The sequence below is a fragment of the Thalia democratica genome, chromosome 2, assembly GCF_965202585.1.
Source record: "Thalia democratica chromosome 2, ktThaDemo2.hap1.1, whole genome shotgun sequence".
Lineage (NCBI taxonomy): Eukaryota > Metazoa > Chordata > Thaliacea > Salpida > Salpidae > Thalia > Thalia democratica.
The window spans coordinates 32833743-32905831 of record NC_139166.1 but is presented as its reverse complement, the minus strand read 5'-3'; the positions used below and the strand labels follow the sequence as shown (position 1 = coordinate 32905831).

The following is a 72089-nucleotide window of genomic DNA, read 5'->3' as shown; positions in this document are numbered from 1 at the left end:
TTAATGCTTGAAAAATGATCGATCAACACAAAATGTATAAGAAAAAATTTTAAACCGTCACCTGTATAAACAGTTTTGATAGTAATAATACGGAAATAAAAACTAAATTTAAACTTAATTACTAAAGTTACTAACATTTTATAAATAAATATTTCACAAAATACTTTAAAAGGCTTATATTCTATAATTTTCGTAGGATTTTTTAGAAACTTTCAAATTTATCTATTTATTAATTGTAGCTAAGTAATTATCAATTAAGTAACTTAATTGTTGTTTAATTATAGTAAACACAGAACTTCTGCTTTAAAGCAGTGATAAAGCATTTAACACTGATTAAACAATTTGTAAAATTCAAGTTAAGTTTATTTATAATTTTATAAAAAGAAATGATCTTGTTACCATTATATTTAAGCAAATAAAATATATTCTAAAACTATGACTTAAATTTAATACAAATAAGTCATAAGTATTCTATTCTAAGTTACTTTTTTTTTTAAGTAGTTAAAGTTAAAACACTTCTATACAATCTTATTAAGCACAAAAAACAATGAACTTTACCACACGACCATGCAATCTTAATAAGGAAATAGGAGCCAGGGTGGTTAGGGCTTATTTTTTCAAAAATAAAGCTTTTATATAAATAAAGGCTTAAAGCATATAAAATATAAGTCGGTTTTTAAAGTAGTTATTTGTGTACTTTAATTATAGTAAAAAGATAAATAAATAAGTTTATTTTTTGTTATACTTAAATTTATGTTAATATTTTTTTGTTCGTAAGATGTTATTATTTTATAACTTAACAGGTTTAGCTATATAACTATCACTTTTCAAACTCGCTTTAATATAAAATACATTAAAAACTACAATTATATTTGCTTAGTATATAAAAAGTGAAAAGGCTTATCACATGAAGGTTTTAGTTCATTTATAATATGATTTTAAAGAGGAAAAATAAATTAAACAAAATGCAACTATAATTTTACTTATGAAGTTTTTTTTGGTAGAAATTTTACATACTCTAGCAATTTACATAATGAAATAGTAGGTTAAAAATTTTTTGAATAAAATAAACTAACAAGAACTGTTCATGTTCAAATAGAAATATACTCATATACAAAAACCTGTATTGAAAACAAGAAAATCGAGTTCTATCTAACAATGTATAACATTTGATTCGATTTTCTGGTCACAAAAAAGTTCATGGCCGCTTGTCGCCCACTATGTAACTATAATTGTTTTGTCTAATAACAAATGCTTAGTTTAAATTAGATGAATATTAGAACAAAATACTACTTTTTGTTATTATTTAAAAAAAGGTTTATTCACTTCTGTTTATACGGCTGGAGGTTTAAACAAAGCCTAACTGTTCTCATGAATATTTAAACTTCAAAAAGCAACCAAACCATGTGTAAACTCATTTTCAAGAGTGTATAAAATTATTGGTATCAATAATCAAAACATATTATGTTAATAATTAAAAGCTTTTGAAACCATGAATTGCATTAAAGCAAAGAACAAAAACTTAGTTAATATAATCAAAAATAAAGCTCGCAATATTTGGCATTAATGATTTTTTCATATATAAATATTAGAATAGTCTGTATGTAAAAAAAAGATAATTAAATAACAAAAATTAATTAAAACAAAAAATCTTGAGCTTACATTAACAACAATAGTGCAACTTTAAAAATTATCATGTTTTTTAATTAACAAATTTTATACTTCTTAAGACTAAAGCTATTAGCTTTTTTAATTGGTATGCCTAAATTTGTTAGTAATAGTGTTAAATCGGCTATTAATTACATACAAAACGTTTGTTTAAATTAAATTTAAAATGATGTGAAAATTCATTTACTAATTAAACGGGTTATCCTTTTTATTAACCAATTAAGCTACATGTTTTGTATTAAAAAAAAAAATTAAACAACAAATTCATATTCTGTAAAAATCATTAAAACTTGTACTGTGAGTTGTAACTATTGTAAAGAACTTCGTAACGTAGCTATTAAAATTATCAAAGTATCTTTTACATCTTTTTAAACTATTGTATGACAAAACCAAAATATTTTAAACACCTCTGATGTAGTTAAAAGGTGAGCCTTAAAGGATCTAAATCAGCAGAGGTTGTCGAATAGTAAGAATAATGTTAAACTAAATTTTAGCTTTTGCATTTCGCTGACTAAGTAAATTTAATATTTTGATGAGCTTAAAAAGTTTTACTGTTAGCTTAGCCTTAAACTGTTAACCGTAGCATCTAGCTATTTTTTATATTTCAAACAAACTACTACATCTATTAAACAGTTTAGTCCTGGACAAGACGTTAAAAGGTATCTAATTCAAGTTGTGTGCGATAATATTTGAATAAGGAATATTTTAAACGAAGTACCATTTCACTGTCATTTAAGTATAAAATCAGACTAAACATATTTGGAAATAGAACTAAATTGATTAAAAAGCTTTTATGATAACTTGATATAAATATAAGTTTTTTTTAAATCTATAAGTTTAGAGTTTAGACACTTATGAAACATAAGATTTTTACAAAAACATTTGAAAACCTTTTACAAAATAATGAAAAAAAAAGTAATTATATTTCTTTCTGGTAATACTTCATTAAAAAAAAATTCAAATATATGCTTAAAAAATATATATTAAAATTTCTAAACCCATATCAATTCTAAATAAGTATATTAAGATAATTATTAGAGGAAAGAGACACTTATATATTACTTGATATTAATTTATTTAGTAAAAAATGTTTTTGTAATAATAAGATAAATCTTATCCTTAAAAAATTGTCTTAGCTGTAAAACTTTTTAGATATACATATTAAATCGTAACCGATCTTTTAGCTGATGTAAGCTGATCAATAGCTAAAAAACAGTTAATTTTAAAGTTTTAAATTACTTAACTGAACGCAGTATATCACTAATTTATTTAGTTCATAGTTAGCTATTTAAATTGGAAGCTTATTTTATAGCTTATGTGATGAAATTAACACAGAAAAAAACGATTGAAATTTGTCTGGAGTATAAATTTTAAATAGATTAAAAACGTAATTAAACTACTTAGTTTTATTTTTCAACATTTAATACAATTTTGTAAAATAAAGGACTGCCATTAAAAATACTTTGTATAGGCGTACAATTTATTTAAAAAACAGTGACCTAATACATGAAAGAAACTAAAATAAATCATTATCAATTAAATTTGTAAGTTTCATTGAAGTTCTTAAATTTATTTACATTTTCCTAATTCTTAAAACTTTAAGATTGACAACTTTTTTATAAAGATTGTTTATAGATTTGTTTGTATCTAACTATTAACAATGAAAGTTTTGAAAAATAAAAAACAAATATGTTATTTATTTTACGAAAAAGTTATTTGAAGTTTGATACAAATTTAAGTTTTATTCGTGTATGAAGTTTAAAAAAATTAAAACAACTAAAGTATAAGCTTAAAAAAAGGTTATTTCATATTTACCAGCTAGTATAGCTAATACATTTCATAACACTTGCTTAAGTGTATTACACTTTAGTTGTGTTATTTTAAATACATGCTAAAACTTATCAAGAAAACTCAGAAATGTAAAACCTAACAAAATTTATGAAATGATTACTAACAGACTAGTTAAAACTTAAACAACCTTAGTGCAAACTTTAGGGAAACTTAAAATAATTTGTATAAAAAATAAAAATCTTTTTCATACCTAAGTTTATAGAGTTTCTTACTAAAACTTAGATAAAACCTTTAAATACACTAGCTTTTATCCAGCTATTCAACTAATAAATAATAACTACTGTTTTTTAAGACAAGTATTGGTGGCTAAATAAACTTTCAAAAAAAAAACTAGAATACAGAGCTTTTTTCTAAAACTAGCTTAAAACATTTCTAAATTCTATAATAAAAGTTTTACACCACAAACAATTTTACAGCATTAGTACAAACTTCTAAAATAAAATAGTTTTATTTATTTTCTTAATGTTAAAACACATTAATCTAACTTTTTACTTATCTATTATCAGCAATTTAAAATTAGCTAATAACTTAAGATTAGTTAGTTTAGAGTTTAGACAAACAAAAAAAATTAAGTACATAAAAAAATAATAACTGAAGTGTTTTAAAACTGAAAATAATTTGTGTATTTTATAATTAACAAAGGTAGCTTTTTTTAAATTGGTTAAGTTTTGGGTGTAATTAAAACTTTTAAGTTTACTTTAAGCACTCATTAAAAGTAGTTATATAACTTAATATTACTCAAACCTTGAATTAAAATCATTTTTACTCTATCAGTCAAATATCCTAAAATTAAAAATAACACTTTACACTTTTAAGTTTATAATTCATAGTAGCAAAATAATCTATCCAAATGCTAAACAATTAAAAAATCTTTCGGAGTCATATCTTAACACTTTTAAGTTGATTAAACTTGAAGTCTTTTTATAGTACCAAACTCAAGTGTTGTGAAAATTAAAAAAAAATTTTTTTACTTTGTTTCTAACATGAGACTATTTTATTGTTTATTTTATGCATATTTCACAAAAGCAAGCAAAGGCAAGTGAAATAAAAATGTAAACAATTTTTCTTAGTTGTGATTATTCCTTTTTTTTTAAGTATACTGAAAAATTAACTTGTAAATTTTTAACTAAAATAATAATGTTTTATTTTCGAAAATTAAAAAGTTTAATTTAAACTTCCTTTTATTTTACCGTTTTAATATAAACAAACAGTTATCATCACGTAATATCATTAATTTAAGTAGTAACTTTTATCTGTTTATTAAAAATTTATACAAATGCACATACACATAATTAAAATAGAAAGTCACTAACAAAAAGTTTTTTTAAAACAAACATTTCTAAAAAGTAAATTCAAAACAAAAATCTAAACAAAAATCATAATTTTAAGTACTTAAGTGTAATTTTTTGTTTTTAAAATATGTTGTGTAAACGGTTTAGGTAAATAGCTTATATTTACCTAAAGAAAAAAACTAACTTTTGATTTTGTGCTTTATTGATTACACAAAAGATTTCAAAACAATAGAAAAATTATACTAATTCAAGACGAATTCTAACTAAATATTGGTTTATATACTAAGTTATACAAAATAAATTTAAATGATAACTGTGTAGTTATAATTTCTTTGAAGGTTTTTATGTAAGAAAACAAAAAATTAAGATTGAAACTATAATCTGTATCTTCTACAATGATTGATTAGAAATAGTTCTTATCTAAAACAATTACACAAATAAGCATAAAATAAAATTTATTTGTGCTAAGTTTTATAATACTGTTTTTTTAATAACAGGCAGTCAGTAAAAAAATAAACTATTAACATAGACTTTAGTTTATTATGAAATTATTTAATATTAGACTAAATTTTAATCTATTTATAAATAATTATGCTAGTTTTTTACTAATAAAAATTTTTTTTAATAAGTTGGTCAACTTTAAACTAATTTTACAAAACTTGTACTACTAACAATGACCTTCAAAAAAGTACTTATAAACATATAACAAAGTTCAAAAATAATATAATTATAATTTAACTAACAAAAAATACCTACCAAAAGAATCGAAAAACTGATTGTTGGATTGTTAAAACGCATTTTAAAAGTTGCTTGTATATTCCTAATGTTGTATAAAAACTTCAAATAAACAAATGTTTTTCTGAAAATTTTTTAAAAAAGAAATATTTAATATATGAAACATATGTATAAAACTGTGTTTTATTAAGTAATTAATTAAATAAATACCTCCAATTTAGTTCTTCGTGCACTTTTGACAAAAAATCTATAATAAAACTACAACTATTTGCTCCTTTTAAATTGAAGTAAAAAACCTCTAAAAAAATTGGAAAACGCCCTTCTTCAACCAATATCAAGAAAGAAGAACAAAAAAACTAACCAAATGGATTTCTTTTAACAAGAAGATCAACACCACAAGACAAACGATAAGATTAGTTCGAAAATGCGGTGTATAGAATAATAATTAACATTAAGTTCAAAAAATAATATTATTAAATTTCAAACGGAATAATAAAAAGTTTTAAATAAGATAGAAACATCGAATAAACTGTTCGTGTTCGCTAATAAATCAAATAATCTGTATAAGGTAGACAGTTTATTTACAAAACAATATTCAATAAAAAGATATACATACATTGAATATAAAACATCAAACAAAAACACTGTAAATAAAATTAATGATGAAACTTTAACCTAGTTAAAGCACACAACGTAGAAGGTAAAATCACAAAACTCCAAGAAAACCAAGCGTTCATTGCCATTAAAGATCACAAAGAAAACTTCCTCAATAAAATCGAATACAGATAATAAACCTAAGAAAATCATCTTTAACCAAATACTCAAAAAACTTAATAGATAAAATAAATTTGCACAATACGAAAACTTCTAAACTAAATCTATGAAAAATACAGATGAAGTAATTACTGGGTTCAAACATTCAAAATTTAGCAAAAACTACAGACTCATAAAGTTCGGTATTGCAAATTCTACCCAAGTGTAACTAAAAACAGTTTAATTAAAGCATTAAAATTCGCTGAAAGCTTTTACACCATAACAGACAAAGATACAAATTTAATAATAAACTCTTGTAAGACAATTTTAGCACATACCAACCAAACTTGGAAAAAATAGTTTTAAAACAACTACTTAAAGCTAGCATGGAATCTTTTAATGTAGCCGAAATCTGCAATTTAGTAGGCCTATTTTTGATGATTAAGTTTTTACAGATAATGAAATTGGTTATGTAGAGATGAAGGGCTAAAGATAATAAGAACCAAATCACTGAAAACATTACTAAATAACTTGTTGAATTGTTTAAACAAAATGGCTTTTAAATAACAACAGGATCAGGATTATTCCAAACAGATATTTTAGATGTTTCCTTTAACATATAAAACTCAAGTTACTAAGCTTAAAACAAACCAAACTCACAAACCTTATATGTAAACAACAATTCTAACCACCCCCGACAAGTACTAAAACAACTATCTGAAACAACTAACAGAAGACTCATAAACTTATCTAATTATGAAGAATCTTTTGGCAATGCAAAAAATAAATATCATTAAGCATTAAATTCAGAAAACTACATATAAAACTTTTAATATGGCACAACCCTTTATTAAAGACCAACTAAATAATGAAAAGAGATTTAATAGTTTTCAATCCACCGTTTAATTTAATTGTAGGCTCTAAAATAGGCACGCAATTTTTAAGTTTAATTAGTAGGTCCTTTGACAAAACCACCTGTATAAAAAAAAATCATTCGCAATACAATTAAAGTATCATACAGTCTTACAATTAATTTTAAAACCTAAATAATAGCATATAACAACAAAATTTTAAACGAAAACAATAAAAGCGATAAAAATAGCATAACAAATAAACTTTGCAATCGAAGTAAGGAACCCTGATTTTTAGACTTTTAATGCCTAATTTCTAATTTAATCTTTAGAGCTGTAGTAACTTCCAACAAATTAATCGAGCAGTACGTGGGATGCCCAGGAAACAGTTTCAAAGAAAGATGTAGGAACGATAAATCTTCATTTAACAATATAAATAAAAGACATACAACAGAAATGGCAAACTATAATTAGGGTTTAAAAGTCAAAATGAACACTTTAAAATAAAATTGGAAATACTAAGCAGAACAAAATCAAAACTTAGTACATGTATACATTATCAAGAATTCATTTTTAGTAAAATTAAAACCAATTAAATTAAAATAAAAGTTAAGTCGCGCACAAGAGCAGTTTAAACATATTTTTAATATTATTTTTCCTTTGGTATTTTACAATTTTTTCTATAGCAATTACTAAAAAAAACTTTTCAAAATGCATAAGTTCTCAAATTTAATAACAAAACAAAAAGCAGCGTATATATTCAATCTCAACTAATTGTGCAAAAATTTTATTTAATTATTTCTACGTTATAATATCTATAACATGGGTAAAATTCTAAAGTTGTACAAAAAAAAAAAGTTTTTCTGAAGATTATATTAAATAGAAAAAAATTGTGTTTTTTTCTGTAATAAATTATGTATTCTAATATTATTCGTCGAGCAGTCTTGACGAAAACTTTAAAATAAAACTGCAAATATATTTTTGTTTATATATTAAACAAAAACAGACTTGGATTGTTAAAATCATCCAAAAAACTTTTTGTCACTTGCTGTGAAAACTGAAGCACAACAAAGTTTTATGTAGGACCAACAGGAAAGACATTTAATGAAAAGTACTAGAGTCATATATAACTATTAACTAAGAGAAAACATGCACACGAACTGTATAATCTAGAATATCCAGTTTTTATTGAGCAATATCACTCCTTTAGGGAATATTTTGGCTAACAGGGGGCGTGAATTAGTAAGGTGGAGAAAAAATAAACAGGTAATCATTTAGTATATGGCAATACTTTTTTTGTTTTTCTGGAAAGGAGGCGTATATATTAATTAGTTTGGGAAACCCTAGCCTAATCACAAATAAAATTGTAAATGATAAACAAATTATTACAACAGATAATAGGATTTTATAACAAACATTAGAATCATCGGATATTAAAAGCAGAACAAGAACAAAATTATATTTAAGAACTGCTGTAAACTATGCATTCTGAGAACTGCCTTTTGTTTCATTAGAAAAAGTTTTCAATTTCAAAACTTTAAAAAAAAGATCAAAAAGACAAAACATATGCCATATGCTACCACTAAAAATATTTTTTTAGCAAAATTTACAACAAGCAGTCTTTAGTTAAACACAAACTAAAGATGTAGATACGAACATTTTTATAAGGGTGTTTATTAAGTTTTTTATTTAGTTTTTATCAAATTTGTAACAAGTTTTGTAACTATTTACTTAAAAGATTATTTAAAAATTAACTATTTCTATAGAATTGTATGAGAATAGCAATATAATTGTTAAAATATATACTGTGCAAAGTGTACATATTATCAAACTTGACTGAAAGATTATTACGTCATAAAATTCTAAATTTTTGTATATGTATACTTATTTCGTCCTAAATAAACGCTAATTCTGAGGACCATTTGATATATAAGGAACCAAATTCAAAATATATTCGAAACAAACACAACAGTAGTTGAAAAATGTGTTTAGAAAAACTTCCTACTTCAATAAAAATGCAATGAACTTGTCGATATTTTTTATTTAAATTTTGTACCCAAAAAAAGTAATTTAGCAGATTTAGACAAAGGTACGATAAAATGCAACTGAAGTTGTTGGATAAAATTAAAAGTAACAGATTAAAAATGCACAGAAATGTCTTAAAGGTACGTTATTTGAGTTTATGTATTAGTAATCGAGTTGTCCCAAGTTTTATTTAGCACAAAATAAGAAAGTCGAAATTAAAATGTAGCCCTTCTATTGAAAAAATGTTTATGCAATATGAAATAAATAGACATAAAAGTGTAAATAAATATATCAAAGAAAATTATTACAGAGATTTTGAACAAACAGAAAATTGGCTCTCAATTCTAGAATATTCAACAGTTCTTAACAAAAAACAAATAAGAATAAGATATTAAAAGATGATAAAAGTTTATCTCATTAAAAGTAAAATGGTTTGGTTTGTATGCAACGAGAAAGACTAAAGTAATGAATTTATCAAGTTATATTCCAAACGAAAACGAAAAGTTTGTTTTAGAAAACGGCTTACGTTTCGCAATTCCATTTAAACAACACCACAAAAAAGCGTCTATTCAGAGTTTGAAATGCTCACAGGTCATTTAAAACACCACAAACCGTTCTCCAAAGACAAATTAGATAGATGTTATGCAAAATTGTATGAATTATCTCATTCTTTTTGTAATAGTAGAATAAATAGCGCAGACTTTAGAATGTTTAAAAATACAAATATTTTAAACCTAATTCACAAATTGTTTTATAAAAAGCAGACAAAAGAACTTATTTTGTAGAACTATATAAAGATGATTACGTAAATAAAATAGATAATATTTCGAATGACAAATCGAAATATATTAAACTAGGTCGAATTGATATAGCTGTTTCTACTGTTAAAATCGAAAAATATTTTCAACATAAATTAAGAGGCTGGTATAATTAAGGTTACATTTCCTAAAATTTATACAAGTCTATTAGACTAACTGACTAACAATGCCCCAAACTATATGGACTTCCAAAAACTCATAAGGAAGGTATTCCATGCGGACCTATTTTAGATATGATAAATTCTGCCCAGTATAATATAGCCAAGTTTTTAATTTCTGTTTTAAATCGAGTCTCTGAAAACTTTTTTTAATTTTGGGTTAAATACTTCTTTAATTTCGTTAAAACTCTTCGAAACAACTCCATTTCATCAGACCACATCATTTCTTTTAACATTAAAAGCCATTTTACCAATCTCCCACTTGATGATTTGATTAACATTTGTATTAAAGAACTTTACTACTCAAACCTTAAACCATCAAATATCCCTAAAGAAGTAGTTAATAGCATGTAATATATGACTGTGAAGAATGTTGAACTTAGATTTAAGAAATTTAATTATAAACAAATTGATGGTGTCGCCACGGGGAGTCTATTAAGCCCTGTATTAGCGAATATTTACGTCGGGTATTTTGAACCTATTTATAATATAGATTAACCGTTAGACTACTTTAGATAAGAAGATGCTATTTTTATCTCAAACAAAAAAGGCTACAACGTAAAAGATTTATTCAATAAAACTTCTAACCTATATCCCTCATTTAAATTCACTCGTGAAAATGAAGTCGACGGTTGTTTACCTTTTCTAGGTGTGTCATTACAACTAACATCAACTTCTTTTATTACATCCATATATAGGAAGCCAATATTTTTTGGACAATGCATACATGGAAGTCCTTCTGTTCTATTTCACAAAAATGAAATCTTATTTCGTGCTTAGTTTTTCGAGCGTATAAATTCTACTCAAAAGTGAAATAAAATGAAGAAATTAAAAATATTAGTCGTATATTCAGATCATTATATAGTTAATTGAGCGACAAAAAAATGCTCAAAATGTTTGGTCCTAGGACCTGGTGCACGAAGAACCTTTCGGTTATCGAGTCGCACACCACAGATACCTTTTAACGACATGTCCAGGACACTAGGTTACCCAACGGATATTATCAAGAAAACGATTGACAAAAACATCATAAAACTCACTAGTCCTACAAAACAAGGTCCAAAAAAGTGCCCAGTGTACTTAAGACTTCCCTATTTAGGTAATAGAGCTAAGTTCCTGGAAAATAAAGTAAAACACACAATCAATAGTACATTTGGAGCAGTTTATAGTCGCTTCACTAGAAAACCTTTAATTGGAATATTTAAAGATGTTACTCCCGATCCTGAAAAGAATAACGTTATCACTGTATACATCGGGAGATCTTCTCGGAGATTCCATCTGAGAAGGGATCAGCATGTAACAAAATCCCTCAGAAACTGGATGGTAAATAGAGGTAATAAACTTACCAAAAGTACATTAACTAAGTTTCGTTAATTATACTTTATTTCAAACGTTTTCATATTCGAAGTTGTTTATCAAAAATATGTTGCTCTGTTTTGTATATAAAGCAGGGATCGGCAAACTGCGGCCAAGAAAACAAAATTAAGAAAAATTACACTAGATATTCTGAGGCTTGTAATAAAAAGCAAAAAAAAAAATTAAGAACAATTTATAGAAAAATCAAAATTTAATCTAGGTAGTCGGGGCTTTTATGAAAAGTAAAAACTACAACTGTGGCCATCGAATATTTTTATCTTCTTTATTTGGTCTACTACCATCAAATGCCCTTGAATAAGGTATCGAGCACTTTAAACCAAATATAAACAAACGACCTACTATCTATATAGACTTAAAATAAAATCAAACGCTGTTTTACACACATCAAAGAACTCTTTACCTTTTATTTTTAAACGTAGCACATGGATTGTACGTAAACGCTTTGTTATCAAGATTCAAGGAGTTTTTTGTTTCACGGTCAAAAAATACTTTTAGTTTAGCATTGGTTCGGTTAAAAATAGACGGTGGTCTAGCGGTACTTCCCAGATGATTTAGCTTTAAAACAGAAAGCTTAGGAAAAACTCATGCGTACCTCAAATATTTTGGTCCATGAATCCAATAATCTGTGAAATTATCACTAGTGTTTACAGACTTTTTATCTAAGATGTGGAGCTGAACTCAAATATCATCTCCTACATGCCGCACAATTAAAAAAACTTAAAGATTATGTAAATGAAAAAAAAAATACCTACAAAAACATTTAAACAGATTAAAAAACATAATTAAAAACTGAATAATTAGTTTGAAAAAATATTTATTAAAAGTAAAAAACGATCATTTATCAACAATAAGAAAGTGCATTTAAAAAGAAAAACTTCACTAAAACAGTTTTGAAAAAAACTCAAAATCAATTAAAATTAAAAACAAAAATAACTTGGTACAATCCTCCTTTCAGCGGTTTGTTAAAAACAAATATTGGCATGAACTTGGTAAAAAAGTCGATTAACGTAGCCCATTAAGTACAATATTCAAAGAGTATTTTATAAAAAATTATATACAGTAAGTTTAGAGAAAATTGTTTAAGCGCAAAACTAAAGAGTTCCAAACCAGAAAAATAGAAATGAAAGTTAGTGCCTTTTTGCTGGTAGCTGAAAATTTTGTACAACTTTTAAAGCGGGTTTCAAAAAACTTTTTCAATTTTAGTGCAAACATCATTTCCAATTATTTGCAGTAAGGGGATATGACCTCAGTCATCCCAATGTGTTTTATGGCCTTATCTTTGTCTAAATCAAAGTTTTGAACAAGTTGCTTTTTGGCCAATCCTGTACACTAATAATACCTTGGTTTTAATAGTGAGTCGAGATTTTTTCTATACACGTATTTTAAAGCGAGCAAATTTGGTGGCTCTGCAAAAAAAAAATCTGTCTACATTTTTGGATAAAGAGTGGTTGCTACTTATTGTGGGTCTTTTTTATCAAACTGTATAACCGCTACTTCGGTAGTTATGTTTCGCGACGAGATTGCTCATTTAAAGATATTTTTTTGAGGCTGGTACTGCGTTCAAAATCTGTGGACAAACTGGAAAAACGAAACATTAAACTTGAATTTGTGAAGGACTGTGTGCTGCTTAAAGTAGTTATGAAATACATGACCTTCAAGTTATCAGCTTTAAAACTTTTAGAACTTGGAAAGTTCACAAAATAAACTTGCGTAAAATTTTATAAAAGTAGAACAAACTTTTATAGAAGCTTTTTAGATTAAAAACCGAAAAGTAACAATTTTGCTATAAGTTTCAACACAAAACACAATAAAACTTCTGTAATTTTTTTGATGCTTTTATGCAGATTTACGTTTTAGGACATTTTGGAAAAGTTAAAGATCATTAATTTATTTGATATAGTTCTTACAGTTGTTTGTTATAATTATGACGGTAAAAAAAGCAAAAGTAAGCTAAAATTAAAAACATTTCAATTCTTTATTTATTAGGATTTAAAGTTTGATTTTCAAGACTTTATTGTAGGGCAGATTTTGATGATTTGATCAAAACAGGTGGAACATTATCAGATCCTGGTTGTGATTCATTTGATCTATGATCATCAAAAATATTGTGTTTTTCGATGGCTAGAATTAAATATAGCTCATCCATAGTTTGAAGGCATTGTTTGGAACAAAATATCTTAAAGATACGGTTTTTTGACAAGATTAGTGATCAGTGGCGAAATGCTCCACCAAACTGTCAACTTACTTATGTTTCTCTATAAGTACCAGACCAGTGAAAAAAGTTTAAAAGGGAGTCTTTTCTTGGATTGGTCAAAGAGTTTCCTTAATACCTTTTATTGAAACAACCCACTTAAATTTGCAATATTTAAGCAAGCTAATTAATTAACTGAGTTCAATCCAGAATTACCTTGCACACCTTCTAGCAGTTATTTGGAACTTCTTTTTTGCTTCTTTTAATTCCAGAAAATTTTTCATCAATTCATTTTCAAACAGTTAAACAAGTTGTGTTTTAGACATTTCGTTGTAGACAGTCCGTGGTTTACAAGACTACTTGATACAATGAAGTTTTTTAGTTTGTAGCTTTACCTTGCAACATGAAACCACAATACAAATGATGCGTGTTGCAACTAGCACTGTGCTAAGATCGTATATGAACAACTTACTGCAATGAAGATCGCCTAGGTTAAATAAAAATAATATGACACCATTTTACCGAACGGACACTCTATGTAGAAGTTTTGTCTTAATATAACAGTTGTTTACGACTAAATTTTACTAGAAAAAAAAAGCAATCTTTTTTTATTTTCGTTTATCATTACTTCCCTTGAGGACTTTATGATTGTAGGCCAGTTATTATTATCCACAATTTTATTGAAGTCATTAAGTATGAAAACATGTTGTGTTTTTATTACGGTTTCAAAGGCATCCCATAAATTCCACAGAACTAATTTTTCCCTCTGTTGAAGCTGCTAGAACTAGGGCGTATGCACTGATAAGTGTAGAAAGTCCCTTTGATGTAAACAGCTGTGATTCTTTAAGAGATGTTACCCATAAGGCATGTCGTACTCAGTAGAATATTCCTAACTGCAAAACAGACTTCAAGTATTCTTTCACTATACAGTAACTTTCAGGTTTAATTTGGAGCCAAAATAAACGTTGTGTTAAAGAAGACTTTTTTTTCTTTAGCATTTAAACAATTACCTGCAAGTCGTATTTAAGAAAAATTATATTTTATATATGAAGATAAACAAAATCCGGAAGTATACGCACAAAACTACCAGTGAACAAAAAGTATACATTTTAATTGTTGGTGTCAGAAAAGCACAGTGTCACATCAGCACAAAATGTTTTTTTTAGCACGGCGTCACTTTTGTACGGAGTGACATTTTAGCATGGAGTGTAACTTTTGCATGTAGCTTGACTTAAGCACCATCAATACCTTTTAGCTAGTTATTAAATAATAATTAAGATTATATTGAAAAAAAGGCTTAAAATTGAAATTAATACAGTCATCATCCCGTTGAGTACGCATTTAAAGCACTTTGAAGTGTACTCTACAAAAATATAACTAAGTAATGAGAAAATTGTAAAAACAAGTTCAGCAGCCAACAAAGTAAGTTACTACTTATGCTAAGAGAAATCACTTGTAGGTAGCAATAAGTTAAAAAATCCAATTTAGGCTCTATTTTTGGAGAAGAACTATACTTAATAATAAAAATAAACACTATAAAGCAAAAAGATGGTAAGTTTAATGGTATTTTAACTTTTAAATACTTAATTAAGTGTTTTAAATTTTTATATTTTTTTAGTTAATTTACAAAAAGTTAATTTAATTTTTATTAATTATTTAATTAAACGTTTAACTAGGCTGATAAGATTAGAATTAATATTTTATTTATGTAAAACACTAACGTGGACTTTATTATAAAACTTGTGAGACGCATTTATGTAGAAGTCAGAGGAACTTAACTTCTTTTTGTGTTACGTCATCACTACATTTAAAGCTATATATATATATATATCGAAATCGAATTGAGTAAAAACAAGAGCGATTTAAAAAAGGGTAAACTATTTATCAATGTTTTTATTTCAAACTTTTTTTTTGTTACGCTTAAAAATATGCCTTAATAAAATATTTGAAACTTATTGAAAAAGTTGTCACTCCGTGCTCCTTAACATAGAATAGTAGTATAATTTTAATACGTCAAGTTAATTACTTGAAAATCTTTCTAAGCTTTTATAACTTTGGTAGTATACACATTAATAATACTTAACTTGTTGTCAATATGTGCTAAATTGACGCCGTGCTTTTCTAATACACTACTATTAAAAAAATATTTAACGAAAAAACGAGCAGCGAAATTGACAATTATTATAGCTAAATACACTAGAAGCATATTTGTTAGTTAAGCCTTAGATCTGAAAAATATTCGTTTTTAGCATATTTTTAAGCTAGTTTGAAAATTTATTAAAACAAATTGTAGCTTCCTATAGTTGTTAATAACAGTAACGTAGCGAGCCTTTCTGCTGAACAAAACTTTTCTTATAGAACAAGACGTTTTTTAATGTTATGAAAAATGTTGTTAGCTTGTAACCTTAAAATATTTAACAAAGCAAATATTCGCTTATCCTCGTCTGATGCCTTTTCCTTAACTACTGTTATTCAAACAATGCAGTTTATAGTACTTCGACTTGGAAAAAATGAATAATATCGCACTCATTTATTAAAAAAAAAGGTTTAAAGAATAAAAATTTATACTGTAATTTCTTTAATACGCACTTTTTGACTGTGTTTAAAGTGCGTACGCAAGTAGAGAACTACTATAAATTTATATATAAAATATGCAATTATTCTCTTTTATGCTAACAGTTTCAAGTAGGCAAGTTTTTTTTTTAAATAGCGATAAATAAACAATTTTATCAAACGTAAATTTATTCTTATAATCATCTTTAAGGTCTACATAGTTTTTGCATTTCATCTAGCCAGTTTTAGAGTTATTCCCTTTTGATTTTTCAATTTTCCTGGAGCAAAAATTGCAATCAGCCTAGTCAAAGTTTCTCCTAGTTCTTATATTACAAAACAATTTACACAAGTTTCGTTAAAATCAATAATAAAAACTTGATATTTTGTTCTAGGATTTTTAAGTATCATTTCGACAAATATAAACAACAAATTCAGCCATATGAAAAATACATCTCCAACAAAGTCTAATTAGAGGTTTCTGAAAGTTTTATATGTATAAATTTGTTATGCGTACTAGCATTAAGTTTGTTTCATATTGAATTTGTTATCATTGTTGTTGTTTATTGTGCGTCGGACTCCGGTATTAAAACTGGATCCAGTTAAACAGAAGAAGCACGAAGAGTAATAATAGCACAAATGTTCATTACTAAATACACAATAAATTTTTTATTGTATAAAAATAAAACAACGAATATTTGTACAAAATATTAAAGTTGTTGTAAAACTTAATATTTGTAAAATTTTAATCCAAAATCAAACGTTTAACTCTGCAAATAAATAAAAATGTTCATAAACCGTCCACTTTAAAAAATTCAAAATAAGTTGATTTGTCATTGAAAGATATATAAAAACAAGCTTACAAAACTTAGTTTTATTTAATTATAAAGGCTTATCAATTTTTAATCTATTCTACTACTTTTTAATGGTTTGACTTAAACTATTTCCCTGTCCTATAACACAGCATAACGTTATTAAATAGTTTCATTAGTTAATTTACTATAGTAAAACTCACACAAAACTCATACAAACTATTTGTTAGAACCGAAGAAGTATGTGAAAATCGTAATAACAAACTAAATAAAAAAACACATGATAAACTGATTAAGTTATTATCTAAAACATAACAAAAAAGTTCTGTCATAATTTTTAACGTTTAAAAAGAGTTGAAAAACCAATGAATAAACTAAAGAGGTAGTTTTTAAATGATAGCAATAATACTTTGGCCATTTTTCAAAAATTTACACCTTTTTATAATATTTAAGAGAATTTGGGATTTTTCTAAATAAAAAACAGTTCATTTTATTAAATGGCTATCAAAATAGTAACTTAAAGTTTTGGTCATGGCTTGAAAACTAAATTTTAATTTTACCTAGAGTATCGTTAAAATGTGGTGTTAGATTATTGACTCAGTGTAAAGTTAAAAAAAAGCTTGATGATGTGCATGATAAATTTTAAAAACATCATTAAAAGCGAAATCAAATAAATTAGTTGCAAAAATTGTATCCGTATTTTCCATTGAACATGTACAACGGTTTTTGCTCAATTGGAATTGGATGGTTGTGAAGAGCTGCGTGCTCATTGGACAAATCTGTCACGTGACACCCATCATTAGTTTCCATTTCAACTAGTACATCAAATTTAGATGAACTCTGTTTTGTTCCTTTGAACTTTACCACCTGTTAAATACAAGTTTTAGTACTTATTTCCAAAATAGATGAAATAGTATGTTATTAAAGCTATCTGTTTATAAAAAAAATTTATAATTTTTTTTCAATTAATTGAATTAATTTAATACTAGCGATGATTTTAAAATTAATAATTAAGTTTTATTTTTCTGTGTAGTTTTGGTAATCCTATATACTATAACATTTTTCATATTAAAGTACCAAAAAGAAACTTAACTTTAGCTGTTTTTACAAAAGACATAATTTGTTCAACAAACGTGTTTTCAAAAAACTCAACAGTTTTTCTGTACTTAACTGTTGAAAAACACATAATAAATAAATACATGGTAAAAGTTCAAATGGTTTGGTAAACCGTTAATAGTTAGTAAATAAAAACAAATATGTATTCAAACATTTTATGCTAGCTACACCAAAACAATCCGTTTTGTATCTATTTTTACTAATTTTAAACATAAAATTTATTACTTGTTGTTTTGTAAATTCACAACATGCATAAAAATATTGTTAAAAAGTAATAAACAACACATTAAGTTGTAAACATTAGCAATAAACAGTAAACATGTAATTCTTGTTCTCACGGATGATTTTATGTCTCATTAAAAAACTCAAAAAGATTTTATTTTTTAAATAAAGTACTAAAATAATACTGTTGTCAAATAAACTATAACTTTATGCTGTTTATCTCTATTAAAAAGATAAATATTTTAAACGTTATGAAAAAAAAAAAACTGTAAGAATTGCAAAAGAACATTTACAATTTGAACTTTTTTCTAAAGTTTGGATTAGCTTATTTAAAGTTTATAGTGTTGTAAACTAAGTTTGTAAAAAGAAACTAAAAATTTCATTTTGTACCTTGTAAAATGTAAATTATGACTGGTAGTTTTTAAAAAACTCTATAAAAACTAGCTTATACTTAAATGATTATTTAAAAAAAACCGCTTTAAAAGAGGATTTTAGTAATTTTTCTAACAATTGAAGTATTAAAATAGTTAAATTAGGTAAAATTCACTTTAAACATATTAAACTTTTTGAATACTTTTAAAATATTTTAAATGATTCTTAAAGTTATTTAACCAATGAACTATGAAAAATTGGGAAAGAGTTTAGCAACTAAAAAATTAACCATGTTGATAAAGAAAAAAACTGATCAAAAGACATCTTATATTAATGTTTTTAAAATATAAACAAGTTATAAATATATGAATATCAGAATCATTCTGCCTATTCATAAGGTTTAAAAATCAAAAACAAAATAGTTCATGATAAGGAACGTCTTTAAACCCTTTCTTCGTCTGATAAATTATTTAATTCTTCTTTAAAAATTGCGAATAACACTTGGCTATATGACTGCAATTAAAGTCAAGCTTTGTTATCTTAAAACTTAAGAAATAAAATAAACATAAGGTTTACGTTAATAATAGGTAAGTTTCAGAGGCTTTGATAAAAATTTAAAAAGTAATTTATTTGTACAGTCTTTTAATTTTATTTTAAGTTAAAAACTCTTCTTAAAAATTTTTCAAACTTTTTTTTGGGCTTTTTTAATTTCTTCTTTTCTTTGTTGTTCCTTCTTTCCGTGATGTCTGAAATTTAGGTTTTTATGTTGGTAAAACACAAGCGACATTCTACTTGGATGTAATCTGTTTGGTTTTAATAACGCCGTCGTAGCATGTAATTCTTTCTTTGCACATTCAATCAAAATCTGATAAAAAATATTTGTTCATATTTTTACTCAAACTAAACTTAAAACAAATTCTGTTGCACAAAATTTCAATATAAAATATTAAACACAATGTATATTTCAAAGACAGGAAAATACATAATTTTAGTAATTTATATAAACAAAATTGTAAATTTTTGTGTAAATTGTAAACTCCTATAAAATAAAATTGAAAAAATCAACCGATCCATGTGTTAAGGCAAGAGCTACTCCTCCAAACTCAGAGCTTCTAAACACCTCTGAAGATTCTGAATAAAACTCCGGGTTCGGAGTTCTTAAAACTTTATTTTGATTTATTTGTCCGCTTGGTGGTACAGCATAGCTCTTCTGAGAATTTTTGTTAGTTGATACGAAATGTTAAGCGTTTGGTTTGTTATAAAAACAACTAACATTTGATGGTTCTTCTTTAAAAGTGAGGTTATTGACCAATTGTGATCCTTCATATAATGGTGGTTTGCTTAACCATGTGTTTTGGTGTTGGTAAGTAGCTTGCGAGTCGTAAACTTGGTTTGGATCAACATATTTGTTATAAGAATTTACATTGTAAGGTGATAAATCTTTGTTTTGCTTCCAATACGTTTCGTACTCATCTAACAAATCTTCAAACATATAACAACTGAAATTTTTTTATTTAAAAATAATGATAAATAGTTTACAATATAACCTTCAAAAAACCGTCTCGGAGCTAACAAATTTTTTTAGTTTTAATTAAAATGCAACTAAACTTAGTGTTTGGCCATTAACTAAAACTATAAAATTGTTAATGTAAAAGTGTTAACACAAAATGCTAGTTCATGACGGAATTTTAACCTTAAACAATATTTAATAACTATATCTTAGTATTTTTTAATCTAACTTCCGTAAATACAAGTTTCGATGTTAAAAGCTTACATACAACTTACTTAAAATTGTGGTTAGTATTTGGAAAAATGTTTGCACTAGAGCATCGATTTTGACCACTATTATTTACTTCGTTTATTTTGTGAAGCCTGTCATAGTTTGTTATTAAAAATTATTTAGTAAAGAGATTTTAATTTTTAGTGATAAAAACCAGATTTATTTTATGTTAAACTTGATGTAGTTCTTCCTTAGTAATTTTTTGTTAAATGGCAAAAAAAATTTGCTTTCACTTATTTCTTTCTCTTAAACAAGTATTTTATTAATACCTTTTAATTTTTGAGCTGCAAAGTTCACTTTTGTTCCCTTCATACACTTTTTGCATATTAGTACTAGATAGTTTGTTGCTAACACGTTTTCGCTTTTTGCCCTTTTTTTCATTTTTCAATCTTTCCAAGTAAACTTTTGTTCTTTTTCTACAGTTAGCAGGTAAGGGCTGATCGTACAATCGCACCGAATTCTGGAAACCTGACAGAACCTGAAGTTTCGAACTTTTTCATCTTATGAACGAATTTTTTAAAGCTAAAGAACAAATATTAATACTTTACTGAATCTTTATTCTAGCTACTATCCTATAAAATTTATTAGAGTTGCTATAATATTTGTCTTTATTTTTTTTCTCAAGGTTTTTAATTGTTTTCAAAAAATTATAGTACAGAACTGTTTGTATCGGTATATCTGATGTAAGCGCTTTTGTAAATTATTGAATATTTCAGGCACAATTTTTTTCATTTTGTCATTCTTTCAAAATATTTAGCAAATATTAAACCCCTTTTTTCGTTTTTTTTGAGTACCTAATTGACGTGTTTAAATTTTATGCTAATTAAATTTAGTATAATACTAGTCTGTAAATTGAGTTAATTTTCAATTATGCTCGAAATAGTCTGTTGGTAATGTAAGAAAACAAATTGAGCTTTTAATTATTTTAAAAAGCTATTAATTGAAAGATATACCCCTAAAACATTCATTTACAAAAACTAAAGTTTGCTTGCTTAAAACTTCAACGTGTTTGCGCAAAGGATTAAGTGTAAACCAAACCTTAAAACATGATGAACTTAATACATAATGTTCGTTAATCTTATAGCTGATTAAGTGTAAAAAATCAAAGTTAATTGATGTTTACAGTAAATCTTGTTTAAAAGAAGCTGATTTTTAATTTGCATTGAATTTTTTTGTTTTGGCGGAAAGGCTTACATCTAATCATCTGATTAAGCTCAAAGATAATCAACTTATAAAATTAAAAATTATATTAACAAAAACGTAGCATTTAATAACAAAATATTAAAATGATATTTAAAACAAGTAATATACGTTTTACTAAAAAAATGTTTCACACTGTAACAGTAGATACAAAATACACGTTTCAATGTATTGTTTAAGATCGTTTAACTTAGCTTATGAAATTAGTTTTTTTTTTCAAAATTTATATATGGAATACAATAACGTATTATTATCTATTTGTAGTCATAAGAAGTTACTGAAACGCTGTCTTTTACAATTAAGACAAATATTATTTATTAGATCTCATTGTTACATATTTCTAGACATATAACTTTGGTTTCGAATACAATCTTTCTTAGCATTTATATCAAAATAATTTACTCACATTGAATTTTAGATGTTCAATGTCTATAAACAACTAGCTAACAGAATTAGTATGAAAAAAGTTCAGATAATAATAAATATATTTTATGCTTGAAATAAAATAATCCGCTCATAAGTTTTCGCTATTTTATAATCAGAGAGTAATATATAAGAACAATAATAAAACAATATTTTTTCACATAGGAGTGTATTCTAAAATTTATCTTATATCTAGCTTCTGAAAAAATAATTCGAGGAAACAACTAACTTCGATTGCACCATTTTTTATTTTGTTGCTCATTGACAAATGGTAATTCTCATGTGCCAAATCTACATGACCATTTTCATCACTGGTATCCAACGTGTACAACGGAAGAACATGATATTGCTCCTCACTCACAACACCTCTCTTTATGTTTCGACTATTCCTTAGTTCTTCTTTTGTTAGTGTTACTACCTTTTATTTTAACTTTTTCTGTCTATGTTAAACATTTTGTCACATTACGACTAAACTTTTAATTGTTGTTGCATGTAACATATCACTTTTTAGCCTAGTCGAGTATTATAGAAACCAATTAATTGGATACCATGTATAGACTAAACAGTTTACTTGTACAAATTTTATGTATCGTTTATGAAAAAATGAAACGCTTTAAAGCTTAAAACATTTTTACAAAATCCTATTTGTTTTTGAAGCCACACCCAAAATTGTAGGTAGATATTCTTAAAATAAATAACTACGAAATTATAAATTAACTTACTTAGAAACTAACTTTTATAAAATTACTACACGAATAAAAAAAAAATATTATTACTATAAAAATTTTACTTTTGATGAAGTATAAAAGCTAATGCTGCTTAAAAAAATTGAACCGAATTACTCTATTTTATCGAATTGCATTATAAAGTTACGTACCTAACTTTTGCTAATATCGATTAAAATGTAAGCTAAAGTCTTTCAAAAGAGTGTTTAAACAGTTAGATCTTTATTCGTTCGATAGATTAAGCATAGAAACACAGTAATAATAAATAAAAAGTAATTTATAAAAAATATTAGTTCGTAAACCTTTAGGAAATACAAATATATATATATATATAATCGTGCTTAAAAATTAAATTGATAGGTTTGACAGTTAAAATAAAGCTATTAGAATAAGAAGAGCTTATTTTCTAAAAGAAAACATTTAAAAACTATTATAAATACTTAAACCAACAGCAGTTATGCCTCGTTCCATATTAGTACTATCTCTGTGAGAATGGGCACAAAAGTCCATGCAACAACTGACACTCGAAAATGGAGATGGTTCAGTAAGTGGCAAAGTATCAGCATCGGATGATTTTTCAGTAGGTTTTAAACGAATCCGGCATTCAAATCCTTTGTTACTGTGTTCCGTCTATGTAGGAAAGTTTTAATTGAAACTCGAATAATATGGAAATCTTATAACTATTGTAACTTTTATACGTTTTGTCTTACATAATCCTTAAAACCAGCGGTCTTCACAGTGTGCACCTGTACTCATTAGTGTGCATGGAAACTATTTTAATGTGCACAGATAACTTTATAGGGTGACAAAATATTTTTCAATGATTTTTTTGCTTTTTGATATTTAAACAAGCGAACTATAACATAAACTAACAGTTCTTAGCACGTTACTTATATGCAAAGACACTTAAAAGATAAAAATAATAGCGTTTTTAAAAATAACCTATATATTTTTCAGTCTAATGTGCAAGGAATTTATTTTCCAGTAGGGACCCTTTAAAAACTATACATAACAAACAAATGTATAATTAACCTTCTCAAATTAATTATTATTCTATTATCAAAATTAAGAATAAGTTCCACATTTAAAGTCATAGTTAATGTGTTACTTCGATTAGCATGATTTCATGGTGAGATTTTGGGTACTGGCCTTGTATTTGAAGATTGATAATCAAAAAAGTTAAATTGTTATAATAGATAAGGTTTAACTCATTTAAAGTTAAATTGTAAAAATGTATATTCTTCTCTTCATTATCTTTAAAATATAATAATTTAAAAACAAAATATTACAAAGCTTTTTATTTAAAATGACTAATACGCTGTAGTTTAGATTTTATTACGAGTTAGATAAAATTGCAAGATATAAAGTCGTAAAATTTTTATACAACGTATATAATACATATTAAGAAAAAAAGTTTTTTTTGATGGCTGTAATAAAATAGTTTGAATTTTATTAATTTACACATTTCAATTGATAAAAATAGTATAATATGATAAAATATAGTTAACTAATATTTGAAGTATTTCTAAAACAATAAAGTTTCATCAACGGTTATTTCGTTTTACTTTTAAATTACTGTCAAGGTCTGCTGTAAAATAAATGAACATTTTGGCATGCTATTTTGTACTTATATACTTAAGTTTAAAATTGTTTACAGCTTTACTGATCGTAATAACCAACAATCTGATTAAACCTGACTCGCTTGAACTGTAGTTAAATTAAAAGGCAAATGAGATAAACTTAATCGGTGTAAAAACGTAGCTTATTGCCAAAATATTTTTGCTCAAGTATGATTTATGTATATTGTTTAGCAAAAATAAACTGACTTAAGTTTGTTAAAAATGCAAAGAATGAATTTGTTATAAAAACTTATTTATTTATCAAACAAACTTAAATTGTTAAACATGAAAAGAATGTATCAACTTCACATAGAACGTGTAGCTATACAGAATTTACACAAACAAAATAATAGTAATTATTTGATATAACGAATAAATTGTTGTTTTATTAATTAAGTTTAATTGTGAACCCAGAATACTTGCTTCGTAGTTCGATTTTCAAACATACTAACATAGACTAAGTTTTGAAACAAAGTTTCTGCCAATGCTTTCAGATTTTGCGAATTTAAACTGGAATGCTGAAATAGTTTACAAACAAAACTTATTTACTAACTAAACATGAACTGTCAAAATTTGTGTTAGGTTTTTGTAAGGCCTCAAGTGTTTATTTGTTTACGTTCACGCCTAATGTAGGTATTTCAGTTTGTTTTCGTGTTATTGTTACTGCAATTAAGAATGTGACGCGACACACGTTTAGATTATCTTGACTTTAAAATGTTCATCGAAGTAAATAAACTGCAGGAATCAAGACAAGTTTAATAAATTAATACTTCTATCATTATTTAACTTTCAGGCGAACCAAGGTAATAAATATATTTTACTCAAATTAAATCTAATAACACTTTAAGCGTAGATATTAAAAACAAACGTACACACTTCTGTTTAGATATTAAGAATAAAATAACTTTAGTTCGGTAATAATATGCAATTGTTTATTTCGTTCACTTACGTTGTAATGCAATTAATAATATAAAGTAATTGTTTGAAGCTAATTTTATTATCAAAATAATCATCCTAAATACTTATTTAATTTCATAACTAAACATTTAATAAGTGTAACCATATTTTACCCAAATCTTTTATTTATTAAAAAAAGAAAGAATCCTACTCAGCTAACTAACAAATAATTGATTCGTTTGCGTGTGTAAAAGGAACAAAACTTTAGTTAGCAAACTGTTAATTACACAGCACTATTATTGTAGAAGTGTGCACAACAAATTACCCTAAACACAAACTTGTTGCTGGGCAGACCACCTTGAAAGTGTCAGTAATGTTGTGAGGAGATTTATAATAGATGAAAATCAAGTAGGTGACGATTGTGGGCGATTTTAAACACGTTTTTGTGATAATGTGATCACCGTGCAAGGGAAATCTTGAAGGCGTGAGAAAAAAATCAGTTTTAAAGGTAAAATATACTTTTTTAAACAGTTTTACTACGAACTTTTTTTGTACAGTAGCTTTAATCATATTTAAAGCTTATAAATTTTTCTATGTAGAGATTTATTCAGAGTAAATTTTGTCTACTCTGTAAAAAAATATATCCTGTACTTAGTACCTTCAGTAATACTGTTTAATTGAGTTTTTATTTTTTTCAAATATATAACATAAATCTAAAAGTTTATCTATATTCAGTTAATAGTTTAGATGTTTTTCAATGTACAGTTTTTATTTGTTATGTAGAAAAAAAACAAGGTCTAAGTTTACGGCTTAAACTTTTTGCTGAACTTTGGTAACGTTTCACAAAAATTTGCAATCACTCAGTGTTAAAATATTTTTAAAGGTTTTTAATTGAAAAATTTATAAGTTTACTTTATAGAAACTACTATATATAAATTTATTTTTTTTTTAAGAATCAAAAAAAAACTTTATAATCAAAACTCATAAAGTGCTTGTCGTTGGTTTAAAGTATCGAGTAACTTGATGTAATAAAATAACATTTTAAATTGTTTTTTTGCTTTGAAAATTTCAAATGTTTACGAAGACTTTTAAGTCTTTTTAATTTTCTGTCGTTTATATTTTCGTTGTGTTTTTTTCACAGATGAAAAAAAACTATTTTTTTTTTGTTTAAGAAAGAAAACTTGAACTAAAATATTTTAAGCTAAATCAAAATCAATTAAACTATTTGTTTTGTTAAATTAAAACATTAAAATTAAAATAAATAAATTCAATCTTAATTAAGGCGGCGTCGCCGGTTGATTGTTTTTAAAGTTGCACAACTTTCTTGTAATATTCGCCGATATTTTTTCATTAGTGCTATACTTAGTTTTCGTATAAAATGTGGAAAAAAAACAAGGTAAGTTTTAATGTATAGTTAATTTCATTAACGAATTTTATTTTTTGTCAACATAGTATAAATTGAGTTGTTTGTATATTAAAATTTTAGTTTGATCTTTGTTTTTTACAGGTTGAATGAAATTGAATTTAAAGGGTAAGAATAAAATATCATATCATATTTTTCATAAACTTGTTTTGTAAGTTTACAACTTTTTACAAAGGCTTTTATACTTATTAAGTCTTTTTTACAAGCAAGATTTGCATTTTAATAATTTTATATTTAATATTTTAATTTAATCACGGTTTTTGAATGAAATTGGTTTGTTTTATTTCCTATTAGTTCAATACTTTTGCATTTGCTTATATGAGAACTGCGTTCTTTAAAATTAAAAAACTAAATTTAAAATACAAGTTTATTTTATCTAGAAAATGTAAATTTTACAGTATAAATATTTAAAATAAATATTTTTCTTTCGATATAAAATAAAAAGTGTATATATAAACAAGAATTTTAATTAAAAAATATTTTATTTCAATTACAGCTACAGACCTGTTGAATTGTTTTTAAAATTTAAATTTATTTTGATAAATATGTGCCGACAGTGATTTATATTATACTTATAAAAATAAGTGTAAGTTTCCTCAAAAACTTTCTTAGTTAATTTACTTGAATTATAAAAAGATAAAATGGTTTTTAATTATTAATAATCTATAAATATAAAATAAGTTAAGCAGTTGTAAAAAACTCTAGAGCACTAAAAAATGTTAACAAGTTTATTAATTATAAACTTCGTAAAAAGTCGAAGGTTTTAAAACAGGTAAATTTTACCGAATAGTTAATTATACAATGATTTGAGTAAGGTTCATTTTATGAAACTTAATAACTATTTCTTAATATAAATAATTAATAAATAAAAAAACTGTAAATTTAGTTTGTTTGAAATAAGACAATGTAAACTATGACTATTTATAATTGAAAGCTTACCTGATGAAATTTCACAACTTCACTTTACATACGTGTGAAAGTTTGTAAAAAAACATTTGTATTATTTGTAAAAATTCTTTCGTTAAAAAAAAACACCCCTACCTGGTTATAATGTGCATCAGGGGCGATGATCTTGTACTTTCTTGTCAACTCATAGTTAACTCTTGAGAACAATTCTTCAACCTTTTCTTCAACTTCCAACTTTTCCTGCTGCTCTGTGCTGGACTTCTTTGCCATTTTGAACTTTTTTATATCGGTGGACCTGGCAAACTTGCAAGTGTTATGGTACATGGTCCACGAACATCCGAAAGTGTAACTGGCGCCTGAACTGTGTTCGTCCCAACCCTGACACGCGCATGTTCGACTGTAAAGAGTGTTTCAAATTTAATTTGTTTAGCTGTTAACTTCTTTTTAATAGTTGAAAAATAGTACTAGTTAAGTTAAACTTTATATTTTTTTTAGAAACTCTTGGGAGAGAAATATCCGTAATTTTGTGAAAAAATGAAAACGCTAACTTTTTTGTTGCAGACAGTCGCAAACATGATTTATTTCATAAGTTGTATGACAAATAAAAAACACTGCTTGTAATATCCTGTTCATGAAATCTAACGATTAACATAAAAACAACATTTCAATTAATTTTTATCATATTCAGATTACGTTTTGATCAATTTTTACTTTATTATAAGCAATTAAAACTTTACTTGTTATTAATACCACATCGTCTGCTAGTAGGTTCTGCGTGCATTGGTAACAGTGTTTTGTTTATATCGTAAGCTTCATCTGCAAGGTGCTGGCTGATTCCATCCCATAAGCACAACACCACCGCTACGACACTGGTGGCACAAAAATGTCCCGGACGTTTGCGACATACCACCAACAACTTCTCTTTATCACTAGATCTACGAAGTATCTATGAGATATATCTATTTTCTATTGTTTCGAAAATACTTTATTTTTTACAGTAAAATGCTTAATGGTAAAATTTTTTTTTATAATATTATTTTACATAAAAGCAACAATTATTAAAAATGATATATCTAGTTCAGATTTCAATATTTGAGCTACATATTTGCTTTATTTTACTTAGAATAAGAATTTCATCGATAAAAGTTTTAACCAATTAATTTTTTGTAATACATTGCTTTAAATTTTAAAACGTAGCTCCTTATGACATGTTCTAGCAATTTCTTTTACGTGGCAAAAATAATTTGAAAAAAACTTATTTTATCATATTTTTATCTCTTAAAATGATTCAGCAAAATTAAGTTACGATATAAGTTTTTTTTTTGGAACTTTATTTGAAATTTCATCGACGTTTTGATGTTATTTTGAACAGTTAAGTTACATGTCTATTTGAAAATATTACTTTAGCTCATTAAGACCATACATAAAAAACTTAAGTATTAGAAATATATTTCAAAAAAAATTACAATTTCATTAAAGTTTATATAATTTTTCAAAGATCAAACTTAAATTAAATTTTAAACTTGTTCTTTTAAAACTAAAATTCAGTTTTAAATTTTCCCAAAAGCTAAAAATATTAAATATATTTATTTGATACATTTATAAAGTTAACTTCAAAGCATTAGTTATTGTAAAAACTTTGAAGAAAAAAACTGTTGTGAGTTTTAAGTAATTAGATGTAGGATATATAACAATCATAAGATTAACATCAAAAATAAGCATCTCTAAAATAATAAATATTATTATTGTTTACTTTAAAGTTAATTATCTTATAAAGGGATGTTAGAGATTAAAATATGTTCATTAGATATAGCAAACTGTTATGATTAATTACCTGACAGCTAGTAGCAATAGTTAGTCATGAAAATTTAAATTATCACTCAATTTAATTTCTTAAACAAATCGTTCAATTCATCAAAAACTTTTGACGTTAATGAACGAAATATGTTAGAAAGTTGTGATAACAAGTAATGGTGGTTGTTTTGAAGCAAATAGTATATATGATTGCTAATTATTTTCAAAATAGATTAAGAAAATGATTGAGGTTTAATTGAGATCTGAAATACAGATAAAAACTTGCTGTTACTTTCTTGTTTAGTAAAAGTTATATATAATATGAGTGCTTTAAATTAGTTTCACCTTTTTAATTTTTTAAATTTAAACTTAATTGTTTAATTTTTAAAAACATTAACTAGTCTAATTTAATGACTAAGTTATAATTAGCTTTTCTTCTTAGTAACATTTTGAAATTATCATTAATTTTAATTTAAAGTACAATTTTCTATAAAAATAATAAATGTATACTCAAAGTTAATGAACGCTTTGTTTTTAAGCTTGATATGTACACTAAAAAAAACGTATACTTAAATTATAAACTTACCCATTTAGCAACTGGACATCCATTTTTAGTTTTTCCTTCTTTTTTTGTGTATTTTATCTGTAGGGTAAATTTATTATATATATACAAACTGAAATAAATTACAGTATAAATAACAAAACACGTTGCAAGAACTGCAAAAACGTTGCAAAACCTAATTATAAGACGATCTGAATTGCTAAAACTCGTAAAAAAAAAATATTTACAAATAATCTCTTTCGAGGCTTAAATTTTTTTAGACATAAACTCAAGTAGTCAACTTTCTTGGGATATACATTAAATAAAACAGTATTATAATGTTCTAAAAGATCATTAAAAGTAATTGTAACTTATCTACAAAAAAAACTTGTTGTATAAAAAATATAACTAACTTTTGTAAACTATTTTTTTAAACAGTATATATACTTATATAGACATTTTGGCACATACTTAAAGTAAACAAATACTTTCTTAACATCAACAAAACTTTTAACAATGACTCGTTTATTATATTTTACTTTTATAATATCTTTTTTACGTTAAAACTTACTTTTTCAAACAAACAATAAATATTTAAATTAATCAGAAACTGTTTTTCTTTACTTAAACAAAAATTTAAAGTTAATAAAGTATTTTATTTTATTAAGGAAAAATATAAATTACTAACAATAAACTTAAAACAATTGTACTAATTAACAAAAAAATACAAAAATAATAGTATAGTCTTGATTTTATTTACAGTTTATGTTTTATTTTCAACATAGACAAGATTTATATATAATTCTGAAATCGGTCCAGGACACAGTCAATTGTTTTTACTTGTGATTTTTTTCCCTGCATAAATATTTACAAAAATCAAACGATGGTTTAAAAAGTCTACAAGTTTATTGCATACTTTAGTTCAAATCGATTTCGGACAACAGTCCTTCTATTTTAAACATAATATATAATTTTACTTAGTATAAATCTTTAATTTGATTGAACAGAAAGAATCCTTTTTAACTTTTATTGGATACAGACTTTAGAATACATTTTTTTATATATTTATCAAAACATTTAATAAACTTTTTACTTGTTGACTAAAAGTACATTACAAACAAAAATGTGTTTTAACTCTATTACCTATGACTATCACAAAAAAATAATACTGAGTCTTTAGAATATTTGGAAAACTTATCTCTCTACTTTGAAAATTAAAATAAATCTAATATTTGAAATAAAATAATTAAAAATAGTCAAATTAAGTAAAAGTTAAAAAAACAAATAGCATTTTAAACCATGAGTCATTCAATTTAAATATATTTTCTTATAGTGATTAAAACAAATAGAAAATTATTTGAATCTAGGCAAACCAGGATATTTAGTATATTTAATTATTTATTGATTACTTATGCCACAAGACTTATGAAGTGTAATAAATTCGTAAGCATAGACACTTCATTATTCTTCATTTATATATGTTTTTTAGATAAATTATTTTGTAACTACGTATAAGTCTTACTATAACACAACTATTTTGAATAACCACTAACTTAAAAAAAAAACTATTTAGTTACATTAAAATAACAAATAAAATAATCTTAATACACAGTTCAGCTTTTATTTTTAGATGCTTTGTAAAACGCTTATTTGCAGTTATAAGCTTTATAATAAAAACTTCACCTTTTCCATTCTAATAGCAGATAATAGAAATCCAGTTCTTTTTTGGAATAGCAACCTCAATTTTTCAACAGAATGAGCAGCACCAATGTGAGTATAATATGGTGCTTCTTCAATGTAACCTGGTATTTCTGTAAAGCAATCAATTTATTAAACAAATTATTTTCTTTAAATCCAAATTTTAGAGTTTTTAGTGCAAGTAATTGCGCTAATTTCCTTTTAAATTTTTGAAATCAATTTTCATATTTAAGTTTTCAAATTATAAATTAATCAATACCAACAAAAGGTTGTTTTTTTAAAGATTCCTATCCAAAAATTTATTGAATATACATAAATCGTTTCTATAATTTTTTACGTGTATATTTTCTCGTTTAATAGTTTTATAAGATTTTCTAAAAGTTTTTATTATTATTTCGTATAATTGTGATGTTTAACAACTCTTTAAAAAAATATAGTTATATATATATATATATGTATTAATAAAACTAATTTTGACCAATGAGTTAAAATCTGTGCAACATTTGTTGTTAAGCATTATATTATGCACATAAGAAAAATTTACGCATTATATTTTAGTTGAACTGCCTTGGAACACTAAATTTTTTCATCATAAAAATTGTTACATGCTATAAACTTTATTATTATATTAGCTTTTAGAAAAATATATACTTTTTTTTAATTGCAAGTCCACTCTTACATACTTAAAACTTATAAATAACAAAAAAAAAGTTTTTTGACGCAATAAACTTGAACATACAAGCGATTATTCGCAGAACGTAAAATGTGACTGATTGTCAACAAAAACAACAAAGAGCCTGTGACCTTCACAAAAACATCAAAGGCCACCAGGGTTGCTACAGAAACCAAGTTGAACCCCACGCAAGCAACGTTAATTTTTTTTTTGAAAAACTGTTATGCGTGACCAGACTAAACAATCTGTGGTATTTTCAAAACGACCCAAAAATAAACAACTCAAATACCGCCTGTAATTAGGATCAAAAAGTCATTTTTGTACTAAAGCTTGACGTTACGTTTCTAACCTGAATGCGTGACCTTTAAGAGACGTCGTTACGTTTTGGAAAAACATTTCTTGGAAAATGCTAATGACAAGCAGAAAGGGTCATTTGTGTGGAGGATAAAATTAGACGTAAAGTTTTGTTTTAATGAAGTACACAAAAAATATTTTATCTTACTTATCATCGTATTTTTTGTATACTTTAGAATGAAAACCTTTTAAGGATTAAGAATGCAAAGGTCTTTATTGTAAGAAAAGTTAAGTTTTTTTTTACAAACAAGTGATAAACTTTTGTATCGACATTTTATTAAACACTGTTTACTTATGTCCAGAATATTATTTTACGTCCTATAATACTTTAAGACTGTTATTTTATGTCATAGAATTAAACTGTATCCGTGGTCTATGATTCGCTAGACTAAACTTTTTAAGCGCTTTTATTGTTGTCGTTCATTAAACAACAAAATATTTTTTTTAAATACCTTAAGTTGTTACTTACTTTAAAAAATCAGCACAAATTACTGTAAGTAAACTCTATACTCAAAAGTGTAAAAACGACAAAGTCTGCTAACACATATTTTTAATCTTTTTCATTACTATCATATTACTAAAATTTCTTATAAAATTGTAACTCATTTTAAATCTTTTTTCGCTTTAAAATTTATTTAGTTCTGTTTTTTAAATGTTTATAAACATCTAAAACTTTGTTTTAACATTAACAATGTAATTGAAAAAATTTCATATAGCAACAGTGGTTCATAATAGTAGACTCTTTAAAATCGTTACATGAAAAATATTGATTGTAACAAGTTTTAAACTTTTATCTCATATATTTATATATAAGTTTTATTCTTTTACCAGCTCAAAAATTCTATACTTAATTCGTTTCTCAATTCTTGCTTAAGTTTTAGTGTTGCTTCAGAAGCTAGTAAGCATGACCTTTGTCTAGAAAAAAGATTGCTATGGAATATTGTTATAAAACTATCATGAAATACACAAGGCTTTACTATCACTATTATATGTTTTTGCATGAAAAATCTCATCCTAAAACTTCTTAAGCAAATTTATAAATATATTTTTTAATAATACAAAAACTAATTCACAAAGCATTAGCAAAATTTTTAATTAATATAATAAGTTTTGCATATACTTATATAGATAAGAAATACTTTTGGATTGAATATTCAAATTATGTTTATTAGTGTTAAATATACATATATATATAGTTTAACTTATATTTTAAAGTAGTTTAGTTTATGCTGACGGATTTTATTTAAAACTTATCAACAAATTATTTTTTCAATAAACCGGGTAACACTGTTAATCATAAAGTTCAATTTTTTAGCTTGGTTACCTCATAATTAAATAAACATGATATTTATCAGGAATGTATAAGGAGTAAAGTTTTTAAATACTGTTATTATATGCAGATTAATGAGAAAACTGTAGTAAAAATACTGCAATATTAACTTAAACAGATAAGTACTTCACGTAATATTTCTACTACTAGCATACTACACAGAAACTAACTTATACAATTGCATTGCTCGTAAACTGGTCTTTTAACTATCTTTCCTTTCGCATCGACATCGTCTACCATTTTACCCCTTAATTTTTCATTTACGAGTGGACCTGGTAGTATTTTTTGCAATTCAAGTTCTTCGTCTGCCAACTGATTTGACATAACTTTCAATGGTAAATCACTTTTTTCATTTTTGGCGGAAAATTTTGGTTGTTTTATTAATGTTTTACTTTCCAGTGGACCCGGTAAGATATTTTTTTTCACATTAACTACTTCTTTTTTGTTTGAGAATTGCAACTGTAAAAAATTTTGGGGTTTCTCATCTTCTATTGTTTTCGTGTCAATTTTAATTTTGCGAAGATTATTCACGGGCTTGTACATTTGTGAATCAGTATGTACATACAAACTTTTATTAAGTACTTGATTTTTTTTTAAATATATTTTAGGTACATTCTCTGTAGAAGGAAACCTTTGGTTTAAGCATAGAGGTTTCTTGTTAAACACCTGAGGAAATGTGTTTAAATTTTCAAAGTTTTTGTTAAGGAACTGACAGTGTGTTTTAACTATCGAGGAATTTCTGATTATAATCGGTTGCTTCGGGAGTTTGATAACTGGAACAGTATTTAAAGGGTCAGCATTGATCTTATCATTTTTTAATACAAATTGGTTGGAACATAACTGATATCTTTGAGATTTTTCAGAAACTTTTGAAAACTTTAATTTAGATACCATTGGAAAACTAGTAATACTTTTAGATGTACTGATTGCAACATATGGGTTAGATAAAAGTGGAAATATTTTGATGTTTTCAGGACCTTTTAATGGTTGTTGGTGTGGTACAACTTTAAGTTTTTCATGTCTATTTATTGTAAAAGGTAAGTAAGACACAAATGGATATCTTTGAAAACTTCCAGTGACTTTTGAATCTCGTTTGCTAGATTGTGTTTTAAAAGATGGCAAGTTTCCAAGACTACTAGTTTGAGCAGATGGATAAGATGATTCTGGGCTTATTTGAGTATTTTCAAGCATCCTGATTTTTTCTTTTGATCGAGTTAGTTGGTTTTTGACGTGACTAGGCGAAGTGAGCAGGTGTTCAGAAGAAACGACAACCATCAGTTTGGGTTGTGCCATTTTGTTCACATTAGGAAAATTTTGGCTGGACGAAAAATTGTTCATAGCAACTGTACAGTTTAAGCGTGTATTGCAGATTGCAGCAGCCAAAGTATATAATAAATTTAATTCATTAATAATTTCACATACTAATTAAACCTGGATGTAAAATAGTGAGTAAAAAATTTGGTTCAAGTTTTATACAGACCAAGTATTTAAAACTATCCAAAAATACTAAATTGTAAGCCAACAACTTAATTTGAAAAACATTTCATAAATAAAGATTAACTGAGCATAAATATTAGTCTAAAATTTCATTATTACAAAATTACAACACAAAATAAGAAGACTAATTAAAAAATGTCAGCTTAAACTTATCTGCTAATAAGAATTTTCGTTTTGAACAACTAAACTAGTTTAAAAAACTTAATCCTATTATCACAAGGATACATAAGTATTAAGTATCTGTCAAATAGTCATAATTGAGTAGCAAAACTGTTTTTGTTCAAATAAGTGTTCTACGTTATTATAATTTGTATGAAAATATTCAATCACCACTAGAAATTGCGCTGATAACAGTTAAAGTATATATTAATAAATATTAATTATCTAGAGATATTAATTGGTATAAACATCGATAGTTACATATTTACTGAACTCTCTTAATATAGTTTTTAAATGCTTTGAAAGTATCTTTATAATTTATGTACCTAAAAACTTTTAGCTTATTTTACACTACTAAAAAATAATGCATTTTTTGTTCAAATCTACAAAAACTACTTTAAAAAACACTTGGAACAAGATGCATGCTTACCTTTTAATACTATGAACACTTTCATTAATAACCTTATTTTTTTAACTCAGAAAAGCTTATTTAGAGAGAATAAAAATACATTTTTTAAATATACAACGTTTTAAATGAAACACAAGTTTATTCCAAGTAACTAAATAAACAGTTTTATACATTACAGTTTTTTTTAATTAATGGTTTGAGATGAATGAATAAAAATTAGTCTTACATGAATTTTCTAATTTTTGAACTTCTTAATAATATATATATTGCATATTTATTTGAAATTTCAGATAGTTGCTGTAATTCTTTATTGAAAAACAAAGTTACAAAAATTTGTTGAATTAAAACTTGAATTAATTACATAAGTCATAAAGGTTTACTATAAGTATAACATAGAATCATTATTATAAAAGTTTAAACAAAAATATATATAAACAAAAACACTTAATTTAATTTTAAATTTTTATTAGTTTACTTTACATTTAAGAAATTTAACTAAAAAATCAAGTATTAAAACTTATTTTTAATTAACTAGTTTTAATTTCCTGTTACACACCAATTTGCTTAACTAGCTGCATGAAATTTTATTTTGATCAGAAAAAAATCATTAATTAAATACAATAATACTTCAACACATATTATCTATATAAAACAACATACAAAAGTTTTTAGATTTATAAAAAACAGTTTATTGACATAATATCAAGTTGTAAATGTATTTAATATACTTATACACATTATATACAAATTTTATTTTGAACTTCTGAAATAAAAACTTATTAATTTATTTATGTTAAATTTTCTACATTTTCAACTTTCTCTGTTCTGCTGTAAAAGTTATACAATAAAAAGTTTTTTTCTTAAAACGTCTATTTATTAGTTAACTAACAACGTAAAAACAACGAGCAATAAAAATAAAATGTCAAAATAAAAAAAAACAAATGCCTTCCTTATAAGCAGTCACAAATTTAATGTGGATTTTAGTCAACAACAGCGCGCTCTTGTGCACTCAAGCGTCACGACAGCTTAACAGCAACAGATGAGAGATAATGAAAAGTCACGTCATACAAACTTCAACCAATAAGCGTTGCTGGTTTAACAGACTCTCTCACTCCTTCGACAGAAGCTTCCTGATTGTAATCAGGTCTAGGGGTTGTGTTGGAATCATGTTTGGAAGTTTCTGAACTTTTAATGAGCTCTTTATCTCCGTTCTGCGGATAATTGAAGTCATGTTTCACACGCCGAATGGTTTTGCGGTAGTTTATATCGGTTTTGTGTGGCTGATAAGTTATTTGTTGATTCAGCTTAGAGTTTTCATTTGTGGAAATGTTCTGAGAGAAGTCAGCAGAATCGTATCCACTTTCGGCTGGAGAAATATTTGATTGTTGCATGTTAGGGGAAAACCCCGTTGTTGAATTTGTAACAAACTTACTTCTTTTGTCTTTTATGGTGTCATTTGTCACTGCAATAGCTGTCAATTTACCCTCTAAATTTTTCTTGACAGGGCTTTTGGACCTGGCAGCAGCCGTTGGTAAATCGAAGTTTTTTGAAACACTCTTCACCGTTTCAACAACTTCGATTGGCCAATTTGCTGTTTCTTTAGCCGTTTGTGGATGTGTTGTGGAGTGGCTACTGCCAGGTGAGGCTAAAAAATTATTGCCGTTTGACCCATGGAAATCATCATTGGTTGCTGGTGGCATAAAGAAGTTCTGGTTAGTCAATGAGCTGCTCCACTGGTCAGTAAGGTTGTTTTCGACAAAGGGGATTTCCGGAGCGTATGAAAGCTCACTGCTTTGGTTATTGGTCGATTCGTCACCAATTTTTAAAGTTGGACTTCTTAACTGACTAAGTGCAGAACTTGGACATGCTAAGGTGTCCTGAACGTTTTGTTCACATGGCTCACTTAAATGACTGTCTTTGTGCTCTGATTGGCTAAGCATTTGCGAAGAACTTTGCACACCGAGTGAACCAGGCTTCGATAATTCAGAACTGTTCTGTCCAGCGGGAAAATTGTTCCAGTTTGGGTTATCCTCTTGTAGGTCTTTCGCGTTCGTAACCCCACAGCTTTGACTTAAATTCGATGTGTTGTTTTGATAACTACTCTCAATTCGTTGGGGCTGACAGTTTGAACCTGGCCGGCCTCGAATAGAATCAAACATACCATCAGATTTTCCGCTGATATTCGAATTTCTATTAAACTCGTACTTCTGAACAGCAGGAAAGGTCGCAGCGAGTCTCTGTGTAGTTTTTATTTGAAAATCATCTATAAAACCCAAATGTTTATTTTCATTGAATGTAGCAGCTTTATCTAGAGCTTTTAGCTGATTGAAACCTAAAGTATGAGAATTTGTGCTGGAAACGATTGAGTTTGGATTAGAATTGACTACGTCTGTGCTACTTGAGTAACAATTTTCAATTGGACTGCAAATCTGCAAACTTCCTGCATCTTGCATTGAGTTTTTGTGTTCGTCATAACGAAACGAGTTGTTGTTCTGATAACCTAAACTATTGTAGTTACCTTGATCACTATTAATAAAAGGCTTCTCGTTCGCAACGGTGTTGTTTTTGAACCCTTCGACAGGTTTTTCAATTTTCTCAGCTGGCAAACTCACCATGTTTTCTCCAAGTTCAATTTTTTTAATTGGTTGATGAAAAGCGTTGGAATGTTTCTGCAAACTTCCACTAAACTGCTGCCCCTGGTAACTAAACCCGTCGTTGTATTCAAGCTGGTAGTCAGGAGGTTTCAATTGTCCATGGTGTAAAGGGGCTTGGGTAAAAGAGTTGAAGGGGTCTTGGTGGTGGATCTGGTGCATTAGATGGGAATCGTTGAAAAACTTAAATTGTCCCTTCATCTGTATTAACTCGTTGTTTGGAGCACTAAAGTTGCTATGATGATGTGGAAAATGGTGTTTTCCTATGTGTTGCTGGTTTCCATAGTAACTCTGTTGGTGATGCCCATCTGTAATTTTGTAACATTCTTTTAGGAAACAAATTATACCTTTTATACTAATTTAAAATTTACGCTTGAAAATAAAAATATTAGTTATAAAAAACACTAAAACTAAATACAGACACATTTAACACTAAATAGTATTTTTTATTAAGACTATTAAAAAAATGATTTATATGTTACAGTTTTATAAAAGCTTTAGTGGCAAAATCATATTAAAAATTTAAATAAGTAGATCTAATTTCTTTTTAAAGTGTTTGTATACTTGATTAAACTTTTAGTTTTTAAATTAATATTTTTGGTTTGTAATAAACTTATTTAGAAACTAACAAAATACAATTTTTAAACTTTTTCTTAATACTTTCGTAAAATTAAAAACTTAGATATTAAAATCAAAGTTTTTAAGTACAAAACTTACGACTAAAACTAGCACTATTGTTAGCAGAGGGTAAACTAAAAATATTGCTGTGGGTTTGCAAGTGAGAATTTCTTTTTTGAGGGTTAAAAGAATCGAACCTTGCTACTGTATTCTTTAAGTTTGCTGGAACCTGAGAGTTATACATTTATTGTAAAACTGCAGTAACCAAAATTCTAAGATTATTGTGATTTAGATTAAATACTCCAGTAATTTTTATTCGAGTTTATTTTTAAAACACGAAATAAAATCATTTCTTTTTTTTTGTTAATTTTAGTATATTTAGCAGAAAATAAAAAATAAAATATACGCCTTAAAGTCTGGTGCAGTATGAATTTTGTAAGTTTATTTTTCACATAGTTAAAAATTATAATTAACAGACCTGTTACTGCGAAGTAATTCTAAAAATTTGAACGCTCTAAGAAAAAAAAAGGTTGAAAGTGAAGTTTTATTAACTACTTTTATTTTAATTTTGTAAAAACTCCTGCTTAAATATAAACAGACACATTTTTCAAAAATAGAACAAAACTTGAAAAACAACAATTAATAAAAGCATAGGTCGGTAGACTTTTATAAGAAACAGGCAAATTTTTCCAGAAGCAGTTGCTCGCGGTCCACAGTTGTTCAAAAAAATGTAGTACTCATTAAAAAAACTCTATTTTACATTTAAAATGGCATAAAACGTACAATAATAAAGCACTAGAATTATTAAAATAAGAGCCTAATTGTAAGCTTCTCCTACATAAACTTTTTTTAATTGCTTTAAAGATTTATGTTTTAAGCTAAAAAGTACATCATACCGCAGATTTTTGCTTTGCGGACAGCATCTTGCCGACCCCTGAACTAAAAATAAGCGTTTTTGTTCGGAAACTAATAATTAGATTTTTATTAAAAACTTCTTTTACTATAGTTTATAGAGATTCTACATAAAAACTGTTTAAAGTTTAATATATCAAATTAAATTTCTTTTAATTAAAAACAACGTTTTTTTAGTTAAATATAATTTCATACTTACTTGTAGACAAAGCAACAATTCGTTATATTGCTTTACATGATTATAACATATGTATATGCAAGTAAATAAGTTTTAGACATTACTGGAATTATTTTAACATGTTTTAAATACCAATTCATCCGCAGATAATCATAATTAAAAAATAAAAATATAATTGACTAAGATTTTTTAAATTAAAAATTGCAAAGACTGAAAGCAAAAAGAAGATACGGTTATTTCGAAAAAACATTTTATTAGTTCGTTTGTAGAGAATTTTTATTTGACAATCGAAATTTAAAAACTTAATTAACTACATATTTAATCTAAGTTTAATACCCAAAAACTAAATTTTTGGATTTTCCACTAATATATACATTTTATGAGACAAAAGTTGAGTAATAAAAGAGGAAACCAATAAGTTGTGGTAAGAAATAACAAGAAAACCGGAAATAAGTTAATGATGAAAGTTTGTTAAACAACAAGTTTTCAAAGGCCAGTTCCGTCTTTAACTTTATTGTCGCTTCAAAGTGGGCTAAAAGAGACTAACTTTAAGCAGACTTATCTTTGAGTCTATCGTCGAAACCCAAAAAGTATTAAATCTGAAGAAAGTTCGTGACAATTTATATACAAACTTTTTTTATAATCTATTACCTATTTAACTGAAGTAAAATAAATAACAAAACAATGTTTTTTATATTTAGAAACTAGTAAGCATATGATCAACAGCAATGATTAAAAGCTTGAGCTTGTCGAATTGTTTCTGATAAATAACGTATTATTCACTTATTGGTATATTATGGTCTAGGCAGTTTTAAAAAGGATGATGAACGTGTTTACTTACTTTTTTTTTTCTAATAAAAACTATTAAGCGTGAAGAAATTTTATATCTTTGTTATTAAGACCACAAAAATATTCACTAAAACCATAAACTGTTGAAAATACAGTTCTGTTTAAAATCTGTAGTTTGCCTATCGTTAACAAATAAATATCTTAACAAATAAGGTTTTACTATTAGTTACCAACAAAATTTACAGACTATTTAATTTTAGAATCATTAGAAAACTTAATTTGAAAACAAAGCTAAAAGTATATCTTCATGTAGAGTCTTCATTACTCTAACGCAAAGGTCGGCAAACTAAGGCCCGCAAAACAAAACTATGCAGTCTGCGATGCATTTTTTTTCTTATAAAAGAATTTAAAAAAATAATAGTTATTATTATATTTAAGTTTACAATTAGGCTCTTAGTTTATTAATTAGTAATTTCTAGGGCTTTATAATTGCATATTATACTACATTAATCGTAAAATATTTTTTATTCATTACTACAATTGTCTTAAATAATTGGGGCCCGCGGAATTCTTTTTTCTATACAGAACAGCCAGGGTGAAACTTTTCATAAAAAACTGACTGACATTTAAACTGTTATATACAATTTTTCACTGTACCAAAAATACCATAGTTTGTAACTTCATATGTAAAAATTTGATCTTTTAACTTATTTTTTGCTTTTTAAAACAATTCTTTAACCTGCTAATACAAGTGAATAAAAGGATCCAAAAATAAAACTATACGATATACAGACTATAAGAATTTTTACGCACAGCATGTGTTTTTTATCAATTTGTAATATCAAAATACTTTGCAGGCAACGAGTTTTAAATTACTATTTTCTTGGTTGTGAACTTCGTAAGCATACATATATAAATGTAAACACACTAAAAAAAAACTTACGAATATGAACGGTCGGTTTTGTGCTAATGCGCGTTCTCAACAATCTATTTAATAGATAAGATATATATTAGTAATAAAATTCCAACCTGTTGCTGATGGTGCTTCATTCCATCAAGCCTTCTTGCACCACTCGGCTTAATTCTTTTCGTATCACCTAGAAATAAGTCGCCCATCTCCTAATAAAACGAAACAACTTTATCAATAAGAATGAACTGCAGCTTCTTTTATTTTTTACTACTTAAAAAAAAGTATAAAAGTAGGCATGCTAAAACTAGGTTTCCAGCCAATGAAAGTGAAACTTAAAAAACAAATGCAACTTGATGGCTTAGGAAAAGAAAAATTCTTAAGTAGTTATGGTATTTCAAAAATACATGTAGTGTATAGGATCTAATTTTAAATATTAATTTAGAAAAAAAGTTACCGTCAAAAATACTAAAAAAAAATGGAAACTCATCGTCAAAAAATCATAACTGCCTAAGTGCAATAATCAGTAGTAATAAAATTTATTTTATTCCTTTTTTTAAACTTACCAAATCATAGATATTGATACTATACGTAAAAATTAAAACTAAGCTTGCTTTAAAGATAAAAAATTGCTGTAAAAATAAATAAGCCTGTAACTAAAATAGGAATAGCTTTTGCCGGAATCTATACAAAACAGACATTGAGCAAATAAGGGGCAGATTTTTAAGAAATTTTTCAATGTGGAGTTATAATTTTAGTCAGTTTGTATTTTAGCATATCCACTCAAACAAACAAATAAATTTATATATTTCTGTTACGCAGGTTTGCAAAAAATTACTGACAATTATATGTTCTTTTTAGTACTATTTTTAATAAATTTTTATCGCATGTAGATATTATTTAGCTTTTATTTGTTTTTTAAGTTTCAGTAAATAGTTTCTTAAACTGCACTTGTTTTAGTTTTATGTTACTTTAGTATATAAATTGTTAAAATCAAAAAGAAAACCTTACAGCGTTTCTCATATTAGCATTAAAATCAGCAGTATAAGTAATTCACTTGTAGAAAAGGTCGCAATATCTACCCTAAACTTACATCTACTAACACAACGACCCAAAGCTTAGAGTAACAACTCTGTAAATTATTTTATCATATTTTCTGAAACAAAGTGAATAATATATTTTTATTGCTAAAAGTAAAACTAACGGACTAAAGAGGATACAATTATTAATAAAACTTATAAGTTTAAATTCCCTTAAAAAGAAAACTATGATTAGTGAAAAAAAAAAGTATATCTTTTGTTACAAGGTCATTAATGCTAAAAACAAGAATTCCTTTAATTTACGTTGTTTACAAGAAACAATATATCGAAAATAACAAAAAACGATGCGACCAAATCTGATAAATTTATGTATTTTCACACTGATATAAAGAGTTTTGACCAGCGTTTGTGAAAAACAAAACATGCACGGCGTTACAAACAAACTCACGTTAAAGTTGTGAGATAAATTAATTTCAAGCCATATAAAACAACTTGTTTTCATTCAAATGTTTAGCGGCGTGGCAAAATAAGTTTTTAGAAATAAAAACATATATCTATAGTGCAAAACATATTTTATCTCCCTTTGTCGCAAGAGTAAAAGCGTCTCTTGTCGTAAAGAACAATTTATTAAACTTATATTCGAACCCTTTGCGTCAAAAAAAGTTTACAACAAATATAATTGCTTTCGTCACGCTTGTGACATGCTCGCGACAGTTTCGAAGACGAAAAACAATTTGTGATATTTACACTTTTGTTTTTAAGATTTAATCTCTATATTTTTTCCCTCATGATGTATTATTATATGGAGACGTTTTTATAAACGGGCAAAACAAATTAATTGTTGTGACACTTTTGACGGACATGTTTCTAATCAAATTTATTTTTGTTTGTCACAAATTTGACCTTAAAATATGGTAGTATTACTTTGAAAAAATCAAGAAAATATTGCCTTGAGGCACAACTCAGCTTGTATTTATTTACCAGTTAAGTTATTTATTACAAAATTTTAAATTTAATGTAAAATAATTGTTATGAGTGAAGAAAAAGCAGATTCTTATCAAGAAAAACAAAAACGGAAGGAAAGCTAATTCACAAAAACAAGTTTCTTTAAAAATTGTTGCTAGCAAAAAACACTTGAGTCTTATTTGAAACGGATTTTGGTGCATTTAAACAATTAAAGAACTATTTGTTAAAATATTGCATTGAAATCATAATTGTTGGTACAGAAAACAACGGACTCTTTTTTATCTCATCTAAATTATTGAGTGATGCGTCATGCAGGACATTTCCGTTCCGCTAAATTGCTTTCATTTTAAATGAGCAATAAATGACCAGAGTAAGTAAAATGACCAAAAAATCAGCATTTTTTTAATGCGGAGACTCAAAATTTATCAAGAGCTTCGTTGTTTGTCTTTCTAAAATTAGCTGCTTGTGTGAGTAGCTGTAATTATATGTAGCTGGGCGTATTTGCATTTTGGCTAGACGGAAAATTGACACTAAATTAATAAAAAATTAATGATACGCGTTATGGACTAAACTGACTTTGAGTTATTGTAAAAAGTATAACAACAGAACACAATATCTCCAAATACACAAAAGTTTTTTTTTTCAGATTAAATATAAATTTGTAGTTTAGTAATTCATAATAAATCTTTCTAACCTGCTTAAAAAAACAAAGTATACGAGACTCCATTAATTTATTTCTAAGGTTTCTATTCCAAACGGAAAATGATGATATTAAAGTCATGCGGATTTTATAATTGTGAGTATTTCAAACATTCTACGCTGGTTAAATTTTGTTTGATGTAACACGGACAATATTTACAAAACTTGAGTTTCCATTTAAATTTTATTTTTTACATTATATTAATCGAAGTAAAATATTTTTATAGTAGAGGTTAAAATAAAATATCATTTTCAAACTTAACCTAATCTATTGATTTTTTTTTAAATCAATTAAAATTCTATCACAAAATTTAATTAAATTTATCACCCAGTGATTAATCATTTTATGTCGTAAAAACAACTATAGTGACAAATAAGAAACTAAAGAAACCACTAGTTAATTACTTTAACAGATTTGTGGTAATTGTATTGCGTGTCATTGTTTTAATGACCACATTGATTACTTCTACATATGTTACAGTGTCCTTTTTACCAAGTATAAATGGCGGTCATGCGATATTGGACTTTTATTAATAAAGAACATCGTCTTAATTTGTATTTCACAATATTTGCTGAATTTGACTTTTACTCTCCAAGCTTAGTTACTATTTCTTAAAACTTAGTAGTTTTAAATATTTAAAACCTATAAAATTAATTAGTAACGTAAGTTTACTTTTAGTAACATCAAAGTTAGACATTTACTTGTTTATTATGCGCTTTTTATTTTGAAATTGCAAAACAAAAAATTTAATTAAATACTTTGAAAAGTCATTTTATAACAGAACATTCATTAGCGTATACTATATTTTTTAATATCAAAAACAATAAAGTTATATCTTACAATAATTATATTTTCACCAGAAGAACATTTTTAAGCATTAAAAGTATATACTTACTGTTAAGAACAACTTCGTTTATTTGAGATAATATATACAAATTAGTAACACGATGGCCTTCTAAACATAAAGATTAAAACGCTAAGACAATGAAACATATTTTCAAAGATTGTTTTTAATATAAGCTTTGTTTGACTTAGCAATTAAAAGGTGATAAGCTAATAGCTATTTGCACTTTATAAAGCAAACAAATACGGCTAAGTAGGGATTAAAAAATCTCAAAGTGTTGAGCGCATACATTTCTAATTCAAAACACTTACGGATTAGACAGCTTAAAAGCAAAGATCAATCGAAGTTGATGCTGCCTAATTTGAGTAAAGTATGTTGAAAGTATTTGTAATAAAAGCGGCTATTCACTATGTAAATTTCAGTTTGTAAACAAGTATATAAGATTTCCTCTGAAAATTTAATACTGAAATGCAGACAAAACAAGACTTAATCAGCTCGTAATATTGGCAAGTTTTCAGCTGGCTTCATTGAGAATAGTAATTACTTAAATTCATAACGAAATAAATATTCACATTTTTTAATAAAAGTAAGCGAATTTTTAGTTTGGTTAATACTAATGAGCAGAATTTTTAATTTTTATACTTTATGTTTATTTTACCTCAGTTTATTTTAGTTTTATGTAATAATTTAAAAAAACATCACCAAAAACATACAAAGCAACAAATTACGGCAATCATATAGACCTTACATAAACTTTAAACTATTAGTTTAATATATAACATTTTGAAAATAAAATGATACAATGTTTCCATACATTTACTTGCCTTAATTGGAACTTATAATCAGTTACTTTGATAACTGTTTTAGAAGTTTGTACTAAAACAAAGAAAATGAATTCAATCAAAAACTTAAAGTTTCAATATTTTGTTTATTTATACTTTTAAGTATGTTTTATTCTATACTAAAAATTGGATTGCAGTTAAACTTGGACTTTATAACAAATGGTCTTATGTTTATCTATAACAAAAACTGATTGGGATATCTAGTAAACATTAAAAAAATCATATCGTAAACGAAGAGTTATAAATTATGTTAAGCTTCTGATAGGCTGATTAATAGGTGCTTTTGATTAAAAATACTTAAGTTACAGTGAAAATCGCAAACTTGCCTTACTATAACTATAGAAAACTATGTAAAGGTGTCTCAATTGATCAGATAACTTTTAAAATTTTTCCTTCTTATTGATGTAATTTGTTTCATATATTTTTACAACATCGATTGTATTTATAAGAGCTTCTGTAATATTTAGTACAGTACTTATTCACTTATCCGGACACGTTGGACAAGATTTTTCTGTAAATAGAGCGTCCTGATAAGTGAAGTCCGGATAAGTGAATAAGCACTGTAATACATTAAATAATTATCTTAAATTAAGCAGAAAACTGTTGCTATATTTTTGTATCTAAGGAACGTATTTGCATTTAAGTAAACCGAATTTTAAGAACTTATTCTCGTCATACTGTCTTACTGGATACTGCTTAACATATTTCTAGATTTTACACAACTTAAAGTTAATAAACTTTGCTTTAATATGATGGAAATAAAAAATATGTTCTAAAACAAAATTCTTAGTTGTACTTTATTACTTTTTTAAAAACCTATAACTTACATTCGCTGTGATTTTTATAGAAATGTTTGAAACAAAGGGAGTAAAACGATTTTTTTTAAACTATCCCTATACTTAACAGTTTTTTATTTTAAGTCAAAAAATATATTAACTATTTAACTTCCTAATAATTTCTTGAAAATTTTTGTTCTCAAACTTGAAACAATTTGAATAGCTTAAAAAGTATGACTATTTTTCGTCACCCGTAAAGTATTTTTATTTGGAAAACTGTAAAATTTCTAAAGTTTATAGTATGAATAAGATATACCTAACAACTGGTAAAAGTATTTTTAGTTCTTAATCTTAAAATGTGTAAAAAATAAATACTTTAATTGTTAACTAAGTCTTTGGCTCAGACTCAAGCTAATCAAGATTAACTTATCTTGATAAAGATAACCACATATTAGGTAAATATCTTGAAGTAGATGATTATTTCTGTAATTTAATAAACGCAAGTTTTTGAGCAAAAATTATACTTATGGATATTTTTTTTTATATAAGTTTTAGTGCAATAAACAGTAACTTCATTTACTTTTATAATATATCTTCTAGAGAGAACTTCATACCTATAAAACTAATATAACTTGTTTAATAAATAAGCGGTTTCACAAATACGAGTTATCACAAGCTTCTAAACAAAAACTAAAAACTACAAAATTAGCAAAATACTAGCGAGTATGTATTTCAAAATTGAATGGTAAAAATAGTACATACTTTAACAAACAATATTCGAAATTCTAATAGATAAACTATGTTTTCATCACATATTTATCAAATAGACCGTCAATCATTTTTATAGTCAGTGTTGTCAACATTAATCATAACAAATTGCCTCATTAATCACTAGATAATAACACCAGTCAAAGTATTAAACATGTAATGAATTTCTTTTTTTGGCTTTTTTTCTCACTTATTGTGTATACAAAGCAGCATATTTCAATTATGATGGTGTTTTAATCTTTATTATAACAATTAACTTTCTTATTTAATATGAATACACATTAAACATGTGTATTGTGAATTATAAAACATAATTTTTCACAAAGTATTTTATGTTACTGATACATAGACGAAAAATGTCAAATTTTATTTTAAACTAGTTAAATATAAAGATACCAGTTTTTTATCTTCTTTTAGCTTTAATTTGTTATATCAAAAGAGTGCTAAAATTTTTTACACATGTGATGAAGAAGAAAAAACACCAAGTAAATGGATAAACATCTATTCTTGATTACCCGAATCATACTTTCACAGCTATTTATCATTAAACCACTACCTTAATTGCGTTTTTGTTATACCTAAAGCTGTGATAAAAAAATAATTGACTCAAACTAGCAATAAACGGTTAGTTTACTTATTCAGTTTGCAAATGGTCAAAAAAAAGCTTACAGCTTTAAAACTTTATCTTTTCAAACGTAAAAGTTACATTCCGTCAATTTATCGCTAACAGAATCGTCATAAAAAAAACTTGTTGTAGCTCAGCTGTGCCGACAAAAGAACTACGATGAAAAGTGATCATCAATCACTCGGCAGTAACAACAAACTTCAAGCAAGGGGAAGACTCTAAAGAAAAGAAAAATAGCAGAATGAAAGATAATTAGCATTTTTGCTTTCAAATTATCATCTTTCTTGTCAGCGGCACCAGTTTGATCAGCTTCCAATTTTCAATCTAACCAATGAAATCACACAAAACTTGATGGATGATGCTCGCGTGTGAAATTTGGCGGGAAAATGTGTGTAGTGAGTCTGTTGAAGCGTGACACGGTGCTATCACTTACAGGTACTAAGCAGAGTTTGAGATGACAGCGATAAGATAGTATACATGCTGTTTATTTTCACAATTTTATGATATATGCTCGATTGTGCAAAAATTTAATTTCACCACAAATACATTGCGTGTTATGTTTGACACAAGCAATGATTTATTATAGACTGAATGTGTATTCACTTTACTAACTTTAAAATGCTTCAATCGAAAAAAGCGTTATTCGTAGAATTGAGAAAATTGGTCAAAGCATTTAAAACTTTCAGTATATTATCACTTTTCTTAAACTATTTGATCGACAACAAAAATCATTAAAAACTTAAGTCCTAATTATAATGCCACTGTTTTATTTGGACACCAATAAATTTATTCATGTTCTTTTAATGGATCGATGGAGCTTTTACTTGGCCGTGGGCAACTTTAGACCATATGAACTTTCAAACAGCAACGACAACAAACTCAAGTAAACAATTTAAATTACGATGTAAAATTGTTTTTTTTTATTTTTTCAAAATTATACCGATTATTCTTTATTATACGTTTGGTTTTTCGAAGAAACAATTAGGATCTCTACTTTTAAGAAGGAGAACAAATTTTCTATTATTTATATTTTCTAAAGCTTATTCTGCAAACAATGTTTCGCTCAAAGAGCTCTTCAGGATTATTCTATGATAGTTTTCATAAGCTGTGTTATCAACGCACAAGCTAGTTTTGATCAAAAAATTGAGTTCTATAGTTCGTTGTTTAATATATTTTTTTACGAATAAGTGTGCATAAACATGGATTTAGTAAAGAGTCGTGTTTATTAAAAAAGACACATTAAAATATTTTTAAAGTACACTAAATTGAAATTTTTTGATTAATAAGCAATTTCCGATAATCAGCCTAAATTTATTTTCATTTAAAGTTTTAGCGTAAGTCGTGTAAATTTGTATCAACTTATTACGAAGTTTACTACGGTACTACTAAAAAAAATAGTAGTAGTTTTTTCTTAGAATACACGAAAACTAAGCAAACATATTGAACTTTTTTTATTGGTAGTGGTTGATATCTACTGTCACTTTAGTTATAACTATTTCGTATTTAGTAAAACTTTAATATTTTTTGCTACAGTTAATTGCTAAGCTTTTTTTTTCATAATTTTAGAAATACTTTTATTCAATAGATAGTACAATAAGCATAAAAAACCTTACTGAAGTATCTTAAAATAAAATAAAATATTTTTTTAGAAATTATCACGTTTGACAACATTTCACTAATGTATTAGCAGAAAATAGTAGAATTGCAGCATAAAATTGTTTTTTCATCAGTTAAAGCATACCTTTTTTATTATGCCCATCAAAAATCAATTTGCCCTATATTAAATAAGACCAACACAATTTAATGATGACGTTAAACAATATTAACGACATGATTTTTGAAATAAATCTAAATTAAATCTGAGGAAAGAAAAATAATATGTCAGTTTGCAGATCAAAATGAGCGATAGAATTACCAGAAGACGCACAAAAAACAAGTAAGTCTTTGAAAATATCAAAAACGTCGCAAACATAAGTAGTTGACCTCAATAAATTGCTAGTAGTTGTAGACTGTTGAGCAATCAGCAGATCATTAGGAGGTTTATCTTATTAAAATCAACGACAGCGGTTCTGTTCTGACAACAACAGAGGCGAATTTATAGGTCACAGTGAATGCGGCTGTTGTCGTAATGATTTTCCTTAGATTAAAATGCTAATTATTCGAATCAAAATAGCTTCATAAGTCATAACCACTGATTTTTATTGTTAGGGTGTCATTAGATAAGTTTCTTTAATTCCAATAAATAAGTTTTATTTATGCTCTTCTCAATGATCCAGTTTCATGCCATTAATTGTATTTAACTTAATTTTAGTTTTCAAATACCGAAGAAAGAACAAATTTATTGGCACAAGGTTATAATAATAATACTTTTAATAATATTAAAAGTTTAGCTTACATCGTAATTATGAGTTACTGTTTGATAGAACACTTTAGTTGAAACTAAGCATGTGAAAACAATTTTATTGAACAATTATGCCAAAATATGGGTGTTATGTTTTACTTTAGTAAAATGTTTTTCAGCAACTTTAAAGTAGATTAAAAGTAGTTCAGGTAAAGAAAATAAAATTTTTGCAGTAAAAAAGTAATCGATGGTTGGGAGCACAATACAGCTGTGTCGTTAGTTAAAACAAAAGTGGTAGAATTAAAAGACTCTCTTTTTTTTTCCGTAAGCTGTAAGAAACATAAACGAGAAGCTATATACTTGCTCTTATGGAAAATTTAAACGAAAACTTTCATAAAATATAACTATTTCTGCATTGTACTTAGCAGAGAAAAAACACGAATACTTTTTATCGATTTTAAACACTATAAAAGATTAGTATATATTTTGCTTTACCAACAAACAAAAACGGCTTATAATTTAATTCATAACTATATTGAATTTGTTTGCATTATCTTGAGTAAGTTGTGCATTAGAAACAGAAAGATCAATCATACCTGTACTAATTTAATATAATTTATGCTGAATGAAATTCATATTTTACTTAATGTCTTGTCTTAAAAGTTATTTTTAACAGGGATGCTTTCTCGGAGTTTTAATTAAAATACAAGTTATGACTACACCATGCATCATGTAATTTAATTTACTTGTTTTCTCAGAGGTATTTTAGTAGAAAAAACTTTTGAAAAGAAAAAATTGACTAAGCTGTAATCAAACTTATATTAAGTACAATGTTTTAAGCTTATTTTTATTTTCATCTATATAAGTCTACCTATTAAAGAAAAATGTCTCATATCATTGCATTTAAACTTTTTTTTCAAATCATTGTTGTTTAATAAAAACTAATTCAAAAAGTTTTTAAGCGTTTACGAGGCTATTTAAACTTTTTATAATTAACGAAACATATATAATAAGTATAGTTTACAGTATATAATAACTTATACTTAATTTAAATTACAAACCTATTTTTAAATAATTCATCTTTAGAAAAATTTATTCAAGCTAGATATTTAGTAGCGGTAAATAGAAACAAGTGCTCATATTGATATAACTCAATAAAAGTTTATCAGTTTGAAACAATACATTTAGAGGGCTCAGTAAACACAATTAGCTTTTATGTAATTTAGCAAAAACCAAGCTGTTCAACTACTAAACGTAAATGTGCTTTTATTAAAGAATTACAACTGTGAAAAACCCTTTCACAGCAATAACAATAAACGCTGTATAAACAAACGTGTATAAGAAAAGTAAGCTGCTTTTGGAAATTATTTTTGTTTAAAAGAGAGAATGAACAATAAATTAAGCAAACATTTGGCCGCCTCAACTTCTTTGAAACATACTTTTTTGAGTATACTTAGAGGAAAATTACACTATCAGTAACAATAAATATTTTTGTAATTACTTTTAACATTAAATAAAATTGTATAATGGGTTATAGTACGATACAAACTAATAAAAAATATTTGTTTAATAATAATGTCGACAAAAAATTATTATCAAATAAATTATTTCAAAATTGACCTAGCAGTGTGTGAAAAATGTAAAAAAAAATTAAAAAAGCAAAAATTTACATAACTTTATTTTAATTCAGTTGAGCTGTTTTCTTGATATATTAGCTAAAAAAATGAAGAAACTAACTGAAAAATATAATAAAATACTTATTCTTGTGTTAATATCTAGTCATTACATAATAACTATCAATAATATCTTGAATGTACTAGCTATTAAAATAATATATAATTATTGAAACTTTTTATGAGACTCATACTTCAAAGTCATTCGGGTGTGCAAAGACTTTCTATTTTGCCATCAAGATTGCACTTCTTTAATTTAAAATTTAAGAACCATTATTTATAATCTCATAAAAAAAGTATGAAAATGTCTGTTTCGTGCTATAACAAGTCTTTATTTTACTTTCAAAGAGGTTTTTACGAACCTTCAACAAAGTACTGCAATTTAATTTAGAACATAATAAAGCTTAAAACTTCTCTAAGTACTTAAATGGCAATTTGTAAGCAATTTCTGACGTTCAAATTTTACTTTAAAAACATTTTAAAACTTTGTAGAAAAATACAAATCGATTGGTTAATAGTAGGTCGAAATTAGAAAATAAATCCGTGTTAATGCTAAAGTATCATTTAAATACACGGTTATTATATTTCTATATACACGGTTATTATGAACTTACTTTTCTTTTTTCCTTGTTACTTGTTGCAGATGGCAATTTCGTTTGATCGTTTGTTGTCGGCATGTTATAGTGAGAATTTCCAGGCTTAAAATAAATACACTAGTTAAAAAAAAATTAAATTATTTATATAGACAAAAAATACCTTTAGTTTATTATATATAAAACTGTTTAAATTATATTCTAAAAAGCTATTACGACTTTTGATTGGCATTGAATTAGTTTTAAAGTTTTAAAATAAGTTTAATTCTATTAGTTTTGTTCTTAGCTCATAAAACTTTTTGATATTTCAATGCAAAGATAGACAAGAACTATATTAGAAAGTTTGAATTCTTTTATAGACTTTTTTTTGCAACAAATGTCTAGAAAATGGTAAAAAAACTTTATTGAGTTTTAATAAGATAACATAAAGGTTTAATTATACCAATTCGATCATCAAACCACAAGCTTTCGATAGACTGATTAACATAAAGTTTATTAGAGTTATAATACATTAAATTTCGATTTCGAGTACACATTTAGCCATAAGTATAGATACACTTTTATTTATATTTGCTTTGTATGAACATGTTCAAATAGTTATCAACAAAAAAGCATATGTATACACATGTTAATAGAAAAACGTCTATGAATGCGTAGAACGTATAATAAATTTTTATGGTCTCAAGTTATAAATAAATTGTACCATCAAATTAATATATCACGTTTTATTTGTACGCCACTACACGCAACATGGCTACAATACTTTTTATAATTTTATTCTAATTAATTTTATAAAATAGCTACATTTTTTCTAATTGTTAAAAACTGCTTGCGAAAAACATAACTTTAAGTGAAAAAGAAATGAATTAACTTAAACGTTTGTTTTCATCAACACAAAGAAATCAGATACAGTAATGAAAAATGTCAGATTTTTTTTAATAAAACTAAACCAGATAAAACTGTATCGTGTTAATAAAAGATTAAGTTATTCATCTAAATAAGTGTTTTGAAACATGAACCAATTTAATACGCATTAATAAGAAAAACTTTTTTATACAAAAACTAACTACAAAAAAGTTTTTTTTTTATGTTTAATAAAAAGAAAATATTCGATTAAATTGACTATATGCAATGAAAAGCCCGACAAAGTTTTAAAAATTATACCAAGTATTACATTATAGCAGTTCCGTTAAGTTTATTTTCTTATGAAAATGTAATGAAAATAAATTCAAGCAATTAAGCAAATTATTTTTTAATTTTAGAACTTTAGAACCATTGACATAATTATTTTATATTTTGAATAAATACTTCTAACTATTTTTGAAAATCTTATAAGATAGAAACTTTAAGCTTCCAAACAACTAAATGTGTAGTGGTGATAAGTTTTTTTTTTTCAAATTGTAAGAGTAATGAAATTTTAAGTTCTATGACAAGATCACAAAAAATATTGAAATTTTGTAAAAGTGCTACTTTCTAAGCCAAAAACTTAAGTGCTACATCATAGCTTATTTAACAACACAGTAGTTCTAATAATTTTAATAAAGTAAACTGAAAGTCTGACATTTTCCCATTCATATGCGACTGCTAATGTATCCGGCCACAGAACAATGGGTGAATAAATAAGTCACGCTTGGATGACTACATGAGCCCATAGAAATATTGGCATAGCAACCAAGTCTTTCTATAATTGGCCGAAGAAAATTGAGTCAGACACTTGGTTATTAGCAATTTAGCAAATATAATTTGCTTGCATACGAAACAAAGTTAAGAGTCGTTGTCTTGCTTACACACAACACAAAATCACGCAACTCGAGAAGTCATTAGTGGCAAAGAAAAGCTATTTTATTAGCCTTTGATGTTTGCGATTTTGAATGTCGAATTTGCAAATTTTGTGGCCAGGTGTTATTCTGACTTGCAGTATTATTTAGAAAACATTATTTTTTTTTTATTTAAGCTTTTCTTTATTTAGCTAAAATAGTGTAATTACAAATATTAAGGCATTATACAATTTGAAATTACTCTAGCTATTTTGAGTGTAATTTAAACTTGTGCACGTGTTGTAAACTTGAGTTATAATAAAGATATTTTGATATGAACGTTTCATAATAAATTACTACAGTTTATAAAAATATAAAAAATATTGAATTATGTTTTTGAATTTCAGTTAAGATTATTTTTTGTTACAACTTTAAAGTCGCTTGAAAAAGTTTTATATTTACTTAATAACCAGATAAACTTTAAAAATACATTAGTTTGGTACTTTAAATTAAAAGAAGTTTTACAACTTCTTAAATTCTTAGTACGAAAATTAGAACAACGAGGCAGTATTTTTAATATTTGCAACAAAATTTTTCATTAAATTGCTGTTATTTTGTGATGAGCAAGTTCTGTTGTGCTTTAAGTAACTACCAAATAATACGTAATTCGTGCACAGAAAACATGTGAACATCAAATAGTAAATTAAAGTCTAAAATCTAGCAAATCAGCTTTTTATAAAATGCTAAGGTATTTAAAGATATTTAAAAACAGAGGTACAACTATTTTATAAAATTTTCAATAAATATTATGTAATTCAAATACTTACAGTTATTAACCGATTTTTTTTCAGAAAAACAAAAAAATAGACAAACTTTAATTGATGTAATTGGTAAAGAAAAGGATAAAACTAATATTTGCTTTAAAATCAAATTGAGGCCAGGACAATCGAATAAGCTTTCCACAAACAAAACATAGAGAAGCAGCATTATGCAGTTTGTGGCTTAACCATTAACCGCAAATAGATTGTCGAGAGAATACATACTGAAGTTTATACAAATAGCTTTTACAAAATACTATTTAATGTATGTCACTTATATTGATTGTCCTATAAATTGTGCTGAACAAACACTTATTTAAATATTAAGCAATTAATTTATAAGACTCTTTAAATTAAGTAGCTAAGATTATAAGGTAATAAGGTAAAAAACAAAACTTATTAGCTATCACAGTAAAAATTATTGTAATAATGCCGATTTTTTGAGTTATTGAAAACATTTTTGATTTCTAAATTCAACTAAAACATAGGTGCTGTAAAATACTTTTTATTTATAGATTCTAACATCAAGAAAACTTTTAACTATTTCACTACAAAGTAATACTGAATGAACACCATACTTTTAAAACTAGTAGTTAGTTTAAACAACAAAATAGTAGCTACCTATGCACAGTACATTTATGCAAATGGAACTTAAACTTGCTTAACTTTTATAAAAGGTTCAGTTATTTTGTAACTTCCTTCTTAAAGATACAAAGATTTACATTTAATAGAATTTAAAAAAACAATAATCTATGTAGAAATAAAACTAAACTAAATTTATTTAATTTATTTTACTTGGAGTTGAATTTAAACTGAATTTATAGTGGCAATTTGCTGTTAAATAACTGCCGTTTTTTAAGCTAAAGCAGAAAAGCAAAACTACTTTCTTTGTATCGCAATATTAATGTCATACTAAAAATGCTTTTAGTTGTATTTTATCCGTTTGTACAACTCGAACTTTAACAGATAACACTTTTCGCTTATAACATTGATAAAACTTGATACTAGTAATTTTTATTATTTATAAGTATAACTATTGATATTTTATATACATGCTAATGATTTAAAATACTAATTTTATTTTTTATCTTTTTAATAAAGTTACAACTAGCCTATCAGTTAAACCTTTTAAAGCTGTCAAAAACAATGTTTTAATCTTTACGTATTTTCGGATCATAACAAATAACTAAGTTTGAATTCGGAACTATTTTCAAATGTCTGTATTTCAAGTAACTAAAACTGTTCACATTTGTTTACTATATTTAAATCTGCTTTAATTTGAAAACATTTCATGTTTTGTTAATTCTAATAAACTAAATCGTTTAAACAACTTTATTTTTTAATTAATAGGAAAAATTTTTAGCTTCTATAACTTTTATTTTTTTATTCACAGCTAATTTTGGAATCAACTTATGTAATTTTTATTTAGAGTAACCAACACTGTTTACTTACTTTAGTTTGACTAAACCTGTTTTTTACAAAAGTTATGTTAACAAAGTTATACTTAATTTATAAAGAAAAAAGTTATACCATGTTTTTTTAATAAATCTCTAATCGGTTCAGAGTGCATAGTTCTATTTTCAGGTTTGATAAATATTGATTAAAACAATAGCAAACATTGTTTTACCAATATTATTTTAATAAAAAACTTGTTTTCAGAAAAAATACAGAAATAAAAACAAGTTTTACAGAAACTTAAGTTTGTTAAGTATTGAAGTGGTCAATAACTACTTACAAAAGGACTTAATGAACCGAAATAGTTATGAATTTATTCAAATAGTAATGAAACAAAGAAGTAACAATTGCTTAATTCAAATTTAGGCCCCACTTTAAACACACTTAAGTATACCTTTTGAAAAAATTAAAGGTTGAAATGTTATGAAAATAAGTGAGCAAATTTAAGTTAGTTGTGTCAAACTATTATTCTTAGTTAGCGCAAAAACGTCAGCTTTAATTACTTTTTTGTTAGCAAGCAAACACTACGACATTTTATGAATTTAAATCAGTTTGTAAAAACCTAAGTAAACAAACTGGTAAATGAAATAAAAATCTGGACTTATGTTCAAAGTAAACTGTTATGGTTCAACAGCTTCAGGAAAAATAATACTTTAGCCTTACTACTGATTTCAAAACAAAATATTTTGATAACAATTATAAGGTTAATAATTATTTATAATTTATTTTACTTTAAATTTTTCATTAACAAATACAACTTTTACTTATATTTTTTAAATATACAAACTTGAAAGATAAAATCATTAACTTAAGTATTATAGTATAAATTTATATAATATTAGTTTAGAAAAAATTCGAATGTTGAACTTTGTATAAATTTATAAACTTAGCATTAACAGCAATATAAAACAGATTATACTTAATTTCACTGTAAGAATTCAATTTCAGTCAACCGCTTTTAAAACATAAACAAATGCAAATCCGGCAAGAACACAATGAGCAAGAAACAATAAAAAGGCAAACAACAACAAGTAATAACATGGTGCGTTGGCGATTCTATTTTTACAACAATGGCCTATTCAAATGTATTAGCAATACTTTTATTTGTTATTTATTCAAAATAAATCGAATCTAAACCATCTATAAAATAAAAAATTTATTTTTTCATCGCTGGTTGAAATATTTTTAACTAATATTGGTTTAACAAAAAGAATATGTGTATACCGTAAGTTTACAATATTTTAAAAATAAAATGCTTTAACCTAAACAGATAGGTCTCTAATTGTAAAGTTAAATAATGTTATTTATTTAATAGTACAAGTATAAATAGAAACCGTAGAAGATTTTTATGGAATTGCTTAAGAATAAATTTTATACGTGTATGAAACTACAAATTGAAAACACAGAGCTGTTTTTAACTAGTAAATTTTACAATTTAAGCACTTTTAGACAGTTTATTTTTAAATAAATCCTAAAAAGTACTTATGAATAAGTCAAAAGATTTGTTTAAGTCGCAGTCCATAGCATGAACATAAGGCAACATAACGGCGAACATGCATGACTCATCCAAAAGCAAAAACAATCTATATATATAGCAGCAAAATAAATTTGCTGCAGTACTGTTTATATCAGGATTCATTTAATCAAGACTGCGTTTTTTATTAAACTTAAATAAAGTTAAATAGCATTCCTATGTAGATAATAACAGGTAAAAAAATAGTATACTAGTTTTTTAATACATAAATGTTCGGATAAACATCAATTAAATTTATATGCTTAGTTTTTTTGAAAAACTGTAGACGTTTAATTTTTGCAGTGCTCGCTCACAGAAAGTATTGAAGTTAACAAAAATAAATAAATAAGTATATACTAAAAAAGTATTATTAAACCTTTAAATTGATTTAACTCAACCCATGGATGATTTGAAATGTTTAAAATGTTTGATAAAACGTTTAATTTGTAATAATAATAATTAAGATAAATTTATGTTAAAATAAATACATGCTAATAATACTCAAAAAAATAGTGCGCATAAGTTTTTTTTTTTCTTAAATAACTTAGTGTGCAGAATATTTTATATGTTTAAAAAATAGAAATAAGATCCAAAACAAATACTTTTGAATTTCAACTATTAAATGATTTCATGACAACTAAAGTACAACTGTTGTAATTATGGGTTAAACTAATTAAAAATAAAGTAAGTTGTTGCATTTTTACTGTAGTGTAATTTTTCAACATATTAAAAGCTCAACATATGAAAATCTCTTTTACTGTTAAGACAGATGTAATTTAATTTACATTATTTTTCAACAAAAGAGGCCATCTTTTGCATTTTGCAAGTTTTAAAGTCAAGTAAGGCACAGAACAGGCTTTGGTCTAATCGATAAGTTGTTAGAAACAGCTTGCTTTCAGCCAGGCCACATTGCCTTGCCAGAACCCCACACCATACTATGCAGTTCAATAAAAATAAATTCTTGACATTTGCAATGTTTGTGCAATTACACTAAAGTGCATTAACGTTTGTCTTAAGATTTATACCAAAAAATTTTTCGACTGAAGAATTTGAGCACACTTGGTAGCTGAAGGTAGTCAACTTTTTTTAGAAGACTTCATTTTTTTAATTTTATGACTATAAGTTTTTTATTAGATAGATTGATGTTTAATCAAAACTACAATTATTTAAAATTAAAATAGTACACTTATATAGAATAAAAATAAAAAATAACTATCATTTACTTTAAAATAATTATCAAGTAATTCTTTTTTAAGATATAAAACTATAAAAACAGTTTGACTAACAAAACATGTATATGACACGTATTGATTACAAAATAATTTTATATATACTTAAACAAATCATTTATTGTAATTTCATTAAATATCCTATAATTGATGAAATAAACATTCAATTTTATTCACGATACAGCAGCACGTGTTTTATGCCGGCACATCATCATAGTAATTTGGCGCGCTCTCTAACAAATCAACCGATTCTATCGCTTGCTAACTACTATGCTAGCAAGTAGTAGTGGCTGAGATTACAACAATAGACAATTGACACACGTTGGGTTTTACAAATATATGCATACCTGATTTGTTTATTTTGAGCGAATTAACATGCTGGTTATTAATTTTTGTGCTATTTCTCAGACCAATGTTTCATAAAAACAACAAATGTATAATATATTTAATTATGAGTAAGTTCTGACATATACTACAGAGTTACACACTTAATTTATATTTATGATAAAGAGCATGCACTTAGTACTATAAATACTTAGATTAAGTCTGTACACTATAAGCCAGTTTGAAATTACTTTAAGTTCCAATTTAAGGTTGACACTGCTTTGTAGATATTAGTTGTGTTTAAATGTTGTAAAGAATAAAAAACCTTGTTACTTTATAATTAAACTTTCAACAATACTAGTTTCTTTATCTTCAAAAATCATCAATGACAAAAAACCTTTAATTTTTTTTTTTAAACACATGTTTTAAAAAGTCTATTGAAAAAATTTAAATTGATCATGTTTGCAATTCAAATTATAGTTGTATTTATTAAGGTCTTTTAGCACAAAATGTTAATGAAGTTTTGTTTTAATTACATAGCAAAAAAAAAAAACTTCTTTAAAAGAATACTTTTAATAATTAAAAGAAAAAAAAAAATTTTAATAATTAAAAATAAAAACTAGATTAGTACTTATAGTTTACAGAATACAAGCTAATTGTATACATTTCTAATTTCAATTAGATTTTTTTTGTTTGTTATTTAATAGTAATTTTGTAGTAAAATTTATGTAAAAAATGTATAAACTACTTTTAGTCATTAAATTCAAAGTTACTTTTAAAGCTAATAAAACTATATCATATCTAAAATTTTTAAGCTATGGACTTAAACATTTCATGAAATATTCTCTAGATAGTTAAAAAACTCTCAAATACTAAAAAAAAATTAATATTAAATAGATAAATTTCAAAGGAAAGCAATTTTAAAAATGACTTATATAGTAAGTTAATTTTTAGTTTAAAAACAATAAACTTTAAAATATGGAGAAACAGTGTTAAAAACATACATTTTATATTAATATAACTTTTAGTGTAGTAGTGATTTTTTATTTTTTGCTTACCTTTACCACAGCCTAAAAAATAAAACAACTTATTTATCATTAACTACTTTAAGTTTTTTAAGAGTTATTTAAGCTTTTAAAAATATCTGGTAGCTAAGTTTCAAAAAAGCAAAGTTGTAAAAACAACATGAACAGCCCAATATGGCTTAGAAGATGCAAAATATTTTTTTTAAATAGAAATCCAGTCTAACTTCAGCTTACTTTGGTATAACTGAAGTTATTTTATATTTTATTGTGGTATATATTTTAAATGGTTCAAAAAAAGTTTTATTAGTTTTCACCCTAAGCTAATGTATGAAATTTTCTTATACTTGACAAATGTTTTTGTTAAATAGTTTCACTAAAAAAAGTTTTAGAAAATAGACAACAGCAGCCTACACTTAAGAAATTAAAACTTTTACAAAAGCTTTTTCGTAATGGAAATTTAATTTGTTTTTCTATCAAAAATTATTAGAATCAGATGCTTACATTGTAAGTAATGCATTTCCAATCAATATTTTTACTTTTTATATGGCTGTTTATTTCTTAAAATAATTTCTAATTAAAATAAACTGAAAGCTAATTTTTATATTTACTAAAAATAATTGAAAGTATGCGACTCCTAAAAGCCAGCCATTACTTAACAAAGAACAGCAACCAAATCATGCGATTAATAACTTCCGTTGGTAAGCATCTTATAAACAATGGCTTGCTTTTTATGATGGGCATGGCTTAAAGTACTTGCTATTTGTTTAGTTAAACAACAAAAACGCTGAAACATTTAATTTAAGCCTATAAGTTTGTATCAATAATTATCATGCATTATGTTTATCAATAACTGATGTTTATATTTACACTCATGTAAACAAAATAATTGCTCAAAAAGCTAAATTTTTTATTAAAAAATTAATAACTAAGTTGAATTCTGAAGCCACATTTTTAATATAAAAAAAACTTCTATATAAAAAATAAACTTCTTCACTACCAAAACAACTTAACAATGAAGTTCAACGTTAAAACGTGATGAAATTATGTAGAAATGGAATTTTTGTTTAGTAGTCAAACATTTAATACAAAATCAAAGTACTGGTAGGTTTTGCAATGGAAATACCCTGATCATGTAAGTTTAAACAAAAGTATGTAACTTTAAATAAAAACAAAGACTTTAACAGCTGAAAATTTAAAAAAGGTCTACATTTAATTTAATGAAGACAACACTAAAAAGGCTGCTTATACTCTGTTTGCTACTTTCTTAAATAAGTGTGTTTTCGGGCTGTATATTTATTTATAGGACTTAATTTAGTCATGTAGATATCACTACTACAAAATGCAAATTTTTATGTGATGGTATCTTTTTTTTTGTATTTTGTTTTAGTATTTAAAAAACAAAGTTATAATGCGTCTTAATTCTACAATAATTTTAGAACTTATATATTGTCTCAATTTAATTAAATTTACTTTTCGAAGTACTTTTTTTTCAATTCTGAAAAAGGATAGATTAAATATTTCTAAAATAGATCAAGTTAACTCAATACATTTTGTTGAGCTATTTCTTAAAACAGCTTATAAAATTAGTTCATTTAAATTAAATGCATTGTTTATAACTTTCAATGAACGGGCTAATATTAATCTATGAAAAACAAGTAACCAATACATACCACAAATTTAGTCTATCTTATCTACTCTCTCATGAATAATTAAGCAATGACGTCATATTACAAGATCATTGTAACTGAAAAACATAGTTGGTCTTCATTCATTTGGCAAAAGTTGCACTTACCTAAATAACTTAATGTAGTAAATTATACAATTTAAATGGAAGTTAAGCCAATCAAAAAATAGGACAATCAATAAAGTAGGTCACAGACAATACATTTGTAAATTGCTTATACAACCATTCTCACAGTTATGACGGAAATAATATAGCCAAAGCATTACATCATGTATTTTAGATGACTCAACAATGTGTATAATGATTCAAGCACAAACTTCTTGGTGTCAACATATAGAATGTTATTGCTTAAAATCTACAAAGTTTGCTATATATTTATGTTAGCTGTCTCTTTTATGTGGTTCTTTCAGAAGCTGTCACTTTTGAACTTGAAACATAAACATTTATCAATATTTAGACGCTTTAGGCCTACTCTATATATATGATTGGAAGTTTGCACGTGCAAAACGTTTAGCTAGTTTTCAGTAATCATTTAAAAAATATTAGTTCATTGATAGCTATACAACTTTTTTGGGTGATAGATATGCTTACAACCTTTTTTTACTATAAAGAGATAACCATTCATTTATAAATATATTACCAAAATACCCCATCATCTTTAATAAGACTTTAACATAAATGTTTTTTTTTAACTTAAAACTTGTTTCACCAAGTTTTTAATTTTAGCTATTTAAACGAGTAAATTTACAAAAATAAATAATGTTGTGAATAAAACTGGGATTAACTTGTAAATAACTAATTTCAATATTATAAAAACCAAAAAAATTGATTTTTGATAATAAAAAGTAAAATAAAGTTTGTTTTTAATAAAGAAATATTGAGAAAGCAAGAAATGCAAAAGTCAAAATATAATTATAAACTAGGCATATAACATTCTACAAGAAATTTTGCAAATTTTAAACATATCAACAAGGGAAAACAATTGGAAGAAAAGTAATTTCAGCAAAAATCAAACCTAATTTAATTTAGAACTCATGAAAACTTACATAAAGTTTTATAAAAAAAAAAGTAATTTTTGAGTGACTTTTTGTTTACAATAAAAAACATTTCAAAAGTTTGAAGCTATTGGAAAAATTTAAAGCCCTACTGTACTATTAACTCAAAAGTGTCAATAATCATGTTGAAGAAGAAAAAAGCACTAAAGAGACCTATGAAGAATGTGCATTTAAGAGAAATTGTAACTCAATTTTATATAACTACTATCACTTGATGACCACACTGAACAGTAGCAGCAACTAATTAATTAGATAATTTTAGAATATGATGGAAATATAGTAACATCTTCATTGGCTTTTACTAATTATACTTTAAACTGTACTTCTTATTTAAATTGACCAACATGAGGTTTTGTAATTCTTACAAAGTAAACGTAAAGTAAAATATGAAAATTTTGTGAAACCTACTCTACAGACAATAATAAGTTTATGAATAATACAAAAGGAGTAAAAAAAAATTTCAATGTACATTCTGCATTTAAAAAACTTTAATTTTCTTACTTTCTTTAATTTTTTTTTAAACTTAACTACAATTATAATTTCTATAAAATTAACTAATATGAAACTTAACAATAAACAGTTAACTATTTCCAGAACAAAATTGAAAATTGAGCAAATAACAAAATTACTTCTATAGTAATATACAATTTTTTTTACTTCATTTAAAACTAAATAGTTTTATTTTTATTTTTAATTATGAATTTAATTAAATAAAAAGCTTACTTTCTTTTTAAGAACTTCACACTTCCGATAAATGCAAATTTGTTTTCCTTTTGCCCTATTGACGCAATTCATACAAGTACCACAATTTTCTTTCCTTTGGCATGGACCACAATGACCACATGCCTTACGCTTCTTTCTTGAAGTCTAAATAACAAAAGTAGAATGTTATATATTTAATTTGTTATAAAGATATTTTTTTGAACATTGGTTGTCAAACTCTTTATTAAATTTCAGTTTTAAACTATCAATTAAATAAGATAAAAATTTAACAAATTTAAAAAAATGTGTATTATTTTTTGTTTTTAATGGGACAAATATTGTAATCACTAACTAAACAAGTTGCGTAGAAATTTGTTAGGTGTTTTTCCAATGTTTAATTTAGAAATATAGAATTTATTTATACAAAAAAAATTTTACACAATGGTTTTAGTAACAAAATTAAAAAAATAATATACTGACTTTATTTTAAACGTCAGACTAAAAAAAGTTTTCATTTCAAATGATCATATAAACTTGTTTTGATTACATTAAGTTTTGCTTAGCTAGTTTTAAAGTAATTATAACCATATTACTTTTTTAATGTCATTATTAAACTAAGAGTATTAATAAGCACCACCATAGAAACTTATCTTAATACTACCCTCAGTAAAGTAGATATAAAAATATTGCTTTAAATTTGAACAGAAAAAGTTAAGAAACCATACTCATGTTTGACTATAAAACAAAAAAGTACATATTTTAACTTGTTTAATATTTAGTTAATTATTTTACATACCTTGAAAGACTTAGATAAATTAGTGTGTAAAACATAATAGAAAAACTAAGTTAATATAATACAAAAAACTTTTGAATGTGAAATTTTTATATTAACACTAATAAAAGAGTTTAGGAATAATATTGCTACCACTTATGGTTGTAAAAAAAGTAACTTATCATGTAACTTTAGTAATTATGTAACTAATTTAATTCTAAACATGTTCAAGTACACAAATTAAAAATTATTTAAACCTATTTTAAAGAAGATTAGTTTTAAAATTCCTCAATTGTTTATATAAAAATCTTCAAGATAATTTACATTTGTTTTACTTAATAGACTTCTTTTGATTCATAATAATAATAACTTTTTTAATTATTAATTTCTGAACAATATTTATCTCTAAGAGTTCAATAGTATAGATAAAATTCATTCAAATAAACTTATTTTGTTCAGTTTTTATAATAACGTCAAATGTGATAATGTATAAGAAAATAAATGTAATATTATTTTAATAAACTGGTATTATAAGTAAATATCTTTTATATAACTTCTTACATTTGATTCTGATCTTTGTTCTGTTCCATGAGTTATAACTGTGGATGAGTGGTTTTTTTGATCTGAAAATTTAGGTTTATTACCTTTTGATGCATTCTTGCAGCTAGATATGACTGACAATAGATGAGTAAGCTAGTTAGGGTAGCTTCAAATTTTCACTACTATTTTGAATTGCTTGAAAATCGTGCAAATAACTTGCATATTTGCTGAGTTAGCAATTTTTTTATTATAGTCATTTTTAATTTTAATAATATCTTTTTTTTTTTTATTTTTTTTAGGTTTGGGTAAGGTGGGTTAGGGATAAGGGTATAAATACTTAAAAAAAAATTTTTACCTCAATTTTTTGTTGAATCAGCGAATATGCTAACTATTTGCATGATTTTCAAGCAATTCAAGGTAGTAGTGGAAATTTGAAGCTAGTTAAGAAAGTTTAGTATTTGTTTCCAAGTTGTAAAATTAACTTTCTAAATAATAGAAAAGTAGAGCTAGTTAACAAATGAAACAACACATTTTTTTATCTTTATAAGAAAACACTTAATTAATATTTTTTGCTAGATAAGACTTGTATACCTTAAATTTTTAGGTGTATTTTAAGTATCTTTGTTGCTTTGCAAAAATGAAGTGATACGTTGTACTTTTTAAAAGAACCGAAAAGCATTTTTTCAAAATAGAAAGAAAAAAAAAATTTAAGATATTATTAATTGTAGGTTAAACCAAAAGCATTAAAAAATCACTAAATTTCTTTTAAATTAGCGTCTACGAATAGAAATAAAAAAGATTATAAAACTATAGTAACTAAAGTGTTATCTAATATTGAAAACAACATATTTAATCTTATATTTTAACGAACCTGGAGAAAATCTGTATGGCGATGCTGACCCTATACTGTCAAGATACCTTACTGGACCAAACGTTTGGGAAACTCTATAAGTGTAAATTTTGTTTTTTTTTTTTGTAAAAAGTATAAGTATTAAAACACCTGATTTTGTTTAAAGTCGACTTTTTAGTTAAATAGTTTGTCTCTTTTAATAAAACTTGTACATAAAGCAAATAATTAATTACAATTGATTTCTCAATAATAACCTCGATAAATTTTGTCCGATCATAGACCCTCTTAAATGGTAAGGAGGTGGTGGGGCATGAGGAAAAAAGGGAGTTTGGGGTTGAAGAGAGGTTGCCGATGGTGAAGGATAGGCAAGCATTCCTCCAGTTGTGTTTCCAGGAGTAAATTGATTTTGGGATGAGGAGTTTGAATATATGTCGCTTGATAAGGGATTCCCCGGTATATTATTACTGCTACTCGCAAACATCATAAGTTTTTGAACTTTTGATTTCAAACTTGTATTGCTACTATTTTATAAGTCATTAAAGCTTGTTTACTAACTGTTACCTAAATCTGTAACAAAGTATAACTAAATTCATAACACGCACAATTAACAAGATATAAAAAACAGTTTTTACTTTTACTTGTGTGTTTCAAAACTATAATTTTCAAGAGAGCTTGATTAATTATATTTGAATATAGTAAAAATATCTAAAATATATCAACAATATTAATATAAAGTGAAAAAACTTAGCGTGAAAAACTGTTGCGCGCAAGCCAATTACGACCCGTCAAGAAAATTGTTTTGTACCGCGACATGATTTTTATCTAAAAAACAAATTAACACAAAAAATTTTTTTTCTATTTTTTCTGTTGACTATTTTTTTGTAGTTAATATGGCTAGTAGCTCGAAACATTGTAGTAATAAATTGTGACTACTTGTACTCAAAGTCTATTTTTGTCGAGATCTCTCCAGTTGTTTGAATATAGCTAAACTTACTTCAATGCTTGTGACATCGCTTTTATTGCTTAACTAACATTTGTAGTCACAAACGGCGTTATTCTTAATGTAAAATTAAAAAAGTTTTATAAAGAAATGAAGCTTATATTTAGAACTTATTAAAAATAGCATCGTTTCTGCAAAAGTGACTTGAGAGTTGGATGTTAATTTTTATTAGTTTAAAAAAAATTGTTAACTTTACGATGCAAGATGATAAAAATATCGATAAAATTGCTGATACTGTTTTTGTACATTATGCATATTCAAAGCGTTTAAATTTTAGAGATTAAGAAATAAATAAACAAGTTAAAAAAGAATTTCTAACAAAATTTTTTTAATCAACAAAAATAAATTAGTAACACTTATTCACATAAAATACAAACAAAAATCATGGTTTTTGAAATTTATGAGCTCAAGTTTTATATTATGGCTTTTATACAGCTATTAAGATTTTCACAAAACTTTACAAGCCGAGTTAATAAAAATTTGAGGACACAAAGTACATTTTACTTTACTTTAACTTCGTTATATAAAATAGAGACTAGATAACACTTAGTTTATATAGAAACTTAAACTAAAAAACTTCTAACTTTACTGAGAAAGGTTATAAAATAGCAGTTAATGCTAAATATTAACAAAGAACTAAAAACCTTTGAAACTGTACATAAATTTTAAGGCATTGATGAAACCTTTTTATTTACGTTGAAGTAACGTTAATCCAAAGTATACTTATAATTTAGTAGCACATTATCTTTAAGAGATCCTTGTTAATATTTCCTGCCAATACTCTTATATAAATAGGTCAAGGACTTTAATATACTATCAGTAATCTTTTTAATCAGTGTAGAAACAATCAGTCATTGTCTTGTATAATTCATTGTGCAAATTAAATCCCCTGAGATAAAACTTAAAGACTAGGTCAGTTAGCTGCAGCCGAATTTTATATAGACTGTCAATTTGAATGAAGTTAATGTTTAATAAAGGAAAGATTATTAATTTTACAGTTTAATCCAATATTAGCAATGTTAGCTTCTTACTGGTGCAATTCGTAAAGCAATAAAATTTCAGTATATTCTTGAAAATGTTGTGTATACAACGTTTTTACAACCTGTGCACGAATCAGAAAAAAAGAAAAAGCTGTGGTTTTATAAAGCCTTCTAGTTTGTGAATATTACGAAATTGCTTTTAGTTACGGTTTTTAAAACAGACACAATTAGTAAGTTAATGTTTAGTGCACAACTTTTTTTATTTTCTTAGATTTTTCATTTATGATAATGACAGTTCTACATCAAAGACACCGTAACAAATAAGACGTACTAGACTCATAGACTCCAAAACAACATTTTTATGTAGTCGCAGAAAAATATAAAAATACGTCCATATACACGCATTACAAATAAGCCCTGTGGTTATGTGACATAATCTATTTTTAACCCGAAACATCGTCTCTAACAAGCCATGCGTAAAAGAAAAATCTCTTTATTGAATCTTAAATTAAATTATAAACACTTCTCCCTTTTTCTTAGTTTTTAACGAAATTTTTTTACATGAAAGGTTAAAATAGCTTTAAATACAAACAACTAATTATATTTCGTAAGTTATTTTCGTTTTAAACACACAAACAGAAGTGTTTTTCGCCACGTTCAATAGCTTTAAAAAATTGTAAATTTAGCTTTTATAAAATGATTATGTAGTATACAAGTAAAAAAACTTAGAGATGTATAATATACAAAATATATTAAGCTAAACTAAATAAAAATAAACAATGTAAAGTATACTAGTAATAATAAACTAAATAAGGTATAGAATGAATGTATCTAACTGTATCGAAGAAAAAAATAAAATAAACATAAACAAGTTAATTTTTATTTCTTATATAGTTAGATATTACTGTTTAATCGTTTTGTTAAACATGTTTACTAGTTGTAATAATTAATAAGCAAAACTAAAAAGTCTTAGTAAGAAAGATTGAGAACAACTTGTTTTTTCTCAAACATTAACGTTTATAAACGTAATTAAGTAGTTAACAAATTACAACTGTTATAAGAAATAGTACTTTTATAATTCTTTTTTACGTTAAAACGGTAATAAATGTTTGAAATTACACTTAATAAATTAAAACATATTTTCTAATGATTAGTTTCAGCGTGATTTAAACTATGTACATCAAGTCTATCGTCTTAAACAAACAACTATGATAACAATAAAAAACTATTTCTAAAACTTACAAGTCATACAGAGCTTTTAAACAAAAAACTAAGCGATTTGCCTAAAAATTAGAAACCAAGTCTTTTTTAATTTCCGTTCACTTTTTCGTAAACGCAAAAAAACTAGCATTGATAAATTAGAACTCTACATTGTTTTAGCTGAGTGCTGGACAATGTCGAAAGTTCTTGCACCGAGCCAGGCTCGATGTTTTGTGAGAAGCGAGAGCGAACTACGATACTGAAAAAGGCGCTAAGGAGATTTCGAGGGAAAAAAGGAGGCACTGAACGAGTCGCTCTCAAAATTACGTTTAAAAAACTCAAAAGTTAGCGTTCATTGTCGACTTGTTGCTTTTATTCTTAAAATAGCGGGATTCAAATGTAGTGAAAAATTCGTTTACATTACTGTGTAAATCACTTGATAAAACCGTTCTTCTTTTAGAACATTGAACAATATAATCAAAACCTTTAATAAAAATCTTAATTTTACCGTCAAAAAAATAGTTTAATACAAGCTTAAAGTACAAATCTTAACAAACTCATATCTAGTATTTTGGCTTTATTCAGGTAATATTAATAAGACTTTTTTTTAGAGTTTCAGTTTAAGCTTTCATTAGCTTTTTGAGCGGAACATTTTTTGCGTATTAAAATGTTAGAAAAAAGAACAATAAACGTAATATTAATAAGTTATTTTAAATTTTTCCTCTAAGCTTTGCAGCTATGATCATTAAATTCTAACTATTCTTATCACATGAATGACAATAATTATAATTTTTGCTAACTTTTATAAACATTATCAATTTATATTTTTATAACAAATTATAATATTCAATATTTTATAATAATAAATTTTAAACATTTAACAAAAAACTTGTTAATTTTTTTTTTAAGTGTAGAGTTGAAAGTTAGTTTTTATAAATTTATAATACAAGAAATAAATTAATTCGAATACAAAGTTATGATTTTTTATTATGCAAGTATTCTTCTAAAAAAAAACTGAATAAAAAAAGCTTTAAAATTACATTTTTTGTTTTTTTGATGTGGCAAAAATCGTAACCTACCTTAATTTTATTAGTCGACACAACAAATATATTATCAACTGATTATCTTTAATGACTGTAAACATTTATAGTCAGATAGATGTATAACTTTGTAAATTGCATATCTAAATACTAACCATAACTGGATGTTTAGCAGTAGAAAATTTTTTTAAAACCAAGGGCAGTATAATATCTAAGTATAAATAAAAACTTACTAAAATATTTGTTTTACAGCTCAGTTTAAATTTCAAAATGTGAACTGTTTTGGTGTTTGTTTGTTACTTAGTTATGGTGCTACTTATTTATCCTTGCAAGAATGTTCTTTAATTAAGCAATTTGAAAACAAAAACTTAATGTTTGTTATTATTTTAACTTTTAGTAACTTTAACACGTCGTCAATGATTAAAATTTAAGTTTAAAACTGAAAACGAAAAATTGCGAATATTAGCCAAACAAATTTACTGCTGAATATATTGAAAAATTTACTTATATACCACTAAGAATTATTTTTTTCTATTCTATCGAAGTCTTTAACTAAATTAATATGAGTTAGAAAAAAATCATTAATATATGTTACAAAACTTGGTTTACATTAAAACAGATATTTTCATTTTGACTACAGATACAAATTTGTTATTTTTTTAACATCAAATAACTATACACTTGGTTTAGCTACAAACAATTG

General features: G+C 25.5%; 2 protein-coding genes across 3 annotated transcripts; both read right to left on the bottom strand.

Moving 5' to 3' along the window:
* Nucleotides 1–16939: 16939 nt before the first annotated feature.
* LOC145849860 (methylcytosine dioxygenase TET1-like) lies at nucleotides 16940–35581 on the bottom strand. 2 transcript variants are annotated; one of them, XM_082954944.1, is made up of 13 exons: nucleotides 34325–35581; nucleotides 31783–31910; nucleotides 30145–30201; nucleotides 28502–28710; nucleotides 27900–28161; nucleotides 23370–23549; nucleotides 22424–22612; nucleotides 20841–21049; nucleotides 20577–20663; nucleotides 20065–20290; nucleotides 19858–20001; nucleotides 19480–19656; nucleotides 16940–17948 (listed from the first exon to the last, which is right to left on the bottom strand). In XM_082954944.1, the coding sequence occupies exons 1-13, from the start codon at nucleotides 35490–35492 to the stop codon at nucleotides 17757–17759; spliced, it is 3228 nt and encodes a 1075-aa protein (XP_082811070.1). In that variant the 5' UTR covers nucleotides 35493–35581; the 3' UTR covers nucleotides 16940–17756. The 2 variants fall into 2 exon arrangements, with proteins under 2 accessions (XP_082811070.1, XP_082811071.1); XM_082954945.1 differs by lacking the exon at nucleotides 34325–35581 and having other exon boundaries at nucleotides 28502–28699.
* A 1508-nt stretch (nucleotides 35582–37089) lies between these two features.
* LOC145829424 (uncharacterized) lies at nucleotides 37090–67715 on the bottom strand. The gene is made up of 8 exons (XM_082937205.1): nucleotides 67421–67715; nucleotides 67188–67261; nucleotides 66338–66399; nucleotides 65026–65169; nucleotides 53464–53547; nucleotides 42397–42486; nucleotides 39588–39717; nucleotides 37090–39178 (listed from the first exon to the last, which is right to left on the bottom strand). The coding sequence occupies exons 1-8, from the start codon at nucleotides 67648–67650 to the stop codon at nucleotides 37293–37295; spliced, it is 2700 nt and encodes an 899-aa protein (XP_082793331.1). The 5' UTR covers nucleotides 67651–67715; the 3' UTR covers nucleotides 37090–37292.
* Nucleotides 67716–72089: the final 4374 nt, after the last annotated feature.

Coding starts and splice junctions, on each gene's coding strand:
- LOC145849860 (XM_082954944.1), bottom strand. CDS start 35,492: ATGAACAATTTTTCGTCCAGCCAAAATTTTCCTAATGTGAACAAAATG. Junction 28,162..28,501: donor CGATGTGGTATTAATAACAA/GTAAAGTTTTAA, acceptor CACTCTTTACAG/TCGAACATGCGCGTGTCAGG. Junction 20,002..20,064: donor TTAAAGAAGAACCATCAAAT/GTTAGTTGTTTT, acceptor AAAAATTCTCAG/AAGAGCTATGCTGTACCACC.
- LOC145829424 (XM_082937205.1), bottom strand. CDS start 67,650: ATGATGTTTGCGAGTAGCAGTAATAATATACCGGGGAATCCCTTATCA. Junction 67,262..67,420: donor ATCGGACAAAATTTATCGAG/GTTATTATTGAG, acceptor TTACACTTATAG/AGTTTCCCAAACGTTTGGTC. Junction 39,718..42,396: donor TGAAGCACCATCAGCAACAG/GTTGGAATTTTA, acceptor TATAACTCTCAG/GTTCCAGCAAACTTAAAGAA.